Raw genomic sequence first — 72,089 nt, 5'->3', positions numbered from 1 at the left:
ATATCACCGAAGGAGGGCTGCTCACCAAACACTGGACGTTCTTCGCGCGGATGTTGAACGAGTGCGGCGCGCGCGGGCTGGAGGCGTGCCTCGGCTCCAAGGCGCTCGCCTTCGCCGACGGATACCTCGCCCAGGACTCGATCCCAGTCGCCGAGGGCGTGGCGCTGGTGCGTCGCAATGGAACGGAGGCGAGGGCCTCCGAGGACGAAGGAGAGGACAGCGGGTCGTCCGTGGTGCAGCAGCTGATGGGACGATTCGCCAGGTTCCTGAGGACGTTCGCCGTGCAGCTCAAGTTCCCCGAGACGGACCAGGAAGAGGTCGCCATCGGACTGGACGAAGGTGAGGGTGGCCGTCATCAAATACTTAGACCTCAAATCATCAATCGGTAGCTAGCACACAAGGATAAGTCATAGCTAAAATAATCACCCCATTCCGGCATTCGGATGCAAATTTAACATGAGAAAACGCGGCAGTTACCGTCCACTTTTCATGAGTTGATGATACAAATGAAGTGGTGGGTATTTCATTTTGTTCAAGAAGAATCTTTTACCAGGAGCGATAATTGCTCACAAAAGTGTAGACAAGCGTAAAAGTGCAGTTCTAGGATTGGTGCATCGAGCACAACCCGTCGTTTCATCCAATCTCAATCCAGTTATTTTTTCTCTTATTAGTGATTCTTCTTTGACGGATCAGTCTTGTAACACCAGTATATCTGGAACATTTTTCGCTTAATATTGATCCATACCGGTATATTTGGCATTATTTTCTAAATAAAAATCTCCAATACAATTTTTAAAAATTGAAAATTATGCAACGAAGTTCAGTTGCTAGTCATATCAATGAATTTAGACTCGCGGGTTAACTGAAATTTTAGAAGATAGAAATAAATATGAAGAGCAAACTTTTATAGGTCTGTGCCGTTTTACGATTATTCTTTTGAGGATGACGAACTCCTTTCACCTGAGTTTGAACTTCTTGCACCCCGAAAAGCCTCGGTGGCGCCGGGGTAAAGTCCCCGACTGCTAACCTAGAGGTCGCGGGTTCGAATCCAGCCTGGGTGGTTTGACCACCATCCAGGGCATGGACGTATGTGACTGTCAAACAAGTTAATTGTAAGAGAGGACTATCTAGTCCTAAATTCACTTGTGAAATAAAGACGAAAAGCACTGCGCTCCACCCTACCAACCAGTCCAACCAACTAGAGCCGATTATTATCTCAAGGCGATCCTGCCTCTCGGTCTAGTGTTTTGACAACCAAGTTAGCTTAGTGATCCTTTGTAGGAAAAAGTGATAATAGATATGAAATACCAAAAAAATGATTGAATCATTTTGATGACACAAATGGTCGAAATAATTGATCTAAAAAATGAATTATTGCATACAAGATGAAAATCACCTAAAAATGATATGTCTGTCATTGTCACCGGTAGCATACTTACTAGACACACGGCAATTGTTAGATCCATGTTTGAGCTCCGGCTAAGCAAGATGATTTATTTTGTTTTGTCCTTGTTGTCCTGGGTACTCGCCTTCCACATTTTATTTTCGTGATAAATCATGCTTAACTCAATTACGCCAAAGAGGTCAAAGTACCTTTGAGTGTAATGTTTTCACATAAACATCGCAACCACTCTTTCTTTTGTTCTAAATGTTAGCTGAGGAATTTCTCTCAAACCAAGGTGCTTCCCAAAGTCAGGCATGTCGAAGCGTTGCTTCATTTCCAGAATTCTCCTACTGCAGCCACCTAGTCCGAAATATGCTTTGGAGGGGCGAGGGGGGGTCGTATAAAAGCATGTTATGAAATCAGTACTGTATTTTATTTGCATTATGATCAAAGTTGAATTCATTGTTAATAACTGGCTGACATTATGAATTTTAACTTCAACGAAAAAAGGACATATGTTAGAGGACGGGGTCTGGCCTAGCACACTCTTCTCTCGATCGCACTCTCCGAAAGGGAAACAAATCCAGATCTCCAACTTAAAATACGCAAAATGGTTAACGCCGTCGAATTTTCGTCAACCAACTTGTCTAACGCCAATAACCGACGCGGTAGCACCGAAAGAATGGAGACATAGGGATATGTGTCACTGCATTAGGTATATAACTACATAGCAATCGGCAATTATAAACCAGTGAAAGAGTTAATTTTACTGGTTTCTCTATAAAATACAGATTGTGAATAGATTGTTATTTTTACGCCATTTTTTCATCCATTCGTATAAATATTACATTTCATGAAACAGGTGATTTTGGACCAGATTCTTGGCATTTTGTGCGCGTGTGTAAAAAACGGACTAAAAAACAATTTCTCTCAGAGCTACGTATTTGCACGAAAGCGTTGATTTTAAAGCAAAATTACTAAATCATCCTGGCCACCTAAACCATGTCATGTGGTGAAAGCGAGAATGAGGTGTCCCACTGACTCGATATAAATACGGCATTGAATTGTGCGAACGGAACTTAAGAATACGTAGCGTATCAATCACACAATGGCTTTTGAAAATTTGGAGAACAACAACAGACCTTAAAAATTAAAAGAGGATAACTGTTTTATGGCAAACACCTATTGCCAGAAAAAACCTTAGTTTGGAGAGGTCAAACATTTTTGAGAGGAAGTCGCCCTAATTAGCACACGATAGATATGATGCACAGTAGCTAAACTCGCTAACCACCAAAGGCGTTGGTCTTCGCGCCCTATAAGCTGACACAGGTAAACTTTCATGCTTCGACTTTGGTAGTATGGAGATGAAGAGGGGTTATCGTGAAAAATAACGGCGAGAATTTAGTCCGGTCTGGTCGTGAGGCATCGTTTATTCATTCCTTTGCGCCTCACGCGTGTCCTCCTTCAACTGTTTCAGCAGCCAACAGACGTCGCTCGCTTGAATCCCTGAGCTTACCGTTTCGCGCTGCACGACCGACGAGTGCATCGTCCCATTCATTCATCTGCGCTCCATCTACGAGGGCCGTTTTTCTTCAACCTCCGATAGCTCAGAAAAAAACACCTGACAAGCGACAGGCGGGTACTGCGCGGATGGGGCAATTGCGCATCCTCCGCACCGCACGCACAAGTCATTTCTGATCGCAAGTTGTTACTTTAACGTTAGTGGCAATCTCATTAACTACACTGCCTCAATTGATTCTCCCGCCAAGTGAGCACTGCGGAGCGACAGCCAGGAAACTCGCCGAATGGCTTCAGCGTTGACTTTTCTTGATCTTTTTTGCCGATGAAAGAGAATTTGAACGTTAAAGCAGCTTCTCAGCGTGAAACATTGCGTCCATTCCCATTCAAAACAAAAGAAGGGACATGCTGAATTCGGTAAGTGTTCTGATTCATGACAACGCCCGTCATCTCAGCGCTGATGCAGCCCAACTGATCTTTGAGCAGTTTCAATGGGACATGAATTCTGCTGGTTTTTCCGGGTATTCTTTCGCGTTTATCCATTTGTAGGACGATATTTCGCCAACGTTCCAGTTGGCTTCCTCAGGTCCACTGAAGTGTTGATGCAGAAATTTGTTCATCTTATATACACCCCGTTTGCCTTTTGGCTTTTGGCTTTTCTTGAGCGATGCAGAGACTCCAAAACCACCCCTGCCTTTGTCGAGGTCAAACACCACATTCAGTCGAAGATATCAAATTAAATGCAGCTGTAGTGAGTCCTACATCACGAGCACTGAAATGCCGAGTCCAAGAGCACAGAAGGGCAGTAAAAAATAGACATTTCACCCAGTCAGCGGTGGCGGAACACCAATGGAGTGGACCGACACACAATACTGATTTTGACAACGCCTCTCTTCTGAACAAAGAAGGCCGCTACTACCCGAGAATAATCAGGGAGGCAATTGAAATCGCCAAAACGACAAAGAACTTCAACCGTGAAGACGGCTACAATCTCGCCAGCGCGTGGAAAAGGGTCTTCAAAGATCCTGACCAATCAGGGCACACCTCGAGAAAAAAGGCGGCAAACGGGGTGTATATAAGATGAACAAATTTCTGCATCAACACTTCAGTGGACCTGAGGAAGCCAACTGGAACGTTGGCGAAATATCGTCCTACAAATGGATAAACGCGGAAGAATACCCGGAAAAACCAGCAGAATTCATCATAATCTCCGCGGAAGCCTACTTGGAATCAATGGGACATTTTCGATCACCCGCCGTACAATGCCGACATATGTAGTGCCGTGTGAATTCCATCTTTACTCTGAAATAAAGATGTGGCTAAGAAGGAAGTTTTTTCAAACGGGCAATTAGCTTCAGGACAAAAGCAACATTCATTGGAAGTCATTGGCGGCAATATCCTATGAAGGAGGTATAGCAAAGCTTGTCCATAGGCACGACCAATTCCTCAATCGCCGAGAGGCCATTGTGTCGAAAGGACACCACAAGTGTGCTCAGTATTTACCTATGAAATAATTTCTAATCGATCACTTCGTATTCTGTTGATGACCCATTGGAGGTTGAAAAAACGGCCTTCGAATTGACTTCCGCGCACGCACTAATTGTAAGTATGCATAATTCTCAAAAGGATTCATCCTATCCCTCTCAAAAAAATATTATTTCCTTAATCGGGATTCGAACCCACATCTCCCAATAGCCACTCACCGGACACGGTGGTTTAACTGGTAACAATGCCCGGCAATTGGAAGATCTGGGTTCGAATCACGGCTACACCAAGTTTATTAAAATAAGACATTGCAATATTTCCTCTGAGTTTTACGATTACACTTCGCGTTTCGTCGTTACAAACAACATTATCAAGTGTTACACCTGATAATGTAACGACGAAACGCGTGGTGTAATAACAAAACTCAGTTGAAATATTGCAATGCCTTATTTTAATAATATTAAGAACTTCGAACACATCGTTTCCAGCATCGTACAGGATACACCAAGTTTATTCATGACTAATTTCGCCCCTACTAAGGTAAAACTTGAAAGGGCAAAATGAGCAAATGGAGTATTGTCAGAATGTCTGCGCAACTATCCTTCCCCTCTGCTTAGTAATTTGGTTGAGTGAACGTTTTATATGCGCAGAAGGAAGGTGTTGAGTACTCAGGGGCAACACAGTCAATAGGGCACAATGGCTGATGAGGATCCATCCAAATTTAATATGGAAAAACCTAGATCACGTGGTGAATTGCAAGAGTCTGATTGGCTGACTAAGACGCTGGGTTTTATTATCTAGCCGTTTATTTCGACTAGAAATTTATTTTTTATCAATTTGAATGCTCAAGAAGAAGAAGTAATAAAATTGAATTAAATGCTGCTCTTAAGCAGATAAGACTTTACTCATTTTACTGATTCCATTTAAAATCGGGAATGATGGTCTTGGCCTTTGGTCACTGCGCAGTCATCAAGCGCACCACGGAACAGAAAAAAATGTGAAAAATTAAGTTAAACACTGGACGAAAAATTATTTTCATGGCTAAAACTTTTGTTCTATACTGAGCGCCATTCTTCTCGAGAACTAACCGCAAAATGCTGAACACGAACTGTATTAAAATGGACGTGAGTATTTCTTGGCAGCTTTGGCGATGTCTTTCCTGGAGCTTTCATCTCCATTCTATTATTGTATCCATGCTATTTTTAAGCCCGAGATATTTCTTTCATGATTCTCGGTTTGAATTAACGAGTCACGGCACAAAAGCGCATGAAATAAATGACCACGACAATTCGCTTTCATTTTTTTGCTGTGAACGCCGAAAAGAGCTTCTCCGGCTGAAAGCTTTCAACGGTCGATTTGTGACTCATTACTTAAAAAAAGCAGTGGCATAACCATTACGTGCTCAGTCGGATTTCCTTAAATGTATAAGAACGATCAGTTATCCCGGAACCCTACCTAGATATAAACTGAAATACATTGCGTACTTATTATTTTAATTTTAAAGAGCCATTGATGTTATGTTCGAACCAGATCGTGAAAATTGTGATGATAAAGCACGAAAATACAAATATTTACACTTCTCTGTAGCAATGTAATTGATATGGGAAATTAATTATTATCCAAATGGTATGGCAAAATTTTCATCATTCCATCGCGTATCTCGATGTGACTGAATAAAGTGTACCCGTTTTTGCCCATGGTTATCAAAACACTTCTCTCTTACTTTCCTCGGGGCTTTTGCATTACTAATCACAAGATCTACCCATTTGATCTACATCATAATTCTATAACACCACATTGCGAAAGCTTCCTACCTTGATCTCTGGGACGCTGTCATCGTCCATACCTCACTACCATAAAGAATGGTGCTCTAAATTAAATCCTGTTAAGTTGCCTACTCGCTTAAACGACTTATAATTTGAGCAGATGAAGGGTGCTTTTTGAGGAATGTCCTCTTCGCTTGGGCTAATTTCCTTCTTGCTCCACCCATCATTGGTCAATCGGCTACCGTAGCACATCTCCTTCGACTCTTCAAGTTCATGTTTTCTCAGTTTCAGTTGGATCTTTGAGATCCTTCAATCCGCGAAATAGAATAAATTATCGTTAAAGTGATCGTAGGAAGCAAATATGGTGAAGTAGGTCAATCGCGGCGTGCATCCGCTTAGAATAAAGTCAGTACTGAGCAGATTGATAAAGTCTTGTCTGGTAAAGTCTGACGTTCATCATCAGCATTAGTCAACAATCCTAAAGCCTGAATCACACGATCATTTTTTTCGTCGCGAAAAGTGATCACCATCGCGATCACTTTTCCCGTCGCGAAAAGTGATCACTCTGGCGATCATTTTTCTGAATCACACGGTCACTCCCCCCGTCGCTTTTCGCATCATTTCCACAGCTCGATGTCATAGTACCCGTAAAACAAAAATATAGCTTGAATCCTGACGTTGAAATAATTTAAAATTAGTGTTGCCATAATGGATGTACAACACTAATTGCTGTTGGCTGCAGCAGCTGCAGTTGAGTTTTCTCAGTTAGACACAAGCTAAAATTTACGTAAACTTTTATCCATGGTGTTATATGTCAGACCTATTCAATATTTTCAATCATGGAACGGGAATTGTGAATCAATCTATATCTCCTATTAGTCAGCTTTTCAGAGGGGCGTTCGATGCCCGACACAAGTATACAGAAGATATCGTGTAAAACACACCAGGAAAGTTTCTAGGATTGCCGCAAACCATGACCTTTTCCATAGTCATTTACATAAGATCCTTTTATTTATTTTTCTACCGGGATTCCTCTTAAAGTAAAAAAATACCAGAGGAGGTGAAAATAATTCTGGTGAATAGCGAAAATTTTTCAAACTTGAGAAGTCTTTATCCTCTGTCTCAGAGTAGGACTTAAAGTGGCACGCCTTTTTTTTTAGCAATTAGCAATAAAATATTTTTTATGGTATTATTCTTCATCATCACGCTTCAATGACCAAAATTTAAAGTTGAAAGTATTCAGCAGTAATTTTCAATCATCACTTTTTGGAAAACTATTAGATAGATTAAACGTTGTTAACAAAGAAGAAAGTTTATCTTTCCCCTGGTATTCCTGTATCAAATTTTCGACATGCACCTGGAAAATATGCTTTCCGCGTCAGATGCCTATTTTTAAATTTTATTGCCCTGCTGAACAATATTGTAGATTACATCACTCTAAATATGTTACATAGTATCCTTTTAATATGCAATTAGCAAAAAAATTCATTAATATTTGAGACTCCAGTGATTTTTGACCAGCTTTTTTCGATTTCATCCCACGGTGCGACGGCCGATATTCTTGAAAACGATAACAAGCACTAGCATTTTCACAATAACAAAACTCCAAATTATCACAATAATTTATTTCGGGAGCGTAGCATAAATGAGAGAGATTGTGAAATTTGTGGAACCTTTCCGTCCTGGAACTTCCGCAAAAGGTTTGTTATTGTTTACATCTCACAGTCGTGCATGCTTATGTTTACCAATGTCGTTCCCACAATTGTCAAACGTTGCGCTGCAATCATACAATACGGTCATGCGTTCTGATTGGCTGTTATGGGGTTTTAGGGACGGTTTTAGCGACGGAAAAAGCGACCGGACGAGTGATGAAAAATAGCGATGGAAATCCTCATCGCGATCGCGAAAAACAATTGCCGGCGACGATCATTTTGCGAGTGATCACTCTAGTGATCGCGATAGTGATCACTTTTCGCGACGAAAAAAATGATCGTGTGATTCAGGCTAAATATTCTGACGTAGCTCTCCATTCCTCTCTCCTATCCACTGGCCTTTTCATTGCGACGTATTTCTTCCCTTTTACATCCTTTATAACTTGTCCTATGTAACTCATTCGGGGCCGTCCTCTGCCCTTCTTCCCTTCCACTTGTCCTTCAACGATTGTCTTCATCATGCCTCAAAATGTGGCCATTTAAGTTGTCCCGTCTTCTGCTTAAGGTTTTTAGGAATCTAGTTTGGGAGGTTAGTCTGAAGTTAAACGGATAAAACGTAGACAAGAAAGATCTGACGTTACGACAGCCAGTTTTCATGGAGATCACCATCTTTCTTTACGAACAAATTCTAATCACAGCATTTTCTGCGATAAGGAATTTTTTAATAGTAAATTTTTGATTAAAACAAATATTTTAAGCTATCTTAATCATACTGGAAAGTTCTATGGCTACTGTCCGCCAATCACATAATTTTTACTCTGAGCATCTTGTTAACTTTCCTCATATACCTAAAAGGGTTTTTGCAACCGCAGCATATCATATTGACACACGTAAGGCACTTCCACGATGTAATGATAACCCATGTTGGCCCAAGATGACTTGTTAAATGAAAATAGGGGATGACTGTATTATCACTTTGCCTGTAAATAAAATACGGTAGATCTTGCGCTTTATTTGCGTGACACGAAGTCTACTTACAGATGTTCCCGAGACGAATTTTTAATGTATCGTGACAAATATTGTGAGAATCGGGACACCGTAATAATTTCAAACAAAAGGAATGTGTTATTAATAATAAATTATCAGAAAATAAGCGGAGGATTTTCATCCTTTTTTTCCAAAAACTGAACTTTGTGAAGACGTTTCGTCAGCCTTGTAGTTCGCCCGTTTCTCGAAGGTGGTGCGTCAAGCGCTTCATTCATGTTCTTTTTTAAATTAAAGTTAAAAGTCCCTGCGATTGATACTGCACATACAAATATATGATTACATTTATGGAGTGATTTTAGAATTTTTTAGATCACCTTTGGGAAACATGACCGTGCACGGGAAGTTTTATAATTTGAAAGCTAAATTTCTGGTTGAATATTACCTGTAGAATGAGTGTAGAAATAATTAAATTTCATACCTAATGACACCATTTCAGGAACTACAATGCTGAAGAGTTTCGCTGGCGAGACGGGAAAAATGATTCACCCTTACTCAATGCTTTGAGATGGGCCGGAAAGGCTTGTTTGGAAAAATAAACAGATGACTAGAGATGTCTCGATTTTTCCAGTCCATTAGAGAGGGTTTTGGTAGTTTTCTTTGGATTTAGAAACGAAGTGTGATATCAATTTTTCCGTGCTCTTTTATTGCGTCGTCAACTGAAGCCGTCAAGTTCAGTAGATGAGATTTCGGCCTAAAAAATAACAAGGATATGATACGCAATAATGAAGCAAAATCCGGCAAATAAATTGAGAATGCTAGGAAAAAAACCAAATCAAAAGCAATTTTGTGCCTCACATTACAGTGAGTTATTCAAAAGAATTTGGGATGGCGTCCAGTGTTCGTAGGTTTCTTCAAAAGCTCGCTAGATACGTCTAGAGTATCAGATCGCTAAAAAAAAAAATACTCTGCCTGATGACGCTATGAGTGGAAACGCGTTGTGAATAATAATTTCGTAACTGAACTGTGAATAGATCGAAAATTTGTATTCAATTCCATAGGAATTGCTTAAAGGAAAGAGACATTGCAGTCCGTCCGGTTGATTTCTGTTGCCATAATCGGTTTTCAAAAATGTCAGCAGCGTGGCGATGAGCGGAGAGCGACCCATTTTTTCTAAATGTATTATCATCTATAATATTTAAAATCTCGAGGAATAGCATTCAATTCAATGATGAAGTTGGTCGACCATTTCATCCAGAACATATATTCCTGTAAACTGCCCTAATTAGAGTGTATTCTTCCGCGATATTCGGATTGCTCTGTGCGTCGGCGGCGACGCAAACGACGACCTTTGCAAAGGCATTGAAATCCGCGGCAACGCATGAGTAGCACAGGATAATCCTTTATTGTAATATTCGAGTGTTCATCAGGCTGTTCCACCGCATGCACCTCGCCTAATCTCCCTCGTCCTCCCCTCACAGGTCGCAAGCTCAAGAAGTTCCTGCTGCCCATGTTGCTGGGGATCGGCGTCAAGGTGCTGGGCGTCATCCCCCTCGTCTTCGGCGCCCTCGCCCTCCTCGTCGGCAAAGCCGCCTTCGTCAGCAAACTCGCCTTCGCCATCGCCGCACTCACCGGCCTCTCAACGATCATGGGCGGGCTGCGCGGCGGATCCTCCTCCGGCGGTGGCGACACCCGACTGCGCATCCCGCTTCTCCAACAGGTGCTCGCTGCGCAGCCCGCAATCGCCTCCACGTATGCGCAGCCCGCCGTGGTCTCGTCCTACGCGCAGCCCGCGCTCACTTCGTCCTACTCATCGCAGCCGCAAGCGACGCAGTACTCCGCGGGCAGTGCAAGCGGCGTGTCGTGGCCGGCGAGCAGCGGAAGCAGTAGTGGCGGTTGGTCCAAGAGGAGTTTGCCGCTCGACGGCCAGCAGATGGCGTACGCCGAGCAAATCCCACACGACTACTACGAATAGGGGAGCCTAAAATACTATCTACAAATAACTTATTATCGCCTTATTTATTTCATGATGTTAATTTATGTGCCGTAATAAATTCAATGAAATAGAATGTGACTTTATCATGCTTATATAAAACCTTGATCACTTTTAACTTAGTATTTTGGCATTTTGAGGAGGCTGAGATCATTAGCGCCATTGCGGATGAATAAGGGAAGGGAGGGTTCAGAGAAACCCCATCCACGCCGAGATCGATTCTACATGCTTCCTATGCATAGTACGATCATTCATTGGGGCAGGCGCCGGTCTGTTGAAATTTGATTTGATTGAGCCACTCTATGAACATTTGTATCGGTTACAAAAAATGTCCGCAGTGTGATGATATTAGCTGATCGATCCATTTTAACTCAATATTTACCATATAATACGTACAATCGGGAAGAATAACATTAAAAAGTCATCAATTTGATGATTCAAATCATCACGATTATAAATTCAGTTAACATCTCTTATTAGGTATATTCGAGAGAGAAAGTGTAATTTACAGTATTCAAAATAGCATCCGTTGACAATTAAGTAATCTGCGCTCACCAGGTAAATATATTGGCCTCATTATTTTTTAAATCTTGTGAATATTCTAGCCGGCAAGCCTCCTCAACACTCGAGTGGCTTAGATGTTATGATACCAGTCGTTAACAAAAAAATAAAAGATGTTGCGCTTTGGAGATATTTGACTATAAATTCCCAACTTGCATTCATTTAAGTACTTAGGTGTTCTAGGAAAAGATTAATTGCTTAAGCAAGCCGTTCGTCAAAATATCTCTCTCTCGCTGCCGTTCATGGTATTTGCTTCGTATGCAGTGTAAATATTCGCGGTTGATGAACTTTTATTGGCATAGATCGTGATAAATAGGTATGATCAAAAAGACTTTCATCAAAGTGGATTGGCTAGGAAGCGGTCAACCGTTCCGAATTAACTCATACATGACGTCATTAACTTAACTGCGAAAGGGTGAAGGCCGTCGAATATTATGCAAATAGATCGAGAAATAGGCGACGCGGATGGAAAAACGAAAACAGTAAAAATAAGGGTCAGCGTATATAACTCGACAATTAAAAAAACTCATTGAGTATGCCCACTGTCATTAAGACAAGAAAATGGTAATTAGTTTTTTTTCAATTCGGTATGTTCATCAAAAATCATTCACGAGTTTAATCAAACAATTTTAGTTTAAATTCCAATATGAGTTGGCCTCTTTTACGGAGTATGGCTGCCTCCCGAGGGGGAGAAGGAAAGAAAATAATCTTCATTTTAGGCATACTCTCAAGCCCACTGGAAACGTCAATTGGAAGCACAATGAATAAAATATGTTGCTGCCACGGCAAATATGTCAAATTAATAGTGAATTAAGTAGTACCGGCTAATTTCTGGCGATTTCAAAGCATTTTCACCAGTGCCAGATCAGAAAATTGTGCTAGTCGTAAATTGGCGAGCGAGTAAATTGCCACATTCACCGAAGATCATTGAATCGCGTGTAAGAAAAGGATTCAATCCTTTGCTCGAAAGAATTTCTACGCGAGGCCAAATTCTAACGGATTCCGACATGCCCCACTTGGCATTGAGAGACGATTCCCAATGCTAACTCGACACTGCTCATTCGTAATTAGGTGCCGTTAGCTGGGGAAGAAACTCAAACATCGGTCCTCAGCCGCGGAAATCAAGAGTCTAAACAAAGTACTTCACAGATATTCCGCAAAGTAGGTTGCAGCATAATGAGGAAAGTTTGACACGAGATGGAAATGAACGCAGAACCTGCCCTACATGATGCCGTATTTTCCTAGGCGAAATATGAAATAGATACATTGTTGGGTCGGAGTTGGACTGCAAGTGATTTATCAGAAAAAATTATTTCCTTAGACTCTCAATTCCATTGTAATTTTTCCACATAACAAATAATATGTGCCGTAAAATATGAGCCGTGAATTTTTCAAAACAATATTAAAGCAGAAAAAAAACGTTCTCTGACGTCAAAGGCTTAGCTTGCATCGCTGAGCTAAAAGCGGTTTTCAAAAGTTATGTTTATGCTAGTTACAGACAAAATGACGACGAAAAATACGTTTTCTTATTCTTATGCAAAATGATGCATAAAATATTCCATTCGAGCCCTTTCCAATCGTCTGAATTTAGTATCGATGGCTGTTTGGGAAAGAGGTTAGCAAGTTGAGAATGAAGTGGTTGGAAAGGTCAAACAAATCTTCGTTTTCTTTGGCTCATGATGGTGATTATGAAGAGTTTAATGCGATTGCAAAACTATGAGTTTATGGCTTATGGCACTAAATTTCCTAACTAGTTATCAAAGAGAAGGTAAAAAAATGTGCTTTGCTGTATCGGTAACTGGTATGAGAGTTCAAAGGAGCAGCGAAAAGTGAAGCACGATTACTCGGAAGACGATGAATGCGTATGCGATGGTAACGATTCACCTTCGAGCGTATCCGATGATTCCCGATAACTCCTCCAGAGGGCGGGGTCCACTCTTCGCCCACTTTCCCGTCAAAAACGAAGAATGGGAAGTGACTGAGTGGCCGCCGAACGCCTCTTTCGAACGAGTGCGGAGGCCGTGGTGCATCTCCACTATCACTTTTATACGGAGCTCAATGAGTCAAGGCATCGCAACAGAGAAACACGATTCGCGAATCGACCATCAACCCTTCCATTACAATCCAATCTTCGTACGTGATATTTTTGTGGTCACAAATATTTCACATTTCCACGGACTATCCTAACGGACTCTCTAAAACCTCTTCTTCCCCTCCCCTTCCCTGGGGAGTAATAGGGCACCCCCTATAGCTCGCATCTGTAAGTTTTTCATTAATAACCGTGACCTCAAGAAAAAGATTAGAAGAATACGAAATAAAAATAAATAAAAGCTACAACAAAACAGGCAGTAAAAACCTTAAATATTTGAAATGCTTCCTCTAGTATTATTACTTATAATTTCCATTGCTGATGTTCTGCTAGACGTTTCTGCACAGTATACTTCCTCTGATCCTTTTTTCGTATTTACTTACTGTTGAATGAGATGATGATAAAAATGATATTATGGTATTGATATATTTTCCTCCCTGACCTATAATCTCATACTATAATCAATACATAAATTGAGGTCACGAAATTGAAATCGAAAAACTAGAGCAGACAACCCCTTTGTTTTTTTTTTCTCAAGTTGAGATTTATTGTACTGGTGAAAGAGGTCAAAATTTGCCGTTTTCGACAATTTTAACTTCAAACGGCATCAAATTTCAGTTACTTATAACTAACTGATGTATGCATTTGTATATATTTTAGATCTGTCGTAGCTTAAAAATGAGAGGATGTCACCAAAAATACGAACAGGTTCAGCCGATCGAGAGAGAGGTGCGCGTCCTCTTGAAAAAATAAAACTGATTTAAACAGCAAATATTACATTTGAATCTTCAACTGCTCTTGTAGAGGGCTTTCTTCTATATTAAATTAAGACAGAAAAGGAGAAAGTTTCCTCAAGAAAACCATCGGCTCTAACGCTAATCAGCTTAGATAACAGGGAAAGCGGAGGAGGTAGATAATTTTGTCATTTCAATTTTATTCTTCAATATATGCATTTCATTCAATAGAGTTGGGAGTTTATTTAATGCCAATTTGAAAATATACTATTGGTACTATACGATACCGAAAGTAACTATGATCGCGGTGCCGCGCACTGGCGTAAAGTTATTTACACCGAACAAATACGCCATGAAAACATCATTTGGCGTAGCCACTATTCTGGCTGTTATTCATGTTTAACGGTTTATTCTTGGCTAATTTCGCCCTTGGAGTAATTGCAAAAGTTTTTATACATTTCGTGGAATCAAATAAAATGTAAAATAAATCATGGGGTATACAATTGAAACGAATACCTTGCCCTATGGTGGCACATGAGAAACCAGGGTACACACGCAAGTCTTCGCGGGTGCAAAATGGGAAACGGAATGGGATATCCAAATATGTCACCATCGCTCCATTTTGTGACGTCGCTGACATACATAGAGCTTGAAAAGAGGTCTCCTTAGCCACGCTCCTTGCGGCCGCAATATGAATTAAACATTTCCGCGGTCGAAGAGCGCTGAAGGTAAGTTCCTATTATTAGCCTTTCTTCTCATGAAACGAGTTCAAACGAGTAATCCATGCATACAATGCGCCCACACTTGCTTTATATTTCCTCGTGAACTTTCTTTTAAGTTCGCTCTTCGATACAGAAGGCAATGGGAAAGCACCACGTTAACAGCCCGAGGAGTCACTCCAGCTATTGATTCATGCAATACTGTACACTAACATCAAAAAAATTACTTATTGTTTATTACTTAAAAGGCAGCAGTGACAGTAAATGAAAACATAACTGAATGGGTTGAGCTAGGGAGAGGGGTTAGGCAAGGATGTTGTATGTCACCAACTCTGTTCAATACGTATGTTGAAGACATGATAAGTGTAACATTGGATGAAAAAGAAGAGAGAATAAGTATTTGTGGAGTAAAAATAAGATGCATTACATTTGCTGATGATATGGTGGTTTTAGCCGAAGACACAGAGTCATTGCAGATATTGGTAACAGGGTTGAAGGAATGAATGGAAACATATGCAATGAAAATAAACGTTAAGAAGACTAAAGTAATGAAAGTGAGAAATATAGATGGTATGAGGGTGAAGACAATAGAAGGTGAAATACAGAATGTGGGAACCTACAGCTACTTGGAGAATTCGATAACTGAGGACTGGAAAAGTATAGGAGAAATAAAAAGAAGGATAGGAATGGCGAAAGAAATTTTCAAGAAGAAGAAAAGAGCCTTGTGTAGCAAGGCACTGGAATTAAAATTGAGGAAGAGATTGGTGAAATGCTATGTGTGGAGTGTGCTTATGTATGAATGTGAGACTTGGACGATGGGGAAGAGAGACAGGGACAGAATTGGGGCGTTTGAGATGTGGGTTTGAAGGAAGACGGAGGGAATAAGATGGACGGATCGAGTTTTGAATGAGCAAGTGTTAAATAGGATAGATGAGAAAAGAACATTGATGGACAAAATAAATCGACGGAAGGGTAACTGGCTGGGACATTTGATGAGAGGGAATGGAATTTTGAAAGTAGGTTTGGAGGGAACGGTGGAAGGGGTCAGAAGAAGGGGAAGGAGAAGGCTGAAGTTCATTGACAACATAAAAACTGGAAGATATGGAGACTTCAACGGGATGGCCGGAGACAGGAGGGAATAGAGACAGCATTGGCGCGGGGGACCTGCCGACGGGCAGAACACAGCAAGATGATGATTTATACATACAAATGTGGACTTCCTCTCTACTTATATATATTTCGGAGCTGGATTAGTCCCCCATTCAGGTGTAGCAGCGGGGACAACCCCAATGAGTACATCAGGCAAATGTAACAAAATAACGAGGATAGGTAATGAAATCATGCATCAGATGCAACATATGGAGTAGATTTAGCTGACCGCAGTTTGAAGGCACAACCTGCGATTTTTCCATAAGTAGATGAATTTTAGAAACACGCAAGGAAATACTGATGGAATAGATATGAAAATAGTACAAAATTGGTACAAATCTGATTTTTTAATTAGATGATCGTTCGAGACCACATTTTTTAAGGGAATGATCAACCTCCCCTCTGTGAATACCTGCAATCCAGCTTCCAAGGGTTCAGGAAGAAGATATATTGTAGCGATAAATCAACAATGAAACAATACTAGTGGCCCGGTGAAAATAGACATTGACCCTTGCATAAATTACCAACAAGCTGAAAATTTGCATGAACCTTAAGGATACCACTCCAATGAAATCCGAAAAAGTCCCCATCGATCCCATGTGTGCAAAACATTTTATTCAAGGTCAAAGGTCACAATAATGGGTTTTTTGCATTTTTTGGCCAAATGGTTAGTTTTATGATAAAAATTGCTCAGACTAAAATTGTAGATCGAAAAATTATCTACAAAACTGTCATTTCACTTTTTTCTCTAAGATTTACCGTTTCTGAGAAAAAGTCATTCGAAAGTTAGCTGAAAGTGTATTCTCCGTAATATGCATGACTATATTGTTGCGCTCTCCGAACATTATTGGACGCGTAACTCGTATATTGGTTGCTAGCTCTCGCCTGACTATCCGCCAACAATCGGGACAAAGGGTTTACTAAACTGTGCATAATATGCACAGTTTTCCTCGCCCCCTATGTGATAGTGCACGAGGTGCGTTTTTTTAAGCGTAGTTTCCCCAGTAGGTCTACTCCACGGTCTGTTTTACTCGTAAATCAGGTCTTATTGAGCTTCTCCTTATTTATTTCTTATTCCACCCTTATCTTCTTCTTCCTCTAAATTCCCGTAGGTCGATGTAACTTGTTGTAACAGCGATACATTACCTGTTTCGTCGTTGATGTCGGTACTTCTTCTGTTGTAAGTTCAACGTTTGAACCCGACTGGCCTTGACAAGTGATGCTTGCCGTTGAACAAAATAAGCCCACTTTTTGCAACTAAATTTTGAACTACACCCTTTCTTGCAGTTGTAAAAAAATAATAAAGGCGTTAAGGAGACGGGCGTGGAGTATGGATTGGCTCCAGTACATTGCGAATTAACTTCCAACCCCATTCTTATGGACAATGGCGTACCCAGGATCAAAAGTAAACCAGGGGGGCAAGCCATGGTTGTTCAAGTTGTAGGTAAGATTTAAGCTAAGAAAAGGTAAATTAAATCAACATTTTAAATTAAAATTAAAAACATTATAATTGAATTTTTGAAATTGAAAAAATTAAAATTGAAAAAATATTATTTTCCTTAAAGACATTTGCGATTTCTGAGGCTAGGGGGGCAGCTGCCCCCTCCTGCCCCTCGCTGGGTACGCTCCTGTTTCTGGATCCAGTTTATTGCCAAGTCACACTTGAATCTATTGATACAATCGATAGAAATATCGCTGAGCAGAAGCTGAGGTTGATGGAAGACAAGCAAATTGCACACGTTTCTCATTAAGTGATTGTTTAGCAAAAGATAAGTGCACGTGATTTTTGTTGGAGATCCATAGACTGAAAGAAGAAAGCAAATTCTGTGAGCGATTAGAGTATTAAAATTTGTATGAGTCGTTTTGAGGCAAACTGCTGACGAAAAAACCTGCAATACTAAAATTTAGCTGGGACTTGAAAGACCGAGGTTTAACAGCAGTCATAATACTAGGACAACTTTGTACATACTGATTTCATATGTTCTAAATTTAACCGTTTATCTTTTAAAATCATTTTCTCTAAAACATGTGTCAATGACCACGGAATATATATTTTTATATCTACAAACATGCGACTAGGTGTAGGATAATGAGAATTATCAATAGCTAACGATTGAATATCATCTGGGATGATTGCTGCCGCAGCTTCCAGGATCTTAAGTCACTCTTCTTTTCTTGATTTAATCGATCATTATGATTATCAAATTAAGCATATAAATGTTAGTTTTTCGGGTTTATCAGTGATAATAACCTTATTACCATATTTGCAAACAGTTTTTAATTTTTCCAGCGTAGACTGACAGTCGTCACTACTCTCGATGTAGGCAAATATTTCTTCCATGGCCAGATTCAATGATTCACCTCGGGGATTCACCACCATTTGTACTTCCAGTGGGCGGTTTTAAAAAAGAAACTGCAACCATGACGATAACTAGCCTCAGCAGCTACAAAATTATGTTTAAGCCTCATGCGAGCGATGATATTTTTTAATTATTTTCAGAACGAATTATTATTAGCTATACACAGAACAGGTTCCTTGAATGAGAATGTAGTAACTTTACAAATTCTAAGCCAATACTTCTCAGCTCGTTTCCTTTCTATTCTTCATTCCGTTCATCGCCGCAAAAGAAGGAATTTATTTTTTTTATTTTTATTTTATTCTCAAACCACCGAATGCAGCTCATATTGGCCATTTTATATCGGGGTATTCAACAAATTTAACAATTAATCGTACACCAACAACCATGCCCTGGACAGGGAAAACCTACCCAGGCGGGACCTCTTGCTTGGCAAGCGAGGACGTTACCCCGCCGCCACCGTTAAAACAAAAATCTGAGTCATCTACGTGTACACTTGTACGAGGAGGACTTACTTTCGATGTACTGGCTTGATCCGCTTCATGATGCCTTTCACTGAAGCAATAGTACTACTCTAAGTGTAGTTTTTCCGACATTGCACATGTTTTGCCAATGGTTTTTGGATTTTTGGTAGTAAATGAATTCATTACTTCTTTCAGCACTTGAATCAATCAACGTCTTTGAGCCACGATCAGCAGTAGCAATTTCACTTGCAGGCAAAGGTTATTTTACAGATGAAGCCATGCCCGAAATTTGCTAAGAACTAAATATAGCACAAACTCTAACTTATAGTTCTAGCACTGACCACATGCTTTCACTAAGAGAAATATTTAAAACTAAACCCTTTGTCCCGATTGTTGGCGGATGGTCAGGCGCGTTCTAGCAACCAATATGCGAGTAACGCGTCCAATAATGTTCGGAGAGCGCAACAATATAGTCATGCATATTAAGGAGAATACACTTTCAGCTAACTTTCGAATGGCTTTTTCTCAGAAACGGTAAATCTTAGAGAAAAAACATACATAACAATTTTGTAGAAAATTTTCCGATCTACAATTTTGGTATGAGCAATTTTTACCATAAAACTAACCGTTTGGCCAAAAAATGCAAAAAAAAACATTATTGTGACATTTGACCTTGAATAAAATGTTTTGCACACACGGGATCGATGGGGACTTTTCAGGATTTCATTAGAGTGGTATCCTTAAGGTTCATGCAAATTTTCAGCTTGTTGGCAATTTATGCAAGGGTACCCCTATTTTTAGGGCTAATTTGACCGGGCTATAGTGAGTAGATACAATGCCGAGAAAACTCAAATCGAGCTCATTTTCATATTCTATATTCTCACATTCTAGCAGTTTTCGGAGGCCCTGAAGCGATTTTCGGCACCAGTTTCCAGAAAATTCAGTCCCGGTGATGGACATTACAAGCGCTAAGAGTGTGGGCGTTCATGAGAGGACGAAATATATGTAATATGGCACGTACCGAGTGTTATGTAGGGCTAGGACAAAGAGAAAAAACAGCAAAAAATGGCCACAATCGCATATCCTATTTTTTTCGCAATGTTCCACCACCTATAATTTTTTTCTAATTCACTAGCCCAAAGATGTTTAAAAACGCCACCGGAAAACATTTTTCCTATGTGGCCCTCTCAAAAATATTTTATGTAAACATGCGTCAGAAATTCTCAAATCGACGACATATCTGTCTTGCTAAAAATTCTTGAACATAAAAGGACATCTGCTCCATTAAAACGCTTCCTAATGCCGATTACTGCATTTAAAAATATGCTTTCTAGCCCTAGATACCTTAAAAAAAACAGTGAAAAACGTATTTTCCAGCTAGCCGGCCCTGGTGGGCTCGAGCAGGCTGGAAGTGTGGGGAGATTAGTCCTATTTGATCCCAAATCGTATGCCCTTAGTACGGGAAAATATCGGATGGGGGACTTTACACCTTCTTATTCAGCGACTCCCTTTCCACGGGGAGGAATGACACCTCGTTATCTTAACTGGCTATAGCACTCGACAGGAAATCGGGGAATCCAGGTTCGAACACTAGTAAAGGCGAGGGATTGTATCACTGCGGATTTTTCGCACAATTTGCGCACTGCGTGTGTTTCCGTAAGGATATCACAGTGGGTAGTCGCGGCATTCTTAAATTTTTCAATAGAGATCTTTTGAAGCAAAGAGTGTGTTCACGAGGTTCACTGACGATCAGGTGTTGAGTAGCCAGACAGCTATGGGGCTGCAGGCTCTAGTGGGTGCTTTGAATAAGCGCTGTGAGGAGTATGGCATGAGGATTTATCACACGAAGACCAAGGTTATGCGGTTTTGTAAAGCACCGCTAGCCAGGAATGTGAAACTCAAGGTAAAACTAGGAGGGAAAAAATTTGAGTAGCAATTCAATTATTTGGGAAGCACATTAGAGGAAAACGGATAGTGCAGTAAATACATCAGAGAGATCAGGATTTCTAGGTGGGTCCTCTGAAGGATACAACACACCGGGGCCGGAAACCAAGTCCGAAACTTACAAGCCCGGAGAGGGGTTTGGATGGGAAGGAACAAGGAAAGAGGCACCGCCGCGATAGGAGCCCGTCGTCGCCTCTGGGATAGGGATAGGGTTGGAAGGGAGGGACGGGGAAAACACCTTACCGCTATAGAAAGCAGAAAGGGCCCTCAAAATAACGAAACCCGGCACCAGCCATTTATGTGAAACGATTTTGGCGGATTTTCCTATTAAAGAGAAAAACCCATCGATCAAATCGTTGGATTAAAATAGTAAATACATCGGTGAGAGAATCGCGTCAGCAAAGGAGATGTTCATAAACAGGAAGGAGTTAATGAAAGGATGGTTTAAAGAAAAGGCTAAAGAAGAGTCTAATATGGAGTGTAGCGCTTTTACGGTGCGGAAACATGGACACTTAGGATGGAGAACGAGAGAAGACTGGAGGCATTTGAGATGTGGGTGTGGCGAAGAATAGAGAAGGTAATGTGGACGGAAAGGAGGAGGAACGGCGAAGTCCTGGATATGGCGGGTGAGGAGAGACTGCTCTTACATGAGATACGGAGGAGACAGAGGGTATGTATATATTTAGCGGAGAGGTGATGTTGAAATCAGTGTTATATGATGGAATGTTAGGTAAACGAGGGAGAGGAAGGGAAAGAATAGGATTTTTAGATAGAATAAAAGGGAGTGGGCAATATTACAGATTGAAGATGGAAGTCCATTGAGGGAGAGGAGACTGCCAGAATACTTCTGAAGTACTCCATGGAAACCTAATCCAATCGGTAGAATACTGCAATAATAATATCAATTCCTTTTTTGGATGTACCGATGATTTATCAGTAATAATACCAGCAGTTTACTTGTATCAAGATTACTTGACGGAGGACCTAATAATCATGTAATTTACCATAGCAATCTCAATTTAATTAGTTTTTCGACTCGCACTCAACTATCGATTTCCAGCTGATGAAAGTATCAGACAATTAGTAGGTAATCAAAGTGAAATAAATACTGAGTAGATTAAATGAGATTATATCGTTTTTTATCAAAATGAAATGGAGCTGCAGGGGAAGAAACGATAGGGGTCATGAATCCCCGTTACTTACTTTCTTGAGATAGCGGAGAGGCATAGTATTGAATATAGATCATGCTATCTTGATGTCCTTCAGGCTAGTGAGAAAGTTTGTTCTAGAATGTCAAATCCGTTCAGCAGTGGCCAGGAAAGCCAAAGGTCCGCGGTTTGATTCCCGATTTAGGAAATTATTTTCTCATGGCAACTCACGTATGTCCAACTTCGAAATACGAAACGAATACTTCGAAATATTATACTTTAAATATGGTAATTCAAACGTTAATGTCTCAGTTTTGAGGACTTTTACCATTACGAAAGGAGTTTTAACGTCTATGCAATTTTACACACACGTTTATTATCCACCCGGCATGGTATTGTTAACTTACCGGTATAATAACAGTATCTTCGTCAATCAAAAAAAAATGACAAAAGATAGTACATATTGTACTATAAAAAATCGAAAAAAATATATATAAATTTATAAAAAAAGAACTTAAAAGAAAAATATAAAAGAATTAAACCACTGCAGGAAAAGAAAAAGAAAATCCATGTAAACATTGTACTCATCGCTTTCTCAATGTAATGCCATGTCAAATATTATTGTTTAGATTATAGTGTAATCGCCAATATTTAGTATAATTTTAAGTTTCTCTTTCTCGCGAACAAATCACTACACCGACAACGATACACGCACGCCATTTACTGTTTTCATTTGTTAACTGGCTGGTTAGGGTGAGAAATATCTCACCGGCACAGCGGACAAGTTCGCGCCTACGGCGCGGTCATTCCAATTATTAAAAGAGCAAACTGGTAGAAAATTCATGACATGAGTGAAAGGACATCAGAATCATTCATTGAATAAAGAACCAAAATCATGTTTTGCCAAATACCTAATTGAAACTGGGCGTCATGGTAATTTTTCGCCAAAGATTTTGCACACGATTGACAGGGGTTTTGTAATAGATTTCCTCTAAGGTTTTTGAAATTGTGAGTAGACAATGTCATGATATTGTGCTTTGTGTGTGACAATTGTTGTAAAAGCTGTCTACAGCTCCCTGTATTCATATGCTCACTGTTGAATAAACAACTAACCCCTCACCAGTAATTTCACGCCGATCCGATATTTTATCTGCACCCGTGCGTCACATTCAACGACGAGTACTCTACTTTTTATGATTTCAGAAGGAATTCCGAAGTGAACACCCGCGTTCCACCGATCATCCTCTGGGCCCCGAAGACCCTCTCTTCATTCCGATTTTAAGTTACTACCTGTGCTGGCTGAGGTGAGCGACGTTGGTGGTGAAGGTGATTCTCATTGGGAAAAGTCGAAGAAGTTTGCGACTTCTGTTGGACTCGATTTTATGCCATTTTTTGGCATTTTTTTGGGTCTTCGATAGGGGCGTTAGCATTGATGATTTTTTTTCTCCGCGCTAAGAAATTTATTTCGATTTTTTTCATTATGCACTTTCTTGAACACTACTTGAGCTTTCTTATATGTTGTCCTGATAAGTCACATTTTTATTTCACTCAGCTTTGATTATTCTAGTGAAGTTTTCTCGGGTTTCACACCAGGTCAGGTCCTCCATTTCTCCATCCAACGTTTCGATGAACAACTCGCCCATCGTCTTCAGGGATTCAGGAATCCAATGGACTCCTGAATTCCTGAAGACGATGGGCGTGTTGTTCATCGAAACGTTGGAAGGAGAAATGGAGGATCTGACCCGGTGTGAAACCCGAGAAAACTTCACTGTAATTGTTCGCCGGGAAAAAGCCAAAAATTATATTGATTATTCTAATTTGTGATGTTTTTAACTAACTGCATTATCGTAAAAAGTAATTCTAACAACGCAATCACAACATTTATTGGAGTTTAAATATTCAAACTAATAGTAGGTGCACATTTTTGGATATGAAAAAAGGACCATCATCTTTGGTGAAATATAAATTAATGGCATGTTTTGCCGCTAACAAAAAACATCGTAGTTCTATCACCGAACATGATCGTTTTTTAATTCAGAGCGAAATCACGCAGACACAAAACTCATTCGGATATCAATCACTTAGCCAGGAGGTACAATTTGTTTTTGCTTGGATTACCTATTCTTAGAACTCACGTCAAACATTGAGAACTTACGTTTTATGAACAGCAAACTATAACTAAGCCTTAATTTTTTCTTCTACATTTCGGTAGCATCACAAGCCTGACTACTTTCTTCTTTCCCATAGTGTAAAACTACTTTCGCCCTTTATTATGTAATGAAAACAGGTCAAGAAATTTAATCGGAGGAAATGTTATCAGTTTTGGAAATAGCATAAAATGAATTCTCACTTCACAGTCGGGGAAACCGTATAGCCTAACCCAAGTAACAAGGTCAATAAATTATCTCCAATCCCTAGCGTAACTACGTGATACTTGATAGATATGATATTTTTGGTGATCCACAAGTGATACATATTATCTAAATTTCTTATTCAGGCTTCACATTCAAATTATAAGTTTATAAGAGTGCAAAAAGGAAAAAATATCATACAGTTAGGCTAAAAGAAATTCCTATTACTTATTTTTCGTATTCTTTGCATGTTTTAATTGTTCTGGTTATCTTTATTTTATCCTCAAATGCCGCGTAATTTTTTCAAAAACTGGAGTTACTATCACACTTGACCCCTTTTGGGGTAATTTCTGGGAGGTATGGCTGCATTCTGGATTGAGAAAAGAAGAGTGAATTTAAAAATAAAATAGATAATTCTTGCTTCTTTTCCGTTGTTGACATTATTTCTTCAAGGGCTTTATATATTTAGAAACACAATCCTACTTTCCAGTGGAAAAAAGATGCAAATACGGCCAGTTTGACAATTATACATTCAAAATAATGTGATAACAATGTTAGAATTATCATTTAGAAGAATACAACTTATGTGTACGCACCCATTATAAAAGAAATAATGTGATGAAAAACTTCCAAAAAATGTATAAAAGCGAAGAATATGATTATCAATGCACACGCATCTATCGAAGATTCACAAAAAGTGTAAAAGATTCAGCTATCACCCGGACTTTAATCCGAATTGCACCATAACCACCAGAGACAATCACTCTTCCTGCATCGCCAGTCAACTTGTAAGTAAAAATTAAGTAAGAGCAGAATAAGACGCTCTTAAAGTGAAATCTGCCGGGGAAGGGAGAGGTGCCTCCAGGACTGGGAGGCTTTAGGATAGAAGTGCGATCGCTACGATAGCAAACGTGAGGTTCACCGCTACCGAAGGGGCAATAGCCCAAACCCAAAGTACGCATGCTATAGTGGCATTAATAAAAACCCCCAAAAGATCGTAAATTTGCATTTGGCATTAATTGTCTCCAGAAAGTCAGAAAGCAATTTGATTGCAACGAAGAAGATGCTTCCATGCATGACGCGAATGGACAGTAAATACAATGAGAAACGGATGGTACAACACCGAGGGTGAACATGCCAAACAACACCTACTGTAACTGTCAGAATGAGGTGCTTTTAAAATAGTTTTATTGGACATCGTGCAACTCTTTATTTCTCAAAGACTTAAGATCATTTGTAGTAACTCCGCGTTGCCTCTGTAACCGATTTGAGCTGTTAATTGTGAAATTGCGACGATTTCTTGGTTTTGTGGTCTTTCATTGTATCCAAAGTGTAGCATTTAACAAGGCACCTCCTCAGAAGTTCGTGAGATAAATGAAAGATTGGCTAAATCCAACCCGTCATTTCTTCGTGACAATTATTTGTGAGGACTTGCATATTTCTTGAGTTCTTAGAAAGTGGTGCAGTCAAACAATTAATCCATGATCTCAAAATACATTATAATTTCTGAATGCAAATAACAGCATACGGAAATAGTGACGCGGCTCCACGATTCTTCATTTGACGAGCGTTTGAAACTATGAAATCCTTAAACAATAAAAAATTCTTGCAACTTCAATCACAGAATAATTACGACGGAATAAATACATGTTTCTATGAATCTGAGGTTTAAATTTTATTTAAAGTATGTGACTTAATCATGATAAAACATTTCGTGATTTCTTGAATGAAAGAAAACAACGGAATATCCTAATTTTACCTAAAACTATATTTTTGTTTATTTTTAAAGCAACTATTAAAAATTAATTCACTAATGCATACTTTACTCCTTATTGCTTATTCGAAATTGTTTGAATTGCTTGATGGGCAGGGAAAAAAACGAATTCATTCGCACAACCTCTTGTGAGCGAAGATAAATACTATCAATTAATACATCATGAAAAATGACTTAATTTCAATTCACCATTTACATAAATTCCCAAATGAAAAAACTTCCCCTGCACTGGAATTGGAAGAGAGGACTTTTGGTTAGTGACTTAAATCAAGTCCTTTGTCCCTTGCGTTGGCATCCTCGATGGACCAAGAAGGGCCTAGCATCTAGTACAATGAGCCTTGGCAAAATTACCATGGGAATCAATGAACCAGACAGTAGGGTGGATCGGAAAAATCGATTTTTTCAAATCCATCTGGCCTAATGAATAAAAGTTGTGGGACCGATCAAAAGTGTTTAATTATTAGAAGTATTCTAGCTATTTAAGTAGGTTTCCATGGAGTGCCTTAGGAGAATTCCGGGAGCCTCCCCTCACATCATGCACTTCCCTCTTTAATTCACTGTAAGGCCTACTCCCTTTCATTCTATCTAAAAATCCTATTCTTTTCCTTCCTCTCCCTTGTTTACCTAATATTCTTCCCTCTAACACCGTTTTCAACATCCCCTCCCCGCTAAGTACTCCCTCCATCCATACCTACTATCTCCACCGTATCTCATCTAAAAACTGCCTCTCCTCACCCACCATGCCCAGTACTTCGTCATTCCTCTTCCTCTCTGTCCACTTCACCTTCTCCCTTCTTCGCCACACCCACATATCGAATGCCTCCAGTTTTTCCTTGTCCTCCTTCCTAAGTGTTCATGTTTCCACACCGTAAAGTACTACACTCCAAATCAGACTCTTCACTAACCTTACCTATCTATAAACTGTTACATGGCGAACCTCTCAGAAGCTCCTTCCTTTTCATGAACGTCTCCTTTGCTAATGCAATTCTTTTCCTGGTGTCCTTGCAAATGTATCCGTTTTCCTCTAACGTACTGCCGAAATAGTTGAACTGCTCAACCTGCTCAAGTTTTTCACCACCCACTTTTATCTTAAGTTTCACATTCCTCGCCCGTGATCTTTACAAAACCGCATAACCTTAGTTTTCTTGTGATTAATCCTCATCCCATACTCCTCGCAACGCTCGTTTAACGCATCCACTAGAGCCTGAAATCCCCTCGCTGACTGGCTAATCAACGCCTGATCATCCACGAATCATGATTTTAACGTCATTCCTCCTACTTTTACTCCAGCTTCCAATTCATCCCACGCTTCCCTTACCATCTCATCAACGTACACATAGAAGAGCAGCAGCGATAGAGGACAGCCTTGCCACACTCCTCGGCCCATGCTTGCCCAACCAGATTCACCGTTCGCTACCCTCACTTGCGCAGTTTGGGCCATATACAGATTACGAATCAGTCGCCTATCCCTCCAATCTACACCAATTTTCTTGAGAATATCCATTAACTTTACCCAGTTCACTCTATCAAATGGCTTTTCAAAATCCACGAAGCAGGCATACACGTCCTGGTTATATTCTAGGTTCCTCTCCACCAGGGACCTCATCATCGTTTTTGCGTCACGAGTTGACTTCCCTCCCCACCACTATATATAACCCTGTACCCGTCACTCCAGTAATCCCCACTGTCCTTCCACCTAACTTCGGATAGACCCAAGATATCTATCCTCCCTTTCCGCATTTCCCTTTTTATATTTTCTAGTTTACTCGTCATCATCATTGTCCTCTCATTCCACGTCCCTATATTCATCGAATCCTTCTTCTTCTCCATCATCTTGGTCTTCTTATCCTCCACCTTGTATGCTGCCGCTGATGCTGAAAAATATGATGATGATTTGTTTCTGCAAGGATTTCGCATGATACGGACCCCGAGGACCTTGCTGACCTCGCTGCCACCTACGACACCCGCCCTAAAGGGCTGGCTCCCGCGATTCCATCCGAGGCTAGTTCGATCAAACTTTATGTTATCAGGGAAGAGATAGTTGGTAGTGTTTCCCACTACCATTCCAGTATTTTTTTACGTAACACCATCACGTGGACTACCTTTCGTCTGGCTCCTACATTTTGAGCTATTTGGCATTGGTGGCCCTGCTGGGAACAATTGCGATTTAATCTCGCCAGCGCAGCTCTACGGGTCATAGGAGCGTGCAAGCCTTTCCACCGCGACAAGGTTGTAGCCCAAGGGCTAAGTGATCAAAAATACGGCCTGAAATGTTTGAGGCCTCTAGGTGAACCCCTGACCCTCGCTCAAATGTAATTTATAGGGGGGCGGGTAAAATATCGTAAAATTTAATATTTTGCTGTCATTCCCTATAGATTTTGACAAGTTACTGACCTGGCAGGAATATCTTCGAGGATTTGGACGTATCTGCCACCGTTAAACCACAAAAATACCAAATTTGAGTACGCGTCCGCGAATAAAATATTCCAACGCCCACGCAGCGTGGCGGATAGAAGAGAGGCAGGCCGCTCCCGTCCCATCCCCGATCGCTTCCCCCCCCCCCCTCCAACACCTCGAATCCTGCGTGTGCTGCTAGGAGGGCAATCATCTTTGATAAAATAAATCGGAATATGGTAAAAGGTAAAAAAGGATGCGTAGTGAAATGACTTGTCCCTATATTGGCGTCTCATCGGCGTAAATAAATTCGACATTTCCAACTTTTAGGAAAGTGATGAAATATTTTGGCTTTTTTCGCAATATTTTTAGATCCGAGAGCGTAGATAAGGAGCCTACAGAGTATTAAGAGGCCTCTCGAGTGGCTAGAAAGGTGTGCGAACTTAGGAGACGCGCTTCTCTTCCGGTAATGCCCGAGAGCTGTGGCTAAATGGATTTTTCCGTACCATAGGAAGTACTAAAAAATGTGGAAAGGCCAAAAGAAGGGTTTTATTGAAAAACAATACTCTTAACACTTTTAAAGGCACATTTGAAATCATGCTATATTTTTGTGTTTAAGTGCAAGAAGGAGCATAAGGTTCCCCCTGTCCACTGGACAGCTTACAATTAGTGTGTTTAAGTATACCGGCACTAGCCACGGTGATAAGTAATACGGAGTCACCCGCAATGCACAAATGGTGCGAAAAATCCACAGAGGAAAAATAATTCGCCTTGACTGGAATTAAAACTATTGGCCATTAAGTGGGTGGCAACTTTCGCTTTTTTCTAAATTTACACATAGGTACTTGTACACGCGAAAGGTAAATAGGTTATGATTAAAATATGACTACCCCTTGCATTACTTCCACGCTTGTTTCGCAATATCCTTTTTGATACTAACGACCCCCATGGGACGTGGCTTTCACAGAAATAAGAACGAGAATTCCACACACAAAAAACATTCATTTTTAGACTTTAAGTTCACTAGCGGATGACTCCGTTAAGGTACACCTCTAGCTAGTTCGCGGTTATTTAAAGAATAATTCCGTACAAGATTAATCAGATTCAGCCTATTTAATTCCCTTTAACATGAAGATTGTTTTCTGTCGCCATTTGATTAAAGTCCCTTCGGTCATTTAGCGGTTTGATACAGACCGCATTAAAGAACTCCTTGAGGACCAGTTTAAATCAGTCGTAATCAGAATATCGTCGGGATGGGATGAATAAGGCAAAAGGCACGACTCATTCTTCGCAGGACGGGGAGTCGAAGCGATCGCCCAAAACAAAACACGCACGCATCCTGGCTGGCACGCTGGTCAGCACGAGTGCCAGGGGCGTGCGCGGAATGCATCAGCGGCGTGAGAAGAGCGGCGCGTGAATTGGATTGACCCGACGACCCGGTAAGCGATCGAGCCAAGAGGAGCCAGCCCACAAAGAGAGTCAATAAAAAGGCGAGGCCTCCAAGAGCAAAGCACATCCACTGAGGAGACGACCCGCGCGGACAGCATGAAGGCCGTCAAAGTCTTTGTCTTGGTCGCCGTGTTGGGTGCGGCGTGCGGCGCCGAGGAGCGGGCGCCGGACCCGATGGCGGCCATCCACTCGCGGTGCGGCGAAAGCCTCGGGTGCACCCTCTGGGAGCTGGCGCGCAAAGTGGACGCCTTCTCGGCAAGAGACTCGCTGGACTTCTTCTCGGGGTTGTTCCGGGTGCAGCGAAAGGCGGGAGCGGAGCAGCAGCAAGAGGAGGAGGAGGGTGCGGCACCACCTCAGCACCCGGAGGACGTGAGCATCGAGCTAGGCGCGGACACGCTGGCCGGCAGCGTGGAGCGGTTCCTGGAGACGCACGTGGTGCGGCTGCTCCCGGGCGCGGAGGCGGAGAACGGCAGGCAGGGCGGCTCCGAGGAAGTGACCTTTGACCTCGCCAACCTGGTTCCCGAGGGACGACACGGAGGTGGGTGCCCCATCCATCCAAATGACGACTCTAGCATTTTCAATTCAAACTCATTAATACTCTAAAAAACAAAGGTGCTTTGATTTTGTAGAGGAAACCCTAGTCCGTTCCGTAGAAGCCTAATTCGCGATTTCCCTTGGGGGCATTTCAATCGGCTTTGAAAAATATCAGCACAGCAGTGATGAGGGTAGAGCAATCCATTTATTGGAATACTGTTCAGAACTTCTGACTCTGCCGTCAGCAACGCGAGGGATGACTTTGTAATCCCCTTGATATGCATACTGGATAATGACAAATTAAGAGGCCGTCAGGAGAATTCTCCAACACTCGTCTCAAAACCCCTCGATTTAATCGTTGAATTTAAAACTGATGAATTCCTAAAATGTGTACACAACGGTAGGGGTAAAATTCAGAGCAATTGAGCACAAGAGTTAAGTGGCGAGGGAATGCAGGTGGTCAAAAGATAATGACAGGTTAAGCACCTCCAACGGCATCACCTATAACCCACATGACACGTGCACTAAATCCAAATATTATCACTGTTACTGCGACACTAAATTCCTCTATGTATTGAAGAAATTTCTACGGAGATTTAAACTTGTGTCTTATCAGCAGCTGTTGTTCACAACCAAGAAATGCGCCTCGATTCAGATTAAGCGAAGTTGCTGTGTCGCATATTTCTTTGTAGGAGTTGATGGCAGATGGCTGACACTCGGGCCATTTCTTTCTTTAGGATGAAAGTAGCCGATGAAGCAACGTATTCAAGTAACTTTCTCTCTATCACCCCCCCCCCCCAATTTCTCACAGAGGATGTTGAAAGCTTCGCCTAAAGATGCACGTTTGTGGTGCAGCATCTGCATGTTCCAAATGGAATGTGGCGTACTTGTGGCGTTGTATTTCAGAGAAATGCGAAGAACAATGTTCCACGTTGTTTGGTTTCACCACTCCCTAGGAACTCAAGAAATATTAAAGTCTTCGCAAAGAATTCTCATGGTGGAACGAGGTGGTCAATCGTTAAATTATTGCACGAACTTTTAAGAAGGTGCATAGAGTTTCGCTACACTTAGGGTACACAGGGAGAACTCATAACTGCCATTCCTCAATTGCGAGCTCAAATCGGTTACAGGGGCGAAGCGAAGTTACTATAAATGACTTTAAGTCTTTAAGTAATAAAGAGTAGTCATTGATGTCGAGTAAAACTGTTGTTGAAGTGAATAGATGAGATGAATAACATACAAATACTTCTCCCCAACATTTAGAATTTTCTCTTAACCAAAAAAAAACAATCATATGTTGACTTATTTTCCGATATTTAAAATTCTGAGTATCAGTGTTATTCTCCGTTTCCGTCAAATGCATAATCTTCCAACGTGCCTGCCGAAGTCATCCGGGTGCACGGTAATCAATCATTTGGACGAACTTTTACCCAATTTCTGCAAAAAAAAAAGACCCGATTAAGGTAATTATTACTTTTATTTCCGTTAAAATGTAAATTTGTGAAAATAGGTCATTAAGAGTAAGAATCTTACTCAATTTAGCGCAACTGGTCCCAAAATATAATTGGAACACAAAAATTGACATCCAACAATGCCATTACAGCAGAATAACCACCCCATGCAGTGAATTCTGCGATAACTTCTGACAGACGTGAAGAAAAATTTCTTCATCGGGTTAATTACTGCAGAGATGCGTAGAAGAATGTAACTGTTTCTCACAATATTAGTACTGCAGTTATATCACCAATCAATTAAAAATGTGATGAAAACTGTCTACGTGATGCACATCCCTAAACATTATTATGCGCACTCTAGCGGAAAAATATTGTAATTGATTTTGCCTCAGAATAACTTGTAACTGGGAGGGTAAAATTCCAATATATGAAAGGAATTCCAAATTAAGATATGAATTCGTTTTGAACATAATCTCATCTACAGCATGATATGGGTTTTCGCCGATGGAAAAACGAGGAAATGTAGCGATCACTCTCGGACGTAATTCTCGGAGAATCCATTGCAAATGTTATAGCTCCTTATTATTCCGAGTGACAAACATAATTAATGCACTTCCGTTTTGAGATGTGTGAGTCATTTTCTCATCATAATCATTTGTCTTTTAACTAAAATCACTGAAAACAACAACTTTTTATTAAATTAAGAGTCTCCCACTTCATTTAAGAGTAAGCCTCCCTCGTATTGGTGAACAGGATAGTTTCTTAGTTAAATAGGTTATCGCGCTAGATTGGTAGGTAGTTTCATGAATAGGTAAAGTCTTAAATACAATTTACTGGTGTCCTACATCCATAATTTGAGAATACCATTTTGGGGCACAAGTTTAATTGACTAAAGAGTTAAAAATATTTTACCAAAGCCAACAAATATTAGACCGTGAGCACTAGATGGCATTGTTCCATCATAGATTTTAAAAATCCTCCACAATTTGGAATTATGTCTTAGTGTCAACGTTGATGATATTCTTATTTTCATTGAAGATTTTTTTCGATGACAAACTTGTAAAATAGACTATAAATATGAAAATAAGATTATTTTGTAAATATTTTATCTCGTTCAACTCAAGCTCCCCATAATCCTGTCGATGAGAAAAATAATCCTATCGCAATACCTCTGATAGGCGTTAACCCTCATCGAAGAAACTCGATTAATCATTTGATTCTAGACAACTCCGCCAGGATACCATGAATAAACGGGAAAACTCTAATTTTAGATTACCGGAGAAATAATACGCATCCTTCTTCAATGCACGATAACGGAGCTAATAATTGCCTCAATGCCCACCTCCTTCAATTACTTCAATTAACATATAATAGTAGCTAACGGTTGCCAATACAACAGAGTCGAGGGAAATTCCTAACTCAAGTCACCAGATGCTCCAAAACGACAGACTATACGCAGAAGTTTTGCACCATCAAGAAATCTCAATTAGAAATCAGTAGACTATTAATCCTAAAGGCCTGTGAACGAGAACCTTCACGAGAACAAATTAATTCCCAGCCTTACTTTACATCTTATACCGGTGAGTTCCCCTAATAAGTAAAATAATAAGTTTAGCTTTTAAAAATATTATAGGTCTTCATAAATGAAAAATACTTATCCCGAAGCAGTAACAAATACCTCTAATACCATCATTTGTTCATTCATTTCTAAGACTTGTGATCAGCATCCCTCAATGTCTCCCTTGCCTTCAGCGATAGGTTTTCAGGGACCGAAGGGGTCCTTTACTCGACGCATCCTTTTCTGAATCACTCGGTCATTCCCACCGCCTCTTTTTTCCATCGCTATTCCGTCATATCTCGCATGTCATTCAATTAAAAGCCATTCGTGTCGTTGCAATCGATGTTAACGCCCGGGCGTTCTGATACTCTGAAAAGCGGTGGCAGCAATAGTTTCAGTGATGGGAAATGGACGTGGAGAAAGGGATGGGATTTCAATAAGTACAGCTATTGCAGAAAATGATCGCATAAAATCGCGGTCATTTTCCCGCCGTCATTGAAGCGATCGCTAGAGCTATCGATCGAACTACGATCGTGCGATGCAGGCTTAATGTTTCTGCCTCTTGATTTTCTCATGCTTATGGCCCGAAGCACCGAGTGTTCCTCAGGGAAGGCCGTCATCAACGAAGTACTGTGCAAGCCTCCATCAGGGTGTGTGGCACGGGGTGATTCCACCCCTGGCATGCAGCACTCGTCGAAGCCAAAATCAGACACGCGCTCGCTTGCTAGACGCAGGCCCAATCACAGGACAACGACACACGGTCAGACCAGGACTTAGGAGAGTGCTAAGGACACGAACATGCTGCCATGCAAATATAACTATCAGTAATTATTAATAGAAAAACGAAAATTTAGCGTGTTTAGTGATTCATGTGTGGCTTATAATATTCCTAGAAATGCATGCAGATAGCTGGTAAAGGCGTAATAATATGTTGTAAATTATACATACAGAGCCTATTTTACCTATTTCGAGTCTAGCGATCCGACAGCTAAACAATCACAGACATTATAGTCCCTTATTGTACGCGCGAAAAAATACATCTTAAAAATATCTATTCTGCAGTCTATTTACCTAATCTTATTCTTGTGATCGTTTCTTCCATAATGATTAGGCTCCCTTAAAATATTTTGTACACCAGGCAAAAAGTATTCGACCAGAAATTTCCACAAAAGATTCAATCTAAATTTTTCCCTTAGCCCGGTTAATATTTCCCATCCTATATCCCTATTTGATTTAGTTACACAACTATATTTATCGTATCAATTTTTAACAAATCTTGCAGCTCACCTTATTATTCTATCTACATATATCCGAAACCATTCCTTTATCATACGGAACCAGCGGCATACTCCAAGTGGGGTCTCACCAGAGAATAATGACATCGTTCTTTTACATTTTCATCGCATTTTCCAAGGATTCTTTTAACAAATCCTACTCTACGATTTTCCTTCCCGCAAATTTCCTGAATGTGCTTTCTCCAATTTAAGTCCAGAGTAAGATTTACTCGTAATTATTAACCCACTCTACATTTAATAATTTTGCTCCATTAATTGCATGCGTCTCGTCGGGAAGTCTTTCTGTTTGAACCACTCCATTGTTCTCGGCATTGTTTTAAGAACTCCTTAATCAAGGATGTGATATCGACATGTCTTCTATCTTAAATGATAATTTCCGGTGCGGGACTTTATCGAAAGCTTTTTTTCGAAATCTAAAAATAACGCGTCTACTTGAACGTGCCTCTCTACAGAAGAAAGAATGCCATATAGAAATCGGACCTGCTGAGTCCCGCACGGCAAATCCTTCACTAATTCCACCCATTACATTCCTAATCATGGTCTACATCCACATCAGGGGTCACTTGCGTGTGCTGCTCTTCACTCCCCTCTCTTCTCCCAATGTTCCTCAATTCTCACTGCATCCATCCATTTGATCTTGAGCCACCAACAAAAGGCCTTTTATGATCTGCCTTCCCAATTATCCATGTTTCTGATCCTTGGCGTTTGCATCCTCGTCTCCTTTTCTCCGCTGTTGTACTCTTCGAGAAAAGAATCTCTCTTCTTTCATGAATGCCGTCGTTTGTTGGGCCGAAAGACCGAAAAGGCAAGAAAGCTGTCGGGTTCGACTGCAGCATCTATCAATATACAATAAACCCCACTTTCGACAACTCACTCGCTCACACAAATGTTTGGGGTGAACGAGACGAGATACGACAAAACCTGCTCATTACAGACCCCCTCTAAAATCGTCTGAAACCATAGGAAAAAATTGTCAGAACACTACATTTCCAATTTCTTATGAATCTATTCATTTGAAATTGAGTATGGGGATTAGTTAAAAAAAAAGTAGCCACCAAAATCCGATGGTAGCGCTACGCTCAAATCATCATAACGACAAAATTTTTAACGCAAACAAGAGGATCATAAGTGAAATGGGGATTAAAAAAATGTGCTTACGTCAAAGCGTATTCCAACGAAAAGAAGAAATATATGAGGTTGGTAATCATACATTATTTCTGATAAATTACATCTGTTTATAAAATTTGAGTGCTATTAAAATGAAAATGTGGTTGCTATTAATTGCAAGGTTACCAAGTGCTCATATATTAATGTCACTTTTAAAAGAATAGTTGTATTGTGAACTGTAGTCCCTGTAATGTTGCTGATACACGATTGCAGCTGAAAGATTCCTAAACAAACCCTTCTTAAAAGATGCATAGGTAAAAATGATTTCATTATCACTGTATGTAATGAAATAAAGTTTAAATCTTATTTATGTTCATTTTTCTGTTACTTTCCGCTTCAATTTTCAAAGTAAGCATTAATATCAATTTTAGTATGCAATAAGCTGGTGCATCGAAGGCACTAAATATTAGAAACGTACTAGAATAATCCAATTGTAGATGTTTCATATTCAATTGTTTGTATTACAAAAATCCCGTTCCAATGAGTGACTAAGTTATTTAGCAGTTAACATCTTCCAAATAATAACTTTTGTAAACTTTTGCGCATCAAACTTTGTCACCTGCTACTCACGAGAGATTTTTATTGCTCAATATCATGGATATTAAAGCTGTAAGGAAACGTTTGTGTATTCTAAAACATTAAAACTTCATGAAGATGTATTCCTGAAGACTTATCACTCGCGATCGTGATGAATAAACATGTGATAACATTCGTCATACTAGACTCAATCAATGCGAAGGATCTCACTTAGCATGTTATAGTCAATTTACATAAATGTAAAAAGATGCAAAAAAGCGTCCTTGCGTATCTGCACTCGATATTTATGTTCAGAGACTGCTTTTGTGTGTATCGTCCTCTCTTAATACTACGAAGGGAAACTGCAGTCACACCTTATTCATGTTTAAAGAATTTATCTGAGTAATTAGAATAAATTAATCCATTTTTGACATTGCTTATCATGGAAACCGATTAGCCTAGTTGGTAGAGTCTAGAGTGTTGCTACGAAGTTCAATTTCATTCCATTCAAGTTCATTTCAATTCATTATGTTAATACATTGAGGATAAATTGTGTGTTGTCGTGGAACATAAGCTCACCAGTTTTCACTGTATACGAATCAAATAATTTAGAGAGACTCAATGTCAGGCTCATAGAAAATTTATTTGATTATTTTTAGTCCGTTAGAAAAATGTTGCTCTTTTATAAAACATTATTTGTATACTGTAACCTCTGTAGGTACTATACGTTCGTTTCACCTGTGCAAGTTTCACGTGCTTACATCTAATCTAGCCAATTGAAAAAAAGAGATCCTTCAGTAACAAATGTCAGACATAAATAGCAAGACCTAGAAAATTGGCCATAAGTAACAGGCCGCGGGCGTCTGAGGTGCGAGCGATTAAGAGTCTAATTTGTAAATTTGGCTGGGTCGTCAGTTTCTCCTTCAGGTTAATTTTTTTAAACCCAAGTAATGATGAAATTATTTTTATAATTACCCTTAAGTCTTGGGGGTCTAAAATTTCACACATTATGCTAGGGCTTTGCTCTGGTACCATAATGCTTATGCCCTCCACTTGGTCACTGAATTTAACTCACCAATGAGAAAGAAACCAGCGAGCTAATTTAATTTAAATGTAACGGCTGTCATTTGGGCCCTTGGCATTTTTATATGCTCGTCAATTAAATTTTTGAACGTGACAATAGCTATTCAGTATACTTTACAGACTTAAACTCCATACCTAGTTTAATATTGAGTGCATATTTTCAAATCTGAGCAGTTTGCTTTCAAGTTCAGAGAAGCATGCGTATTTTAATTGCGAATATTTATTTATATTTTCAATTAAGAATACAAAAGTAATCAGAATATAGGTATGAGATAAAGCCATGCAGTGGAATCCAAGCATAGTTCTATTTTTTCAATGATGAACTGACTTTACTACTTAAATTATCAAATTATTATCAACTATGATAACAATCACATTAATTTAAAATATTTAGTTTAACTTTTATGGAGGTAAAATGAATTCCGCCTTCGTTTGTTTCAGTGTTCTTAATGTACAAACATTATGAATTTGACAGCATTCGCAATTTTCGAAGTTTAGAGACTTTGAAGATGGCAATTATTTACCAAACTGTGATCGATAAGAACTAAGTAGTACAACATGTACATAGCAATGCTTAGTTTTTACTTGAAAATAATTTTCACCCTTACTTTCCATCATTTTGAATTGAACTGCATTATAATTTAAATCGATTTATGGGCAAAAACCGAGGTTAATACCTTAGCTATACAAAAGTTAGCGCTCAAGTGAACACCATTATGGGCAATAATAAAGACGAATTTTAGGGATCTCGGGTATTTTTATAAAGACATTCAAATTGTCACTCGGTTAAGCTTAAAACCCACCGAGTGCGAGTAGGGTTGTGGATTGTGAGTTGACTTCTCGATACAGAGGTAAGCTGTGAGATAAGCGAGTTTAATCGTTAAATAAGCAGTCGTGGACATAGAGCGACGTCGTTCTAAGAGAGCATTGGTCTATCCTTGGCTAAGTTAGGTCATGCCGAAAACTAATTGATCCCGAAATGATGTCGAATGTTGCATTTAAATGATACCGAAACCTGTGAAGATGCCGTGGTTTGGCGACTGGAGGCCGCCAGCAATTACGCCTCTCATCACCTGGGGTAGGGTCTCTTCAAATTTGTGAAGGTGGAGACAATATGGATCGGAACAGCAACACACATTTCACCACGGACGTGGTAACATTTACTTTAAAGGCTGTACCATTGTGACGTGGAAAGCAAGGGGAAACCTCCACATTATTATCACGGGGAGTCGCAGTTACTTCACTCATTTTTATATCAACCATGAAAAGATTGACTGATAGGAGAATAGGGTAGAGAGCTGCATCAAAGCAATCTTAGGCTTGTTGACCAGGGATGACCTGCACTTATTTGTGTAAAAAGCATCACCACTAGAGAACTTAGAAATTTATTCATTTTGAATTGAATTCCCTCGAAATGTTACGCGGAAAACAAACATCTTTACGGGTCATTCCATCTTTATTGGAATGGCAGTTAATGAAGCACAATTATCGGAAAATGTTGTAATAATAAATAGAAAAAGGCTACTTCATTTTTCAGTGCAACCTCCACAAAGTTGTTGATCCGAGAAGTGTGGTAAAGCAAAATAATCATTTCAAAATATGCTCTTCATTTTGTTCGTCATCTAAAGAGGACCACAAAAATGGATCCTACGCATTATATTTCTAGGGTATTGCAATTGAAAATCCGCAGTTTAGATTGATTCTAATGACTATTCGAAATTTTTTTATCAATGCTGAATTATACATTTCGCGGTGACAAAAGTCTCCAAAAATGATTCATATGGCTGACTAATAATCATAATCACACATAATTTTGCTCCCGGTCACCGAACTAATTCTTAGTTTTTTGCAAAAGATATATTTCGAAGAATTTGAAAGACGCAATTTAAATGAATAGGGGGCTGAGATTTGATCATAAAAAGATGGACAAAATGTCGATCAAAATGATTAAGAACTTGCTTTGGTTCAGAATGCTTGATGATTGGGAACATAAATTTTTCAGAATGACAGTGGGATCGTCATCTTCAAGGACTCAATTCATGCGACTCGTTTGTCTAATATCTGCGACTCGCACCTCGCATAATATACAGGCGTAGCTGAATGACACACATTTCGTATGCCATAATTTTGCACTCTAACCTCGATGGATTGATTCCGAATGAAAAACTTTCCACAGTCCGATACATGCAGTTGAAAGAGCCCATTCTTCTGCAGTGTGGACTTTCATATAATTAGATGGAGAAGTTATTTTTAAAAATAGCGGTCAAAGCGGAGATACCGTTTTCCGAGCGAAAAAAATACCTGTTTTCATACAAAGCCGTATGCAAAGGTTTTCTAGCAAGGACCAGTTGCCGATGATATTTCGGAAGCGTTAAAATCCCTGGCTAAGTTTTTTTCCACTTTTCCACTCCAATATGGCTTTTCATTTCATTGCTAGGGATCGAGAAGTGATTGAGATACGATACTTCAAACTCGGCGATCACAATATTTTGGCAAGGACATTGGCAGCGTTTGAGGGTCAAGGGCTGATTGTGAGGCATTCTTTGATTGCATTGCTACAAGGCGAGGGGAGTGCCGTGGACGTCCGTGAACTCGCTCAACGATAACTCAGACGAGTCGAATGGCCGTCTTCGAGGAGAGGAGGGGGGAGTCGAGGATTGATGAGTGGAGTGGGAAAACTGAGCGGGAGAGAGTGTGGTGCTGTCCGCCAGGTAGCAGCACTGCCTTCTCAATGGAATCGAGACGAGGAAACATGAGAGACGCCGACAGCGCCGCCGACGTCGAGAATCCAAACAAACAGCTGTTTCACGGCAGTTTCCACGAAAGAGGAAACCCAGGTTGGCTTTCATGAGCACCCTTCGGAAGGAAGTGAGCTCATTTCATGTGCTACAGGCTGGTTTCCTGTTTTCCACTTCCATACATACGACCCTTAAATTAACGTCTGCAATGAATAAGAGTGGAAAATTTAAAGTAATCTGTAGTGCCTACACGATAAAACATTTCCACTGCATCGACCTTAGTACCATAAGACGTTAAGGGGATCATCAAGAGTTGAAAAAAACCCTTAAAAAATATCATTTATAGGGCTTTCAATCTATCACTTCCGAAGTAGGAAAAGGCATATCTTGGGTGATGCAGAAATTAGGTAGTACCCTGAATATTTATTGGCTTCAGCGGCAAGTAGGCACATCATACCAACTCATAGCAAAACCTTTGCCCACATTTGCCTCCAAGAACGTTACTCAACATTTCACTCTGTACGAATGCGACCCACTCCCCTCATCAGTGGTGTATATTGACCCTCACCTCTTTATATTTAACCCGTGATGATATTTACATGACTTATATAAGGTATGAATTATTATTACGTATTAAATATTACGTAATTGCAATACCGCGACCACGGAGAATATCATATTAGAACCTCACTACATTTCCAGGTCTGGCAGAAACGATAAATTAAGAGACATATTTTGCCGAACGGATAGGTATGGATTTGTTTTTCGCCCTAACAATGAAGGACTTTAATAAATACTAGGCGTGATATCGTTGGGGTATTTACTTTCTATGCGTGAACTGCTGGTGTCCTAACTACCCCTGCCACACGCCTTTTAGGCGGTTTTCCGGGTAGAATGTAGATGTAGACCACGCCCTGCTCGCGATTCACCAAACTAAACAATTCAGGCTAAAATCAATATTGTCATTTAATATCCTTAGTTTAAGGTGGGGTGCCTTTTCCTTCCCCTTCCCCTAAAATGCCCCTGCCTCCTTAAATAAAATCCAACCGCTAATCCATCCTATGTGGTAACTAAACTAAGATGAATTTATTAACTCACAAAATAATGCTTAGTAATTTCGTTAACGATTAATGCAGAATTCATCCATTATGGGGAGTTAAAAATGAGAACAGGCTAAAATATTTCTGCGTGCCCCGGAAATACCATGAAAATATTCTGATTCATACCATTCCGGTTCTTTTTAGCGTCGCTAACTCAAGGTAGCGACTCCGGTTATAATGGTCGCATCATCTTCTCATGACAAACCAATGTTAACTGCAGCTAACCCTTGGGCGATAGAGTTGACTCCTCGGGAATTCACCCTGGTTTGTTCGTCAGCAAGGGCTACAGCGCGAGCGTATATTACCTGTGAAATAAAAATTACGGGCAAATTTAGATTAATTCTTGAATTTCGCTCAGCGCTTCGGCTCCAATACATTTTGAATTTTCTTCAAGACCTGCCGATGATAATAATATATTGAAACTGGGAGCGATATTTAAGCATTTGTGGAATCCAGATCTCCGGAGTGTTGGTGAGTTATGCAACCAGTGAAACCCCCAAACCATATTCTTCCAAGGCGAATGTCAGACTGGGTTTACCGAACAAGCTTTTAACGTCTGCAGTCCACACTGAGGCACAATGGACGGATGTCGTGTTTACCAAATCCCTTTTGGGGACAAAAAACTTACTTTGCCATTATTCAGCGACGGATGTTTTTCGACACTCTGCGTGTAGCAATTTGTGCGAAGTCACGCGCACGGGTGCTAAGTTATGAACAGCAAGGGTTAAATTTGCAAAGAAAACAATGTTTTTGGCTTGGCCGGGATTCAAACCTGTATATCCCACTCTGAAATTCGCTTTGGTATAAGTTGAATTGGTGGTGCAATTGCTAGACTGGCAATCGAGTCAAGGCATTTGATTTTTTCTCGTCAAATTTCTGCCATGGCTGGCGTTTTGGTGGTTTCTCGGAGAATAGTCGATTGGGTAGATCTGTATCTGAGGATGCACACACGCACTGCGTAAGCTATGCGTCTTCCGAAGGGCCCTCGTGTGCTCCTCATCCGTGCTCATCGGAGTTGGGTGGGGGAGAAGGAGGGCAGCGGAGGGGAGGGGAAGGAGTTCAAGGGCAGAGGGGGGGGAGGGAGAGGAAGGGAGGGGGGAAGCAGAAAGTGTGTCACGGAAGAGCAGTTGGTTGGGAGCGCATGCATCTCCCGCTTCCTCACACTGTCTCTCAATGCTTTCCTCCGCACCGGCAATGGCCGTGTTCAGAAAGTACCACAGATGCCATCTATACTGCGTATCTGTACCAATCCTTCTTTGAGTCGAATCACGTCATACATATATAGCATCCTCAGTACTTTGCGCATAGCTAGTTCTCTCGGGTGAGATGTGATGTAAGCGTTCCATCATCGAGAGATTGTGCAGATTCCATTTGCGAACATCATTGCTCACTGCCCAACACCATGCATTTCAATGTTTTCACATCATTTACAAGTGAAATAGTTCAATTTAAATTCAAGCTCTTAAAAATTTCGTCTGGATTAAATTAGAGGATTACAAGAGAATCCATTTCTCCCTCGCAACCGCTCGGGTTTTTACCGATTATCGGATACTCGTTACTTGTTAAAAACTAAAGCTATCATCACCTTGAAAATTTCGGTATAGATTGATTAGACCTTTTTCGCCATATTATAGTTTTTCAGATATAAAACAATCTGAAATTGCTTCGGAGAAAACACTGAGGTAACATTTACGAATTTCCGATGCAGCCAAACGTTGACTCACCACATCCCGAAGCATTCAAGAGGGCAGCATCAGATTTGATCGAGTATAATTTAGCCACCGGAGTTGTGTGCGCGACGTAACCGTTGGCATTGGCTTTGAGCCTCTCGTTTGAAAGGCAGAGGGCGTGTTGATGGGATGCCACGGAAGCCGTCCGCGTCAAGAGAGCGCTGTGAAGGCGATGGGCACGGCGCAGTCCGTTACATCTCCACCGCAAGAGGATGGAGCCACAGTCAAGAAGGAGTTTCTCACTCTGATCACTCTAAGTTCTCATCCGTGAATGGCAAGCATTTCTCCAAATGACGCTACACTATCCCGTTATCAACTATTCGGTAGGAGATCATAATTATAATTATTGGTCAATAACCCTGAGATTGAAGTGGTCCCCGTTTTTTCCTAAATTCAGCTGCACACAACATATAACAACAGCCATAGTAAGATTACCATATTTCGAGCCTGCTGCCAGAAGGATAGTGAAATTTGCGTGCATTTCCATAAGAAAAATGGCAACACATGTACAAAACTATAATTCATTTTCTAGCTTTTCTTACGAAAACCAACTTGGAGGTTGAGCACCAAAGAGGCAGCGCGGAAAGAATAGCCAATATGTGGGCTCAGCGTGTGTGTGGATCATCTCCACGCCAATAGCAAGCCAGCTCACACCCAAAACTGCATTACATGAAACTAATGTGAGGTCTCTATCAACCACGAGGGATGTAATCGCCGAAGTCCATGTAAAAAATAATCGTATCATTTAGATCAAGGCATCACAAACCATGGCTGGAGCTTCCGGTAAGGCCAACCTATTAGGTTAATAAGATCACGAAACTCCATAATATTGTCAATTTCACTGTCCTTAAATAGCATTTCTTTGATCTGCGACTGTACCTTGAAACTGCTACATGCTAATAGTGAACGCTAAGTATATCGGTGGCTAATTTCAACTCATGGGTTCGGAATTTTTTCCCACTATGGGATCACTGTCATTGAGATGATATTAAAGCTATTATAAACAATTTAAGCCTTTTCATATTTAAGACTATCATTGTGAACACTTATCACCACAAAACTTATTTTGTATCCAATGGCTGCGATGTTTGACGTAGAAATCGAAGAAAAACCGACGGCTCTCTCTATAAATCAGGCAATTTCTATAAATACAGCCGAAAATTTGCGTTTAAACGCATTTCCGTTCGGTCAAATATTAAGCGATAAGGCTAATTTTTAGCCGTTTTTCCAGATGAAATAACACCAAGAAATTCATTCGCAATTGCAACTTTCAAAACAAAATTATTTTTTTGGATAACCTATTGGTACGTGCGTAACAAATAACAGCACAACAACCTCAAAATTCAAACCTGACCCAAATACATTTCCGATTTTTTAGTCTTTTATAACGTCCCAAAAACAAGTCCCTGACGAAACTCTCATCGAACCAATCTGGACAAGACAACCGCCATTCCTTGTACAACCACCAAAAATAAAAATTCAATATCAATCCCACAGAACGGATTACAATAACGTAGCCAATTTAATCACAAAATACTAGCTCCAATAAACCTTCCAATCTATACAATAATAAGGTTAAGTCAAGTATTTTGACCATAGAACCTCCTATATTTATGTAATAAATCCTTGTGGAAAAACAATAGCATCGTAATTATTTTAAAAAGATAAGTAAAGTCCACGATGTCACGCCCGAGACAACCGAATGCCAATCTGTGATCACCAGCTTCAGGTGAGCATTACCACACAAAATAATGCCAAAAACAGTCGCCATAGAAGTGTTAGCGACATTTAGTTTAGCGACTATTAGTGATTTGTGTGACCGCGGCCTCTGTATCGATGGGCAACTTGCATTGCGTTGTTGACATTTTGTTCACTTCATTTTCGCTTTCCTGTCGTCGGTGATTCCACCGCGGCCACGACTGAAACGAGTGAAATAAAAAGTGAAGCACGACGAGCGGTGCAAAGCAGAAAAGAGAGAGAAGAGGGACGGGAGAGCAAAAACTGACCCCGCCCCCCCCCCTCGTTTGCCCCCCTCCACCACAGACAACAACAAACAACAACAGGAGCAAGCGAAAAGGGTTTCGGACTGCACCGCGGGCAAAAGTGAAACGGGAGCGAACGAATGCTGGACGGTGGTCCACTTGCTGCTGCCGCGACGAGACGCCTTCCCCCTCATCCGCCCCCCCCCTCTCTCAACTTCCGCGTCTCTCCCTCCGAGAGAGAGAGATCAGTGGAATCGGGTCAAGTGCGCTCCAAGGAGAGAGAGATAGAAGGGGGAGGGGGCCTCATCTTCAGCTGCGGTGTCGAGGGGAAGGCCACAGAGAGCAGGGCCAAGCACGAAGCTTTATTCGTGTTGCCGCTTCATAGCGCGCGCTTTAATCCGTCTTCATTTGCGCAGCGCGGCGCGATCTAATTCCTCTCTAAAGTTAAACAAAGTATTGTAACATAAAAAGTAGCCCTCAACCAAGATGGAAATGCCTTTTTTATAAATCCGATACACGATGCCTCTCAGATTAGCGATAAAAATAAATGACGTGATTAAATGGAAATTTCCCAACATTATGCTCGCACGTTGAGTGGGTCAGAGAAATGATTAAATTCAAATAAAAATTCATTCACCGATGTATCCGACCTGCAATAGTGCCAATTCTTTCACTATCAAAGGATTCAACATAGAATTATAACGAATATTATCCCTATATTTCATACTTTCAAGTTAATATTTTACAGAAGTCTTCACGTTTGATCTACTATGCAAATTGAACTTCCATTTTGGAATTTTTACGCATGAACAGCTTGTTTGTTTATTCATGAAAATAAAAATTATTCTTATGAAATAAAAACTAGCTGTCGGACATTTTTCGAATTTTGACAGACGTCACTTCATCACATCATCACTGCGTTTTGCAATGATCTGTGCAAAAAATTAAAATCTTAGATACGTGCCAAACATATTTTCTTTAGTAAAAAACCATTTTATTTTCAACATATAAATATGTATAACTACATCCAAAAAGCAATTTTGTACGGTTTACTGAAGTAAAATTCCTACAAGCTTGCGGTTGAACTCCTATGGCGTGATAATCAAGGTGTAGGTGAATTTAAAATTGCATAAACTATTAGCTTGGGTCGTAAATAAGCTAATACAGAAATACTTATTTCGAAAATTATGACATTGATGATTTAGAAAATGGACATCATGTTTGGTGGGACAAGGGGATACGCATGAGAAAATGCTAGAGATATTCTCAAGTGGAATTAGATGAAGGAGATTCGAGTTCGTCACACGTCATTCGTATCACAGCTATGAGCGGTCCTCTAAAATGTCCACATCACTGCGAGAAATAGAGAAAGACCCATTTGCTATCAATATTTGAAACATAATTATTTAACACGGGAATAATATAAATGAACTTTATGTACTCGGCGTAATATTTTTTTTTTCGTCATTATTTAAGCATCCGTCTCATGAGATACTTAGTGGAATTTGTTGATTTTCATGATAAAACACCATTATGAACCCCAAACTTAATTTTAACCGAGCCTGACTTCGGCAGCTCAGAGCCATTTTTCATCCAGGTGCCATACGTTGTGGCGTTGTGTATGTAGAGATAAAAATGTGGGAGGTGGAGTGTATGAAAGAAAGGGAGGTAATATGTGGAGGGGCGTGATTTGGGTGAGCATAGATGAGGAGGGTGTCTCATTGAGGGTTATTTTGTGGAGAAAAGTGTACAAGAAGGGTGAGTGGGGAAGGATTTGCTCAAGGACCGCATTCGATGCTCGGAATTTATCCATCCCTTCCCAATTATTTTCGTAAACTGAGATTGCGAGTGAATGCGATAATGCGTCCCTTTTTTAATAGCGTGATAATCCCGTCTGAGATTGTAATGATGGTTTGGTCTGTATCGCAGGGCGCGGCAAGCTGCGTCGCTTCCTGCTCCCGCTGCTCCTCGGCATCAAGCTGAAGGCCGGCATCCTGTTCCCGCTCTTCTTCACGGCCGTGACGCTGATCGCGGTGAAGGCGCTGGGTGCGGGACTCACCGCGCTCCTGCTCTCCTCCGTGCTCGGCCTCAAAGCACTCGTAGACAGCACCCGCACCTCCAAGCTGTCGGTCGAAGTGCGGCCCCACACCACCGTCGACCACCAGTACCACCACTCGCACCACCACGTGGACCCGCACCACTGGACGCCAGGGTGGGGGCGGGACGGAGACGACCTCGCATACCGCGGCTCATACTACGCAGAAGAAGAGGCCAAGAACTGAGGAAGAACCACATAGGGTCTAGCCTTTGCTCACGTTCCCTTGAAGAGCCGCTCTGCCCCCACAAATACAAATCACCCCCAACTGCATCGCGCGCGTAAATATTGGCGCATCATCAGGGCCGCTCTATTCACGCACGCTAAACCGCAAGCACTCCCAGGCGAATAGAGATAAATTCGCCAAGCTGGAGCAGAGACCACTTTATGAACTCTGCTTCAATTTCGGCTACTTTTCGATTTGCGAAGGTCTTCTTAATTTTTCATGGTTAAAAAACAAGGATAGACAAATGAATTTTTCTTCTTTTTCACTGATGCTGCATACGGACCGCTACATGAACACCTCTAGTGTAAGTGAACACTGATTCTTAGCTCCCTGGCTTAGGTAAAGTAAGAATCAGCTCGCGAGAAGTAGAAGTGCATCAGAGAACAGAAAGAAGCTGGTGAATCCACGTGCCAATTTCAATTAAAGCTAATTCTACAAATACAGTAAGAACATTAGTGCGAAAAGAATAGAAAGAGGGTAGCCAAAGAATATGCGAATCTATGCCTTAATTTTAACCATGGGTAAGAGGTTAAAAATAGAAATTAATAGCTTAGGGAATTCAGGGTCCAGTTACAAGACTAGGCTCGAAGTACCCTAAGTAATTTCCTCAGGGTTGAACAAAGCGCAATCACAATTATTTATGGCATTGAAAATTAATTTAATAAGATTATTTATTGTACTGTAAATAAAAAAAATTATTTTACACCTTTGTTTTCTTCAGCGCAATAACATTTAACAACCCTACTAACTCGTAAGCTAACAGATTGTCCACGACGAAGGTGTATTACGACTGGATCGCCTGAAGTGAGTCTATCGGCTAACTGCATTCAGCCAGTTGGCGAAGAAAATATAATAATTACCTACAAAATAATTCTTCGAGTTTCCATCCACAGTAAAACTACATAATAAATGATGCGAGAGCTAAGGTTTCCTCGGTGCTAAGATTTCTAATTCTCCATTTATCAGTCATTAACTTTCTAATTTAGATCTCCAATTCTAATTTATCAGTCAGTTGCTGTATAGTAAAAGCTAACAGTTTCCCTGGTTCTGCTGCTAGCGTCTCCAGGTCAAAGATGCCTTCGATCTGATAACACTGGAACTATTGCCTTTTATTACAAAAAACAGACGCGATAATAACAGCAAAATGGAGAATTGGGTACGCAATTAATTGGTTGAAATATTAGCATGTCTACAGTAAGCGTATGAGCCATTACTTTTTGGAGTCTTAATGTAAGAAAATAACATTCATTCGGGCATTAGCAATTTGGTAGAGAAAGGTATTGAAATAAAGAAGAATTTGCAAGAAAACCTTGTCTTTGAACGAATATATATTTTAGCCATTTGCTTGCGCGTCGCAATTAGTAAATTACGCCTGATGTCCTTGATTACTCCACGTGAATCCAACCGTAAGTGATAAATTGCGTTGGCAGGTGACGTCAGCTGACCCCATCGAAAAATCACCTTCCGAAGCACTGTAACGGAGGATAGGACAGAGGGGCGGGGGGGGGGGGGGGCAGGGCGCGAGAAAAATGAGGAAAGGTGCGCCGCCAAGCGGGAATATGGGCGAAACTTCCGGATCGGAACCAATGGAATGCGGCCAGTGACAACACGGAGAGGATGGTCGGCGGCAGATCCAGGAGGAAAATAGGGGAGTGATTGGGGTTCGCCCTGGGGGTAGGACGAGACCGTCCAAGTCACCAAGGACTACAGTCGTTAAAATAGCACAGGAGAAGAGGGAGCATTGCTCTTGAGAAAAATCTGCTTAACATCAGAGACCACAAGCATGGAATTACGGAAGCGATCATCAGATGCTACATTTGGAGCATGTTTCAGCGTGGCATGGACGTTGGAAGCGGAAGAGAAGTCAGGGGTGGAAGGATTCGAAATGCAGAGCTATCGGATAATGATGAGGATAAAATGGATTGAACGAGTAAGGAATGAGGAAGTCCCATAAGAGCAAGAGAAAAGAGAAGTACTTTAAAAACCCTATCAAGAAGACGGGACAGCTCTGATCGTCTAAATATTTAGACATAATAGCGTGATGACGACAATCGCAGAGGAGCAGGTGGGCGGGAAGATATGTTGGCATCATCATCAAGGTTGGTATGCAGGAGACCGGAGAGGAGAACTGCGTCATAACAACTTCGGATTGTTGACCTATAATGACCACACAGGACACTCAGTAGCTTGAGAAATGACAACCTTTTGAAACTATTTTGAAGTTCACTGTGCTCCTGACATATCCATATAGAAATAATGCTAACGAAAATGGTCATGTGATGGAGTATTTTCACTTTAAAAAGGATTATTACCTATGCATTCCCAGAATACGAATCAAGAGCAAGTAATCAACGGCAACGCATTCATGGCCTCTTCAAACGGGTTATCGAGTATGATACGACTCCTCCCAAGCTCTCTTCTTAGCCCAGAATGGAACAAGAAGACAAGTACCTCTTGGAGACAATTCTAATGAAGTCTGGGCAGAGCGTAACAATCGCTCCAAGGAAGGCATTTCCAGGAAGCACTTTGAGAGCACAATTGAACGGTGAAAGCAAAGCAACCTCGCCGCACCATCCCATTCGCTCTCGCATCTGTCTCTATTGGCGACGGATTACTCCCTCATTTCGAATGATATCATTTTGAAATTTTCAGACTATGTAGAGAACATCTTTATTAATAGTCGAATGTTTTTCAAAAATAAAAATTCCTTCAGAAAAAATGCTGAGCTAAAATTTGAGAAATCTTGAGATACAGGATGTTTGTTGTCTATTCGTTATATTCTAGAAATTCTGATATGGTAGAATAATATTTGAGTGAGTTAACAGGGACCAAAAAGACTTGTCGATTGGGAAGTATCTATCCTCATGATAAAAATCAGGATTCATTCATTCAACTCTTAAGAAACAGTGCATATCAAAGGAAAATGCAGTTTAGATGAACTTTCGAAGAGCAGTTTTGTCTCATCACTCAAAAAAACCATTAGGTATTAGTTTTGGGTGTATGGTGATATCGTAAATGGAAATGTACCCACGACAACCATGCGCACATCCATTAGAACCCGATTCCAAGAATTCGGACATTCATCGCATCCCTGAGACAGCGACGATGGAGTCGAGAATTCACAGCAAACAGGAACAGAAAATTCACTTCCGCACGGCCCACAGGGACACTTTATTACTTGGGTAATTATATTGAAAATGTCAAAAGTGTTGGTACAATGGTCGGTAAAAAATCTTCATCGTGGATCGAATGTAGCCAATTTGCTTCCCCTTTATCGTGGTTCAACGGAGAAGATACGAGTAACAGCACTCGACATGAGATGCTAGCAAAGAAAGTTGAAGACAAGATGAATTGACCGAGAGCGTGAGAATGAGGAGATGCTGGGAGGAGTGGGAAAAAAGAGGAATCTCTTAAAAACTCAAGGAAGAAGAAGGGACAAGATAATGTGGCAAATCATGAGCCTTGATGGTTTGATGAAGAATATCGTCGAATGTGGACAGGAGGAAAGGAAGGCCCGGAATGAGTCACATTGGATAAATTATTAGTGTTGAAGAGAAGAAATACACAAATATGAAAAGGATAGCATACAGGAGAGCAACAAACCTAACTTCGAATTGCTGATTTAAGTTTTTTTAATCAAATATATATACATAGATTTAGTTTCTCAGCTCTTATGAATTTCGCAAAAATTTCCTTGATGGCTGACTTGCTGAGAACGGAAGGTAATACTTAGTGGCTTTGAATTGACCCATCAAAGCCGCGCCGAAGGACCCAGCCTGGCGGACTAATTAAAATTGAGACAGCAGTTTATCAGATATTTATAAATCTTTAAAAATTCCGTGAACGAGAGAATGTGAGCATAGCGGAGTAGTAGAGAGCTAATCCTCGGATTGTAAGTGCACTATGAATGATGATATCATGTTTCCACAATGCTCGCTGAATTAACAGAAAACCTTGAAAGAGTTGGAATGGTCGTATCTAGGAGATTCCAATGCCCGTGGACGGCGCGACCATTGGCCTAAAATGAAGCAGGCCCTGAGTCGGGGCCAAGTAGCGCGTGAAGGATGGGAGGGGTGAGAGGTGGGGGATTTCGGGGGGGGGGGGAGGAGAGAGGAGCATGGCATCGCATCCTGTTCAACATCCCACGGAAGACCCAGTGACCGCCTTTGGCTTAGAGCAGGTCGAAGGGGAGGGGAGAGGGAATGTACCCCTCTCTGCCCCCCCCTAAAAGGGGAGGGAGATGCCGAGATCCCGTATTCATCTCGCAACCACGAGGGAGAAACTAAAAAATGAAAGAATACATTGGATGCCATAGAGATCCTATTTCCCTAACATCAGAGGGTACATACAATTAAAAGATACGATCGTAATTAAACCACGAAAAGATCGCCCCTCTTAACTACATATTATTGCAGAATTTAAATCCTAAGATTGGTTTACCTCCTGTAGTCCACCTTTTCCCCATCGCTACTTCATTCTCTCCCCTCCTCATGTTTCTCTTCTCCTCGATATACACGCGTGAGCCTCCTTGCCTCTTGTTCTTCCACACGGGACTTCCATTTTATGCTCCAACACACTACAATCTTAATGTCATGCCTAACAAGCGCAGCTAGGAATTAAGGCTGGGTGGGTTTTAGGCACAACTAATACTGGGGTGTCTGGTGGTGTGGAATACTCGCCAGGGTAAGCGGGAGGTGCGGGGGCACTACTTTAGAAAATTTTCAAGATAAAGCGTTCAAAATGGCGAGTTTTACGGCTTTTGGGGGATATTTTATTAATATTTACACTATTCTGTAAGTAATATTAATCCAATTAAGTGAAATGGATTTAACTTTTAAAAATTACTGATCTCTGGGGGGGGGGGGGGGGTTTATCCCCCAAAACCCCCCTCGCTGCGCCACTGATGTCTAATGCCACAGCTTATTCACCGTGTTAGCGACGACTATGGTTACTCAAGTAAAAATCACCGCATTCCGTACATGAAGGCCTATTTTTTTATATTCTTCCATATTATGAATGTAGCCTCTACGATTTCACTTGGCAAAAGATAAATAGACAGAAAAGTAACTAAACTTTCCAAACCGTCCCGATATACGGGAAGTGGTTACACTTTGAATCTTTTGATATCTTCTGCCAGAATTTTAGCCACAAATTACCGAAATTTCGGCACCACAGCGCATGGCCTGTGTGCCGTTCGTACCACACTTCCATCTCCTCTATCCTTTATTTCCCTCCCCGCTAACCATCGCCTCATCCGTCTGTTTCATCTTCAGCACGTGGCAGCAACAAGCTCAACCCATAGACGCGCTTTTCCAATTTTCCAAGGTACCGACCCGTAAAAGACCACTGCCCACTCGAGTTCATCCACACCCTACTTCCTTGCCTCCAATAGAATGCTGTTAGAGCAGAGTGGCGCGGCCTTTTATCCACGAATGCCGTTCACATTCCCTTCTTTAAGTCCGTCGTTTGACATTAGAACGTCCAAGGGAATCGCCTTGATCCTTCTGCCATTTTCAATTCATTCTATTGAGAAACAATACAAGGCAGTGTAATTTCCTGTCGAGATTCTTAAACATAATTAAGTTGCCGTATGGAATATGAAGCATATCCATTTGGGTCCGTTACTTGGGGAGATGATATCATTTTTGCATTAAAAGTTAAAGAAACGGTGTATTCTGAAGGGAGTCACCCTTGAGAGATCTGCAATGGCTTTAATATTAAAACAACCCATCCTTCAAACATTTCTGCAGAATTTTCATTTCCTCCACTTCTGTTCCTTCTCTTCATTTCCTTCACACAATCTCTTGGTATGTGTACTTACATGCACTGAAAACAATGTATAATGCACCGTCATGGGAGGGAGAGTCTAAAAATTCAAGACGCGAGTCTAAAATCAAGGTAAAAAGTGAAAAATTTCATTTTTGCAGAAAAGTTCAAAGTCTATTTGTCCAGCGTTATGGAATTATTATAAGTGAAGACCAAGGGTGCCAGCATAATGAATGAATAAATGAAACTATTTCATTATATTCATTAAGGGATGCAATATTTTTCCTGCACCGTTAAGGTTATTGGGCTAAGCTCGTAATGGTGTAGAATTATTATAAATTATTGGCCAATATTCACTCGGTAAGCTATTTCATTCAATGTTATATTTAAATCGAGAAATTTTGAATGAGGTTAATTAGAGAAATGAGCTTTCTCTACGTTTTGCTTTCAAGGCACCCCCGTTTGCTTCTAGGCTCGGACGAATAGGATTTTTAGGAGCAATGAGTGGATGTACAATGGAATCCGAAAGAGGAGCGCACTGCACCTCTCCCGGACATCCGGGTGTTTATGCCTTTGCTTTCCCTTCAAAGTGCGCATATCAGACTTCCTCGGGGGGTGGGAGGGGGGGCACAGCGGGAGAAAGCGGGAGTTCTCTCGGCGAGACGGGAAAAATAGCCAGTCGGAACAACACCCCTTGCCCCTCGGAGAGAAGTCGTTGCTGGAAAAAAAATAAGTGATCCCCGGGTCTCGAGTCAATATCCGCTTATTCCATTACACTCTCTCATCCCTCATGCTTCGAAACAGAATAATGGCTTTATATCCAAGATTGGTTGTAGCGACTGAGTTCAAACCATTTAATCAAAAACCAACATTATCCCCTGATTTAAACATTCATAAGCCTTTCCTTTAAGTTTATCTCCGAAATGCAAATTCAATTCATTCCGCTGCGTATGTTTCGACAAATCCATCGACTGCTTTGGGCGATTCAAATTTTAACTTTTGAGCGATTAAATTTAATTTTTGTTAGACCTTCACCTCGTGGTTTCTTGGACCCCATGGAGATTTGAATGTCACCAACCATGTAGAGTGGCTCATCTCCAATCAGTTTCTTTCCTTTTGACTGCGATTTTAAAATACATTTGAATACGAGTTATTATTTATATTTTACATGGGCAGTGGAGAGAATTCGTCATTAGTTCAAGTAATTCACCCTGCGGCGTAGGAAAAAACGCAACCGGAAAAGCTATATTCTTTGATGATTAAAGTTGCTCATTCTCCTGATGTAAAAAGCAAAATTTTCCACTAAGACGCTTCTCTGGAACCTCTTGTTAGATGAGTGACAGCTTGCTGAGTGAAAATATGGTTGACCGTTCCCAACTCCAGAGGAAGAACCCATTCCCTCCCTTGCTCGCTAATTTAGGATTTCACCGGATCTTTTCCAACAATTCGAAAACTAGGCTTTAATTTTAAGATCCATAATACCGTATACCGTAATACAAAAGGAATCCAAGTACATGCGTGTATTAAAAATACGTCGTGTTGCGACAAGGAAATAAAATAATTGAAAGAGAAAAATTGGGAAACATCACGTGCCGCATGAGCACAAAAAAATCCTCGCACAGAAAAAGTGAAATTTTATCAGCGATAATCATATAAACAACTGTGAGGAACAGGCTTCTGTAAAAGAAAGAGTAGCCAGAAATATTTTTAAAAATTCCGCATACGGGACTCGATCATAGAGCCTCAGCGTAAGAGTCGATCACCGTAACCACTAAACCATTAATATCAATTTGATACTGAGTTCTAAACGGAATCAAAAGCCAAATACATTGTCAGCTACCGATCCTTGCGCCACTGGTGACTAAAGTTGGAGTGCGGATGAATGCGCGGAGACCGGTTTCACAGTAACGCGGCAACTGCCCTCTTGTGGAATAATAGGAATATAAAATCTATGCACGTAATGGTTCAGAATTACAGCTTTGCCCCAATTTGCAATACATAAGCTATTTCATCAAATATTATTTTTAAAACGAGTCTTTACACGAAATCTCAACCAAAACTTTTTGCTAGCTGTCGGTGGAGTGATAACAAAAACACAAAAATAGAACTGAGAATTATTCCAAAGCATCCCTGAAGGATTTTGAGGTCAGAAGTGATATCCTATGTCAAGTGGAGTCAATTTTTCATGGTACGACAATGGTTACGGATAAAAGTGATGGAAAGTTAATGAGGTCTCTGTCTTGATAAAATAATTCAAATAACGCATAATATAATCGCATTTGCGAGCCAAGACAATCCTCTCGCATGCTCCATAAATTTAGCAAAATACGAAAACTCCAGGAAAACGACGTATTTATTTTTTTCTACTAGAGTATCTTTGGCAAGACCTTAAGCATCAAAAATTCGAGATTCCAAATTTTACCAGAAAAATTGAGTGTTTTTGTTCGCTTGGGTAATTTCATTCCTGGGTGAGTTCATATGGTTAGCAATGCCATTTGCATAAAATTCCAAAAACGCCAGTAACATTTCTATTATCAGTCAGTTTAATAGCCAAATGGTTAAAAAGTTTAATCTCTGCCACTTCTATTATTGATAGTAAGAAGTGTCTGGGAATACAGCTGGTCAGCACAGGCCAGTCTGAAAGGGAACGAACAGGAGACACTTAAGTACAACGAAATAATCCTACAACTTCAGATGGCGCTATCATCGCTGCTGTTACTCCCATTTGAGTTCACAAAAAATATACTAAATTTGATGTTGAACAACGCGTTAATTTCGTAATTTACTTGAATTTCTAAGATAGCAGAAAATGTATAGATTTGAACGTGGAATTGAATCAGTTGGGAAAAAAGTGCAGTTTAACCTACATCTCCCTTTGCAAAAACAGTACATTAAGGCTGTGATCCAAAATTCAAGCTTCAAAAATGAATATTCGATACTGTACAAAAGTTAACCGACGCGAAAGTTATGCTTGAGAAATGAAGGCCCTACCCAGCAGTTGATTACTCCATAACTTGCGTAAAGCCATTACGAGTTACTAGGAACAAGGCGTTTAAAAGTCTAATGCTGATATCTTCTTTCCAGGAAATCACAAATTCGTTCGTCGGCATAGCAAGAATTTATGGAACTAATTTCAAACTGGGTTGAAATTCCAAACGGCAAGATTTCGAAATACCCAAACACTATTTCCGGTTTATAGAGTACTTATAAAAAATGTATGTGTTAAAATGCCGAGGGCGAAGTCGTAATCAGCGACCTCAAAATCCGATGTTGAACCCACACCTGAGTTCCTATGTGTGTGTGTGTGCGCGCTGCACTTTTCGTCATCCTGGACAAGTGTACGCCGCGGCGTCTACGCCCCAAGCGCAGATGCGACGTCGTCGCGAGAGCGTTATATACGACCGCGTCGGGGGAGCGCAGGGTTTCCCTCCTCCCACGCGTCACCGCGATGCGATGCACCACCCCCCCCCCCCTATTGTTGGTCCTCCGCGTGAAGAAGTGGGCGTGGCCGCCGCATATGGGGTCAACGCCATCATCCAACCCAACCGCAAACAATCCCCCGGCGAGCGTCTACCGCACCAAGGACGTCGCCCTGACACCTGTCGGCTGCGAGCCCAAGCAGCACGGCTACCAAGCACTTAAACGAGTTCACACGGCGCTCACGCGAGAGCGCTGCGATCAGCGGGCATCTTGAGAGTTGAGAAAGGCGCAAAGCTTGGATCACGAAAATTGAAAAAGAGGATCCTCAAGTCTATACTAAATGTGTTATCACCCGCCGCGTAAGTAAATGGGTTTACAACAGTCGCCACTTGCGTCGCTGATGGAGGAATTGATCCGAATTTCGCGGAGAAAGAAGTGATAATTTGGGGTATTGGCCGAATTTTATGCTCATGATGATGTGATCTATGAAATTCATTCCTTTTCAATTCTATTTCCCCTAATTACAAACATAATACTGCAAAATATTGGAAAAAGTGGATCGCACTGCACTCAGCACAGGCGACGCGGGTATTTTTGGAAACCCAACAAAATGCGACCGAAATGGCAACTTAAATTAGCCTTATAAGGGATGGAATTGTGAATGCCGCCACTATGCAGTCCCGTTGGGTTGGACCATGCGGATAAACGAATAAGCGTACATCCTAATTTCGGACGGGTGGGGCTTTTTGGCTCTCTTACCTCGAGGCGTTTGGAAGTCTAATGCTGATATCTTCTTTTCAGGTAATCACAAATATGTTGCATAATATTCATCAAGCATCATTCGTTGGCATAGCAATAATTTATTGAACTAATTTCAAACTGGTTCGAAATTCCAAAATAATGTTAACACGAACATTTTGAAGATGATAGCAGTCTGCTCCCACGGAACGTCACAAGAAATCAACACTCGAACACGATGGGAAACCCGAAAACTCCTCTTCCTACAGCAGCGGATCCAGGATAGGAACATGGGGGGGACTATCATCTCCTGCATAGTATATTCGACAACTAAACAAAATTACGATTTCATCTGATGTTAATTGGATGGTGGAAGAGGGAGGATGGTGGGATCAGTACTTTGACCTAGGCAAGGTTTGCATGATTCAAGGACCACTCCATAGATGGGTTGGAGGAGACCATCTCGGCTCCAATCCACCCCTCCTTCTCCAGGGGCCGCTGAAGATAAGTGCTTGAAAACCACAATTTCATTTTTCAAACGGAGTCGATTTCAGGCCATCGATAAAAAAAAATTGGAGGAGGAGAAATATCATTCCCCCAAAGAAAACAATGTTGGCCCTGCAGTTCGTAAAGAGACATAACGGCGACCGAGTTATACCCACAAGAATTCCATTTCATAAGATGCACAAGCATGGTGGAGATATTCTTACTTAATGAATAACTATGAACAGGGTTTCAATTTGACCCATATTATCACCAAGTCACAAATAAATATTAATCCCCAGAAGATTTAAGAACGAATAGTGACACAAAGAAAGTAGGAAGGACTCAACCCAACCCAACTCATCTCCACATTATCAAATCGATCATCTTCTCACTACTTAAGATCCTTAGCACTAGAAGCGGGGTGGGGGTCAATATAACCCCTTTTCATTTTCCTATATTTTTTCACCTCATTTCAAATCTTTTTTTACTTTGCATGAAATAAAACGTAGTCTAGTCAAACGAGGTTCCATCCTCTTTTGGCCTCTGTATTTTTTTTAGCATCTTTTGCGGCATAAGGGGTCATTTTACCCCCTCAAAGAATACCGCTATTCCTAGCAAGAATTCTATCCATACTTCCAACTCCAATTCGTGCACAAAGAAGCAAAATCATCGGTCCCTTATAGGACGAGCGACGTGCGTGCTTGAGGAAGGTAAAAGTGCCAATAAGTATGGAAATCTGATTGCGGTACAGCAGTAATAACTCACTTTGGCCGAGTGGCGGCGTACTGTCGCCCTCCCCCTCCCTCCCATGAGCAGCCACAAACAGATTGGTGATCTAAAGGCAAATAGCGGCCCATTGAGGATCTGATTAGTATGTACTTTATTTCTCGGAAAAATCGATGAATTAGGAAAGGCCTCCAAATATTACCAAAAGACCATCATGAGATATACTCATCAATTCCTTATAAAGGAACGCTATTCAGCTACATATGGCATTTTTTACACTTCGCCGTGACCTTCGTGTAGAATCTGAGAGTGAACTTATTAACTCGTTTACAATGACCCGAATGATTAACTGGGATAAGTTAGACTGGTGTGTTGGTACCATGCGACTAAACAATGTGCACGACCAAGGATGAACACCATTGTTACAGAACGTGTAACAATCGTAATAGCTGACAGAAAGTCTGTGTATGACTCATACAAAAAAGCATATGATGAATTAATAGATTTAACGTTTACCGTCTCACAGCGACAATTTCATTTTCGCATTTTGTTAGGAAAAATATTTTATCCTGCACTTAAATTATATTAAGTGCAAGAAATTTGAAAAAGTGGAAATTTAGCTATTTTTGTTTATGGATTCCTCTAGAAAAAAGCTCCCAAACAAAAACAATGACATATTCCACCGTTTAAAAGCGGCACTTTTACTAAAAACGACTGTGATTTTAATCAACTCGTAGAGGAAAAGTCATGTAAGAAAAAAAGGAAAAATGCCGGTATTCTTCAACATCGTCAATTTTTTTAACTTAACATACGTATAAAAGTAAAGTCACTTATACCTCGAGCCTATTGTATCTATTTATAAACAGCGCAAAAGTAAACTCGCAAAGGAAAGGAGAAAAAGAAGTTGGAGAAATAATGAGTGCCCAAAATGAAATTGCCCCGCCGCACTCCACTCTGTACGAAAAAGTCCGCGATTCTCATGATAAACATCGGAGTAATGTTTTGCTATCTCATGGAAAAATGTCGTTTTCAAATGAAGTATCCATGTAATATTTTAAAAATCCATGTATCTATTAATTTCTCATAGATGTAAATGAAGAATATGAAAATCTTCGACAGATATAATTTTTATTTCGTTCATTCTACAGCTATTAAAACAAAAGATTGCAGACATACGGTATATTATAGAACAGATTTTAAGTATAATAATTTGCCGTTCATGATTATTTGAATAAGTTTCCATATGCTACTAAAACCGTATTGTTCTTCCACCACAAAAGAAATCTAAACTAATTTATGAATGACCTTGTTTTGATTCTTATAACATTATGACTTTTGATGATCATTCTTAAATTATCTCATTACACTAATTTATGAATGACCATTTTTAGGGTTTGTTGGTTAACACGGAGATAACTCTTGAATAGCCAAGATACTTTAATTAGGACATGAAATCTTCCCATTCTCAGAATTGTTTCCAAAAAATCCAAGGCTTGCAATAATAGCCACTAAACATGATGACACTACAACTCGTAATGAATATTTTTATCTGATGAGCCTCCGGTGACATACAATGTTCAAAACAGTTAAATGTATTGTCATCTGTTTTTGTGATACCTAAATTCTTTCTCTAGACATACCGCTGAATAAGCTACCCGGTCGCCACTTACTGTCCGAGTACTCCGCTCCATTCCATCCTGCCTTTAATCGCAACTCTCACAAATAGGTGGCACGCACAACGATTACAACCGTCATACCTATGAAGTGAGTAGAATATTTTTAACTGGAGCAATACCATAGAATGCGGAAAAATACTTGTGGGTAGTATTCCTTAGTCTCAGTAGGAATGGTCTTGAAATACGAGTAACACGGAATGTTGAGGAATGATATCTTGAATGCTACAAGAGAGCTCAAAAAAAGATTGTACAAGGGATTTGAGTCCCTACGGTTCTCCGTGGAGAAAACCTGACCGAAAGTCGAAGAAACTATTTATATTCAACAGGCTGAGGCTCAGGAAACAAATGCCTCAGTCCAAGACGAACTGAAAGGCGAGGATGATGTAATCAAGAGCTATATAATGTATGTTCATAGAGGCAGTACGGTAGTGGCATTGGGAGGATATGAGGAACGGATTAATATCTCAAGATATCCAATTATATGAGCTGTGTGGAGAGGCGGAGTCCAAAGGGGCAAGCGATGGAATTGTTGGATGGATAGCAAACAGAAGGCAGGAAGGATTGGAAGAGGGAAATAGATAGGAGGAGAAGAGCTTACATCGCGCCCTCCACTGCGATTCATCGCCTAAGTCGAGTCAGTCCCATCATTTCGATACTTTTTCCTCCATTCATGAGATTCCGTTTCTCTCCCACTCCAACCGCTGACGAAAGACGATGATTAAATCTGCGTTTCACAAAAGATCCCTCCGCAAGGATCGCTCTCCGAAACCGACGAAACAAAAACAGAAATCATTGAAAAAATTTCCGGTGAAAATTTGCGGGATAGAGACATATGGCTAATGCAAATCTATTTCATGACGAGTCATTAATACTTCAGACCAGCAATGTGAATGATTTTAGAGGGCATTAGACTCCCCTATCCATCTTGGCCAGCCATCTACGTGACTTTCTATTTCCAACTCAATCACAATCGACAGTTTTGAATAATTGGCCATTCCTGACACTGATAAGATTTTTTCCCTCCGTTTAAGTGAATTTCCGACATTTTCCCCATTTCCCTTACGCTTAGAAGATCATCCCCTCGGAAAATCTTCCACCCCACTCATCCCCCTTCTCCATCCCCCATGTGTCTGCTGTCTGTGTCTCTATTCAAATAGTAATTCTACGCCTACACACTTTTCAAACAAAACATTCAAAATAAACTCGGGAAGCGTTGAAGCATGACTATCGCTTATTCTTGGCCATTTGCTATCCAATCTTACCTCCCAAAGTGCCTTAAATAAGTATTTTCCAAACTCCTCCCAACACTTGATTGTGTAAAATTTTATCTATTTTTTATGTTTGTTTTATTAAAAAAGAAAAAAGCGTATTGTTTAAGTACTTCAAAGTTAAGTAGTATATAAAAATTTTAGAAGACCTTATTACCAAATTATGATTGACACACGCGCAGATGTATACCACCCGGTCGTTTTTTGCAGGGCATAGAAAATGTTCGTTGAGAGTAAAATCAACAAAACGGTGAAAGCGAGCACGGATACAAATGGGCGTACAAATGGCAAACTCAGCGCTTCAATAGCGATGCTTCCAATTCCAACACAACAGGGTGAACCGTTCGTGCCTTACGTGAGCAAATTGCTTTGCTCACGTAAGGCATTACCCCTCCAACGGGTCACAAATGGTATGAACATATTCGTCACCCCTCGACTCTGTGTTACTCGACCGCCCCCTTCATACAGGTACGGAGGCTTTCACGGCCTCAACTTCACCACTCACCCGAAATTTTTCTCTTGCGTTAACTACCACCGATACACCAGATGAGAAGAGCACTAATCCAAGGGCATCTATCCTTTGACCCTCCATTTTCCTTGCATTTCATAATATCTGCCAATGACCAACGATGAATTTAACTTTCATCGATATGAAAACGTAATAAATGCATGTTTATTGAAATAAGTTGTTTCCCGATGCGTGAGATTCGACAAAAAAAGTATCGATATAGGCAACCAGCACATAATGCAATCTCCTTCGATACAAATTCCTGGCTGTGTGTATGACTAAGGGGAATTCTATACCAGGGCCTTTATGTCTTCTTGTGTCGCAAAATAATTGCGAGTACTAAACGACATCTTCTAAACGACATCCTCCAAATCCGTAAACGGTCACTATTCTTCCAATCTAGAAAATGCCTATCTCCAAAAAATTAAGTATAAAACAGCTGCATTATAAGTTAACAACAGTTTCATTGATTATTTTGATATGTAAGATCAAATGGCTACAAGCATTCGGAGTTTCTAATTAATATAATTGCATTAGAGTGTATATTTCATCGTATTGTAATGTAAGAACTCAAATTTCCACTTATTTCAAACAGAGCTATTACGTCAATATGGATGGCATTTCAGTAAAAAGGAATATTCATAATACATCAAGAAAATGTAATCAAATTGAATAATGAAATTGGGGAGTTCTAGAATGAGACATAAGTACATAATAATAAATATGGGCTTATGCGTAAAGATAAAAAGGAGAAGTAGCTAATTTTAAGCTAGCACATTGGTCCAGTTTATGCGCCAAAATGTTGTTTGATTCATTAATTTTGGCAAAAAGCAAGCAACCACAATTAATGTAGTAGAGTACACCCGCCACAAAAGGTTAAATATAATGCATCACAACAGAATGCCGAAACCGAAAACTCAAAAAGGTTAATAACTCATTTAAGCGAAATAAATGTAATTCCTGTTTGCAGTAATGAGGATATAAGAATCTAGAACACAACTTTTGGACGCCAGGTTCCGAAAGAACCTAAATAAAATAAAAGAGAAATATTTTACGGAACTTTAAATCTAGCCTCATTTGATGCACCAGATGAAGTAAAAATGCAAGCAAGAACCCAAGCTGCTAATGAGGCATTGTATGCTCTGAAGGGTATTCTAAAGTCCCGAAATGTGTCGATACAACTTAAAATACGACACTTCAAGTCACTTATTCTATCTGTAGCATAATGTGGTGGTTATAGCTAAAGGAAAAGGGACTGGAAAAAACTATTAGTTTTTGAGAGACGAGTGGTTAGGAAAATATTTGGTCCATTGCAGAGCGAATTAACAGGATAATGGAGAAAAGACATATCCAGGAAGTATATTATCTTTATGCGGGTAATACGACTGTGAGGTATTTAAAAATAAGGCGATTGGATAAATTAGGACATGCGGAAGGGATGGATATAGGCCAGTTGTATTTTATAGTTTACATTTGTTAAAGCTGCAGATTTTAAGTTATCTATTCAATGTAAAGGCCGTTTTGGCTGTTTTTGAATGATTCAATTAATAAATAAATACAAACAAATTTCAATAATTATCTATAAATAAAGATTCCAAGCGTGTTAGTGTGAACGCTTTCTACTGAAAAAGTGAAGGAGAGGTGCTACTTATCACTCGTCGCGAGAAACACCTCCAATTCGCGGCGAGTTTATGGGATATTGCTCAGAAAATCTTAATAATAAGCTTAAATAAAGTACAAAAACTGCATCGATCGCTTCATAGCTTCTAAGCGAATTGGATATGGAACCGTTCAATATATGGAGGGTAAAAGCTAGGCTTGGATAGCTTGATCTATTGTGACGGGATGTCATCCCGAGCGAAACGGGGAACATCATGAATCTCCAGGTCCGAAAAAAAACGGAAAAATAAGAGATTTTACGGAACGATAAGGCACGCGAGTTCTCTTTTCCCCCGAACAATGAAGAACATTAATACATTCTTGGTGGGACTCAGCAGTCGAATATCTCCAATTTTAAGCTTCTTTCCGTCTTTTTCTAGAAAACAGCCGGTGTCCAAACAACCCTCGCCACTTGTCGAATCACATACCTAGCTCATTTCAATTAATGATACTTTTCCACGCTCAACCATATCACACGTGGTCAATGTTTATTTATTTACTGACACAATCATTCTACACAAAGAGAAAATAATTATCAACCTGAGTGAGGGCGAGAAGATACTGTCAGGCAAGGGGGTGGTATGCAAGTTGCCTTTTTATGTCCCGTAGAGCCATTTCACAACTTTTTAGCAGTTTTCAAAAATGACAAGACAGCGGCGATGAGCACCGAAAGATTTATTTCTTAAAAATCTCCCCAATTGAGTGGGTATTTTCACTCGCGAGGAATATAGTTGAAAAGTAACCATTTTAATAGATTACATGGTATCCAATATACATTAATAATTATAAAAAAGACGACTTTTAACTTATTTACGTCCGCGAAATTCGGGTAGTCGGCGTCAGGAGCGAGTAGTGGGATTTCCATTAAGCGTGGGGATGATAGCACATTTGGCGCCGACTTCAGAATCCTCCGAGGCAATGTTCTTGCTGAGAGAAAATTTTGCCGTCATCAGAGCCGCTTGTTGCCTCGCCCGTCTCCCGCGGCGACGCCAGCGCCGATATGCCAGCAACTACGTCCGTGGAGGCGACATTTCGCGCGCGAATACGAAAGGCAAAGTGAGCGGTGGATAGCAGGACGCGATGAAGCAATATCCCCCAGAGAAATACGGTCCTAAATGCCTCGCAAACTCAATTTAACCTTTCTGAAATAACAGAAGAATTCCACATTCCTGTCGATACGAAATCAACATCCCTAACCTCACAATGCATCAAATGATTGGTTAGTCTGGGAGATTCTCACTGTGCTCGCTCGCCAATTTTATTTTGTTTTTTACTGTGATAGATTTGGAAATATATAAAACGGCCCGGAATCTTCCGTTTTTCAACCCGTCTCTTAATTCTTGAGTTGATCGCGGTGAAAAATCAACGGTTTAATCCTTTCGCAGATAGTTGATGACGTGACGAACTCCTGCTGATCGGCTAACAGCTTCTTCGCTACTCCTCGACTTGAGGCATCCATCGCCGGGGTTCGTTGCTATTAACACAGCAGTGAGCGATTCTTTTGGTGAAGGATCGGGTCCCCCTGAACGAATCCCGGTCCATATTTTATGATTTTAAAGTTATGAGAAAATGGCAAAATTATGAAGACTTTTTTCATCGTCTCTTTCTCTTCTATCTACCGGATTACTTTACTAATTCGCTATTTCGGATCTCAGTAAAGATCACATCTCCATTTTCTCTAGAAGATGATAGAATATAAAAACGATAAATGTATTTCAAGAAATACACGGAACATGTGTGGTGTCTCTCGCATGCCAAAATTCGAAGCCACAAGTCAAGCCGCATGCCATTAACTCTCTGAGTCAGCAATGTTTGCATATAAAGCTAGCTGTGTGAGGTGAGATGTCGTGGTACGTAACGTTCCATCTCAAATGAAGGAGATTTTGCGAGTTTTGCTCAAAAACTGTACTCACAGCACCATACGATTCTTTTTTGGGCTTTCATATAATTTTTAAGAGATAAACTTCAAAATGATGAGAAAATATGTAATTTCTCTCTTAAAAGCGACAAAAAGGGTTGACTTTGGGGAAGATATAGTAAGTTAAGCTTTCATTACCTTAGAAAAGCATTTAAGTTTCATAATAATAACAAACATAGATTTTTATATTCAATGAATGACCGTAGTATTCCTCATAAAATGCAATTTCCGATTCACGTTCTTCTCCGGAAAACTCAGAAAATATGCAGACGTTCTACGATGTCGAAGGTTTTCGTGGTTTTGCACCAAGCCGCCGCGTTCTTTTTTAGGTTTCGTTCTAAAACATGTCTTGGTGTTGGCGACGTATTTCCCACGGTACTGTGGGTGTATTTCAGGCTCGCAGGGGAAAAATGCAAACAGCTCTCAACGCCAGGGATAAATCACTCTCACTGCAGTAAATAATTACTGACCCCACACTCACTAACATTTTCCACTCCTCTGCGCCATTGACTAACTAAAGATATACCCTTTATTAATATCTGAAGTTAAGCGCAAGGATTACGAAAACAAATTGGCAGAAGAAAATTCAATTCTTAAAATGCCGGTAGATGTCTTTTCTCTTACAGATATCGTCTTTCATTTTGACTGAAAGAGACGATAAATAGTAGTTTACCAAGTTATTTTATTCCAAATTCACGGCAGAGGAAACTAAAGGTAATAAATATCGAGTTACAATCACTTTTCCTGAATATAATAGCAATGACAGCACTAACAGGAATATTTTACTTTCAATGAAAGATTACGACAGTAAGATAATATCACCACGCTTGTGTATTTGATGTATTCCACCTAATGCAATGGACACATGCAATTCTGCTTCATTCATTAAGGTGTCTGCTAGATACTAAGTACCAATGTTATATCCGTAGTCCTCTCTGCAGTGCCGAAGGTCTCCGAAAGTTAAATGAACAAACGGACCCCCAACGCACAGCAAGAACTAGAGCTCTCTCTTGACAGAAAAAAATTAATCACTGTAAAAATTACTCATATTAATACGCATGGTTGTAAAAAATGAATAAACACCTTAAAATGCTAGAGTTGATGATTTAGTTAAACCACCACCTTGTCCTGTATAGTCCTCAAATTTCCACAGAGAACAATGACGCCTCGGTAGCTTGACTGGCTAAGGCACTCGACCGGAAATCGAGGGATCCAGGCTCCAATCCTGGTCAAGGCAAATGATTTTTTCTCTGTGGATTTTTCGCACTATTTGTGCATTTCCGCAAAGATATCATCGTGGCCAGTCCCGGTATTCTTAAACTAAAGTAGTAAAACGAAACAAATACGAGGGTGAGTTTGCACTTCTCCAGGTCTCTTTGCTCAGATTTTTCCCGATTTAAACCAAGACCGAGATTTTTAACTTTTGATTAACACGGGGTTTCTTATTCAGGCCAGAAATAGCGACCGATCAAAATAATTCTGTAGGAAAAAGGGAAAATTAACAATGACAGAAGTCTCCCCATTCATTCGTTCTCTCGTAAGTTCACAATTAAAAGCATGCAAAGTTGGCGCCCACTTTTCATGAGTCGGTGACGTCACTTTCTGAAGTTCTTGAGCTTAGGGCAGAGAGCGAAGGGAGAGAGAGAGGGTGGCCGCCCACCCTTTAATTTCTGGAAAACTGAATGGATGATAATAATGGATATGTCCCTTCAACGCATGATTTTATTTCACCACTTTAACAAGCGATGTTTGAAAGCAATTGATGCGTGTCAGAGAGCCAGTTGTATCCGCATATATCAGACGACAGACGCATTGTCGCTGAGAGGCATAGCATGCCACAAGTGCCCCACGAAAAGGAATGAATCGCCCGCTCCCCCTAAACATTGACCCTGGTTAAGGAGAACAAATCGCTCAAGAGACTCCAACAAAGCAAGTGCCGGGGATGGGGTGCAACTCCCAGCATGAGTGCGTGACGTCATCAACTTTAATTATCGTCGAGCTATATTTTTACTCGCTAAAATAAAAGGGAAGCTTCTTCCGAAAGCACTCGAGAATATCCACCAACGAAGACTAACTTCCACGGCTCCTCCCAACCTCGGATCCATAAATATCGAAAACCACACCCCAAATTACAAATAAATCCCGATGCATGTCGACGGATGTGAGGAATTGACTCCTACGAAATGAGAAAGAGCAGGAAATCCTGCAGAATGGAAGTGAAACTTTCAGTTCTTCCACCGATTCGGCCTGATCCAACTACGTTTGCACGAGATATGCCCATCAGCCATTACCTAGCCGTTCAGTGATAATCCTTCATCGATAAAGAGAGACCGAGAAAAGAGGCTAAAATATGTGTAGCCCATTTAGTTAACAATAAGATAGCATACATCCGCAACGAAGCGATTTGTAATGTACGCCGCGTCACGGCATTCCACGCACCCAGGGAGCTGCCGTGGTCAGTGCGATTTGTGTTGAGAACGGTCGCAGATGATTCCTTTGGATGGGCACTCTAAACAGTCAAACTCATGTAAATATAGCGAATCAGAGAACTGGTCAGGATACGTTCCTTAATGCGAGAGATTAGTGTTTTCATTAATGTGACACCCTCTGACATTTAAAATAGTAAGCAGAAACTTTCCTTCTCTTATGCACACTCTTTCCGCAGTGTTTTGTTCCCTTGTTCTATTCATGCATGTAAGTATGGCATATATTATGCTGGCTTCATTTACGTATTGCATATTTTTTTTAAATGCCTATCAGTATAGACTTGTTCGTTGTATTTGGACAAGTCCAGCATTTGTTCCTGCTGGAGCAAACTTCCCATCTCTTATGGAAAATCGGATATTTCTATAAGGGATAAAATATAATGCATTGATCCACAGGGGAGTCTGGCTGTCATATTTCTCCCATCTCATTCATTCCCCACGACTTCTTATCGCCTTCGTGGGCATCTTCTGGACTTTAAAGGAGTCCTCTGTCACATAAACGCCTTCATTGAGTATTAACAGCAAAATAAATAGGGTCGTAGGTGTGTTTTCCGGTTGCGTGAAAAGATGATCCCGGAATACTTTACATTTATAATGGATATAAAAGAGGATATACAGAAATTTTTGCGGCAATTATAATGATTACTTATGATTTTGGCTAATAATATAGCCAGAATAATAATGTATATAAACTTTAGTGTTTTCTGTCTAAATTGTAGCATTTTCATGCAAAATTACTCGCTGAAGGCCCACCTGAATACCTATACAACTAAAACGAAGGAATTTTTTTTCTGAGAGTTAAACTCGCTGCGTTAAGAAAGGAGACGGCCTATAATGAGCATGTCGAAGTGACGAATGGCGAGAGGGGCCGATGAAAAACGACGCGAGACGATGGCAACGGTCAACAGAATGCGTTCCCATGCAAGGATGGCGGGAAGAATGTGCACGAACCAAGGACACACCAATATTACAACGGGGACCCGCGAAGCAGGATCGCGGAAATGAAACGAAACCTTCCAAAGAATTATGGGAGGGGGTAAACATTCTGGTAATTAAAGTGCCGCCACTAGCAGTCCACAAGGCATTGGGTTTCCTTTTAGGACGGCATTAACCTGTATTTCTGAATGATATGGAACATTTTTGATATCATGCAATATAATATAATGATAGTATTCATTGCCCTTTATTCAATTTAAATTAATATAGGTACAAAACCAGACTGGAGCTTTGGGTGACACCAGAGGCTTGCTGTCTGTTGGTGGGATTACCTCGAGACAATGATCAAATTACTGAGTATATTATTGAATAGGCAACCAAAATGTCTTCCAGATGAAATTTTGACAAGTAATGCAGTGAAGATGCTGTAAACATGGAGTAAAGAAAAACACGAATTAAAATTAAACTAACAAAATTAAAAAAGGAATATGGTTTAAATACACTACTATGAGATATCCCCTATAATGCAATTATAATGTTGAGTTTCAAATGCTTTAAACAAAGGAAGGTAAATATTTTGTTGTTCTCTATGATTGCTTTTGGCAAACCGCTGCAAACGTTTGGCCCTGGGTAAAGAAAGCTTCGTTTATAAAAGTATATTTGCTTTTGCAATAAATATGAAGTATTTGTTCGTAGATAGTATGAATGGGGCTTATCCAAAGGTAGTATGAACTTAGCACAATGCAAGTGCAAAAGTGTCCCAAGTATAGTATCTGTAGTTCGAAAAATATAGGTAAGAAATTGAGCAGCCATAATATGTGGAGGTCTGTTGGACGGCGGGAATCGACCGTCCCCGAGGAAGTGGGCTGTTACTTGCGCGCCGTAGGCGACCAGTAATTGAACCTCCATACAATACCTGTATTTTGCTAAATCTAGGGAGTCATCCGGATACGAGACCACATTTGAAATATTCTGACATATTACTCTAAGTTCTAATACACGGCGAAGAAAATTCGAACACGTCACATCGACCTACAATGTGCATTTCCGTGACGATATTCCCGCAGCTTGACGTAAGCATTTAAGCTTTGGTTTTCATCCACTATGCTGCCTGGTGAAAATTACTTCCATTTATTATTGGAAGAATACAGAGCGTGGGGGGCGGGGATTTAAGTCTTCGAATGGGGCAAGAGAAGGTTTGAAAGGATTAAGAAGAGGAGGTCAGGGGGTAGATGTGGCGAATTGAACTCGGGAAGAGGATTAAACAGAGCGTTTTGGAGGAACTAAGCAAGGACGATCCCATACGCCACTATTCGCACGAGAATTAATCTCCCGACACGCAATCCACAATATGGTGATCTCTACCCGACTTAGGCGGAGAAAATAGGGGCGTACTTCGATTTTTCTTGCCGCAATTTAGACCTGAGTATAAAATGCGATCATAAAGTGTGGTCAATTAAACTTACTTGCAACTTTCCGCAACTCCCATTTGGTCTAATTAAAAATATGTGCAGATTCTACCACATCAAGCGTGAGGTCATCGGAAGGTCCTAGCGTAGGCGGTATGGTACTCGAGAGGTTTACGCGATATTCACAGAAGCCCACGACATTCGCTTTCATTCCATATGTTGCAGGAACAAGTGAAAAGATCGTTCGAGTGCTCTCAAAACATTGTACAGTGACATGTATTTAATTGTGCAGCAAAGCCAGCTGTAATGTCGTCAAAACTGTTGTCCACAAGATGGACACACGGAATGCATATCCCATAAACCCCTCGGCTGAAAAATCAAGCAGGTCACCGATTTTCACGAAGAAAATAGTGGCGCCACTAACTTTGCTCAGATAAATAACATCGTCTCGCAAACACAATGGCCTCCAAAGACTCAAACACACTTCCATCCGTGATGACGGGCTGTTCGGAGCAGAGTGAAAAGGACGAATCAGACGAATACGAACGATCGAGATCGCGGAAGGGGGAAATAGAAGGAGTACCCCAAGGAGCTCGACACACAGATGAAGATGCATATACGATGGCCGAACAAATCGGTTTTAATAGGTTGCCGAAAATTCAAAAAGTAATTGATGACATTTATGACATCATCTTCTACACTTCCATTCTGAAATTAGAACCGATCAAATATGAGCATCGCGAAAATTAAAAAGTGGGAGCACAGTTACTTGATACACTGAGCGTTGGGGTAATTTACCAAGATGATCAAGATTCCGAGGGTGACAGGGGAAAGAAACCGACGCCCACAAAGTAAATGCGTAATACACTAACACAAGAGACATAAGAATAATCCGTGTAGAATGCATTTATCACATTTAGAATTAGAGACTCATTGCAGGTATCATAAAAGGAAATAATTTTATCTTAAAGAAATGCTCGTATTATTTAAGTAAAGCTGAGTTTCTGCAGAAGTATCATGTAAAATAGAATACTTTTACAAGAAAGGTGGGAAAATTCCTTTCATCCGAGCATGACATGCACAAACGCTATCTAATAGGGCATCGAGCCATCCAGCGAATTTTTTGTGGTTTAATTATCCATTAAATAAGTAAATAGCACATGAAGAGTCATTCAAACTCTCAAAAAACAAATTTCCGGCCACCTTATAACTGTACCTACGCAACGATAACAAAGAATGAATTTTAATCATTAAAAAGTGCACATGGCTACCCCTGAACCTGCGTTCCAAAATGGATTCTGCAAAACCTTGAACGCATATGCGAATCTAAGAACGACGGGTAGAAAAATAGCCATTTGTTAAATCTTTAATTATTGTACACCCCAGAGAGAGAGAGATGAACGAGAGATTGCTTTTAGAGATGAATGCGTATCCTCAAGGTGCGCCATGCCGTTCCCCAAGTAAAACAGCCTTTTGATGCTTGATTAATGGCGAACTATTTGCATATGCGCGACTCTTAGCATGCGTTTGGTGACTACACATCTACATGCGGACCAGAGAATCTTCAACTATAATATTCGTGCTCTTCCCTGCACACTAAGCACGCCAACTCCTCTTTCAGCACTCGCTTTCCAATTGACGATTTTTTTCAGCCCTCCTTTAACTTCCCGTGTTTGTGTCCGCGGTTTGAAATGTGTCTC

General features: G+C 40.5%; 1 protein-coding gene across 1 annotated transcript; it reads left to right on the top strand.

The window, feature by feature from the left end:
- The first annotated feature begins 29,996 nt into the window (after positions 1-29,996).
- LOC124174162 lies at positions 29,997-48,096 on the top strand. Its single transcript, XM_046553272.1, has 2 exons — positions 29,997-30,453; positions 47,002-48,096. The coding sequence occupies exons 1-2, from the start codon at positions 30,012-30,014 to the stop codon at positions 47,352-47,354; spliced, it is 795 nt and encodes a 264-aa protein (XP_046409228.1). The 5' UTR covers positions 29,997-30,011; the 3' UTR covers positions 47,355-48,096.
- The last annotated feature ends 23,993 nt before the right edge of the window (positions 48,097-72,089 follow it).

The sequence above is a fragment of the Ischnura elegans genome, chromosome 2 (genome assembly GCF_921293095.1).
Source record: "Ischnura elegans chromosome 2, ioIscEleg1.1, whole genome shotgun sequence".
NCBI classification, from domain to species: Eukaryota; Metazoa; Arthropoda; class Insecta; order Odonata; family Coenagrionidae; genus Ischnura; species Ischnura elegans.
The sequence above is the reverse complement of the archived record's forward strand: the minus strand, read 5'-3'. Positions and strand labels throughout refer to the sequence as shown.

What these genes read in the sequence shown, in the direction of transcription:
- LOC124174162 (XM_046553272.1), top strand. Translation starts at nt 30,012, where the DNA reads ATGAAGGCCGTCAAAGTCTTTGTCTTGGTCGCCGTGTTGGGTGCGGCG. An exon ending in TCCCGAGGGACGACACGGAG is followed by an intron (nt 30,454 to 47,001) that starts GTGGGTGCCCCA and finishes TCTGTATCGCAG; the next exon opens with GGCGCGGCAAGCTGCGTCGC.